We start from the raw sequence: 72089 nt of genomic DNA on the forward strand, positions 1-72089 counted from the left end.
GTAGGATACATATATGAAAAGGTCCAGTGATGTGTTCTCTGTGGTCAAAAAAAAGTGAAGGAAGACTAGGGTGTTTATCAATGGAGAACAGATGAGTAAAGTGTGCCATATGGATTTTATAAGACACTATGTAGTAATCAGAAAAAAAGACCTTGTTTACAAAAAAATATGCATATAGATGTGAAAAAATAAACAGAAATTGTACAAAATTGCTAACATGGTAAACATATAAAACTACTCTCTATCACAAAAACATGAATATATAAACAAACTATGGAAACTGAAGAGAAAGAGCACATGTGGGTAACTATGAGGGATGATGCAGGTTTTAAAAACCATAAAACAAAAGAGGGGAGTAGGACTGGGGTATAGCTCAGTTGGTAAGAGTGCTTGCAAGGGCCTGGGTTCAATCCCCAGCATAAAAAAAAAAAAAAAAAAAAAAATTAAAAAGGGGTGTACACACACTGCTGAAGATAGTATGCCATGCATTCAGAAATGTCATCAATTCTGTTCTGTTCATCTGAGCTCTTTTTCAACACAAAGCAGCACAAACTAAAGCAACCTGACCTACATACAACTGTACACAGGAGGCATCATAAAAAGCAAACAAGCAAACTGTTCAAGAATTATAAATGCTAAAAAACTTCAGGTCATTGCAGGTTTAACATTTAACATCAAAGAAAATATTCATTGAGTCACTAAACCATGTAAAATGTGTAAAATATGGTTTTTGTCCTCATAGAATTTTACAGGTTAAGGGGTGAGGTGGAAGGGCAAATGTCAAACAAATAATTATGCAAATTATGATGTGAGCTTAAGGAAAAACTTACAAAAGATAAACTTGGTTTATGACAGGCAATTATCCCCATGATTTAATTAGAGAAAACAGTGGTCTTTGGAATATGATTCACATTTCTGAGGATTTAGCATGTAAAGGAAACCTTGTGGTAAAAACAAAATTACCAAGAAAAAAAAATCAGGAAAGAGTATTCCAGAGGGTTGGAACCACATGAATAAAAACAAAAAGAAAGGAATATTTAAAGCACTAAAGGACAGCCAGTATAGTTGGAACAGAATGTGCAGAAGGGAGATTGCTTTAGGATTAGAGAGGAGACAGGCACTAGATGTTTGGACTTTGTCATAGTTGTTAAAGAACTTGGATTTACTCTCAGAAATCTTTCTTTGATTATATTTATTGTCAAAAACTATTATATGATCCAATTTTATATTTATTCTAAAGTTCAAAAAAGAAAAATGCTCATCCATGTTCCTGGAGACATATATAAAAATATGGTACATTGCAGGCCCTGTGAAAAAGTAAAAAAATTAAAAATAAAATCTATCAATGAAGTAGTAATCATATGAAGAATAGCGCATTTGTATTATAGCACCTTCATTTCAAGCTTTCAAATGAATAAATAGATGAAAACAAATCAAAACAATGGACATGAACAAGTGTACATGTTGAAGAACCTCTAAGCACCCAATATAATACAGATGAAAAACATGTTTAGCTAGCTTTGTGTTACCACATTGAAATACCTGAGGCAAGGACTTGTAAAGAAAAAAAGATTTGTTTAGCTCTTATTGTCGATGTTTCAGTCTAAAGGATGTTCTGTTGTTTTGTGCCTCTGATAAGAGCAGCACATCATGGAAGCACATGGCAAAACATACCACTTATCCTACAAGCCAGGATGCAGAGAAAGAGTGAGACACTGAGTTCCTATGATCCCCTTCAAGGACACCCCTGTAATGATCTAAAGAGTTCTCACTAGGCCCTGCCTCCTCAAATTCCTACCAGTTCACATTAGTACCACCATGGGGACCCTGACTTTAACACATGGGCACTTGGAAGACATCATCCAAATGATATATCTTCATACATACATAAGACATTTTCAGTCCTAGAGATTGAACCTAGTTATGCTTAACCATTGAGCAACATCCCCAGCCCTTTTTTTTTAAATTTTGAGACAGAGTCTCACTAAATTGTTTAGGGCCTCGCTAAATTGCTGAGGCTGCATCTGAACTTGTGATTGTCCTGCCTCAGTCTCCCAAGCTGCTGAGATTACAGGTGTGTATACAGTGACATATACCATATTTTTATCAGAAGTACCTTTGGGGGCAAAGGAGAAGGTGGAGGTAGTAAGGGAAGGATTTTCATGTTTCATAACATAGACTTACTTAAAGCATTTATGATAAAAATACATTACTATATCATCACATTAATAAAGAACAAACTAGAAAAAGTTAAAAATAAAACAGTAACAAAAAAATGTTGGTACATTTAGATGGTTAATGTAATAAGCATGAGTAAAGGTGTTTGTTGATTGCAACAGAAGTTGTTGGATACTGGAAGAGGCCAAGATAATGGACACATTTCAGGATACACATTTTGGGAATAGAATCAACCAACAGAACTTGGTTTTAGATAAGTAATAACACACAGAAATGACAAGAAGGATCCCTATTTTTCAGGACTTACAAGAATGTAATTGAAAATTCCATGAAATAAGAATCATGGAGACAGGAGTAGAACACATCGGGAAGAAAAAAATCACAAGCATTCACTTTTATATAGCAGATATCTATCTACTTACCCCAGGGAAAACATCAAGTATGCAACTACAGAGGTCAACAGAAAGGTCTGCTCCACACTAATTGGATACTGGATTTTGAAAGCCAGTGGCCCATAAACCAGCCAGCCTATCATTCTACCATAGTTTTGTTTTGTTTTGTTTTGTTTTGCCCAGGATTTTACCACTATTACTAATTCATCATTAATATCACTTGTGCCAAGGAAAATAACATTTTCTTTCCCGTGCTTACACGAGTGTTTGTGCTTGTGCCTGTGTTTAACCATCTAGAAAGTCCCTTAGCTTAATGCTGGAAAACATCTGGTTATAAAACGTTTACTGAAAGAATGCTAACAAAACAGCCAAAACTTTAAGAAAAAACAGTTGAAATAAAAATAAAAGCCAACAATTGTGAACATTCCTAGGTGACATGTGGGAAGCACAGCCCTTTAACTTTTGTTGGTCTTCCTAGACCAATGAGAGCAGGGGTCCCCCAAGCATGGTCCCTAGACATTGTTGGCATCACTTTGGAATTTATTTGAAATGAAAATCCTTGAGCCCCATCCCAGACCCATTGAATCAGAAAGCTAGGGGTGGTACACTGCTATCAGGATTCTACCTAGACTTCCAAGCCAATCTGATCTGCTAGCAGGTTTGAGATTCAATTGTTTAGAAGATATGTGACCAGGTCTGGGCCTGATTTACACAGAGAGCCAGGAGATGGCACAGTTTGATAGTGACCATGGGCTCAGTTGTTTGGTTAGGAAATAAAATAGAGAAACTATTTCATTAAAGTTTAGGCAGAAGTTAACTTCCATTCTGTACATGACTTTTGATTGGCACTAACACTGACCTTTTGAAAGTTTGAGGCTCCTGGCACAAATGCTTTTAATCTAGTACAGATTTTTGACCTCATCATTGACAGAAAGTTGGCATTTCTGATACACAAAGACAAGACTATCTGACCTTTTTGCATTACAACGATTGTCATGATTGGCAGGCCTTGGCCTCTCTTTTGAAAGTGTGTGGCACTTGGCACCCTCAGCTCATATAAAGGAACTTCATCCTGTCCTCCACAGCTTGCACATGACAGATTGCCCCATCTGGTGATATCCTAGGATCCTGTTGTTTCACTGGGTCTGTGGATGACTATTGGCTTCCTGATGATGACAGACAGTGTGTAGGTTGGCAGCTGCCATTCTGATGTCCTCAGCTTACAGTGATACTGTTTTGACAGCTATGACCTTTTCTTAAGCAGTGGTGAGAGCTGATTTCAGCTCAACAGGGAGATAACATTGAAATTCTTCACGTAGTCCATCGAGATCACGTTAGCGTTGGCATCCTGCTAAGAAAATGAGACAGGAGGCAATGCAGGATGTGATACTTGATCAATTGTGAAATCCAAATAGGCTTAAAGATAGTGCTTTGATCTAACCCATAACACCTCCTTCCATCTTGAAAAAAACTCATCATCGTCCTCATCCAAGCATACCGCAGGATACCAGAGGGGATAAAACAGCAAAGATTTGCCCTCATTGTTCTCGTAATCGATTTGACAAAAAGGTGTACATATGTGCACTTCTGAAGTTCCCACTTCTACTCAGCTCTAATTTATTAGTGTCTTATGGGAATGACCAAATTATCTTATTTTAAATAAAAATGTGAAATTTGAGAGTTGATACAAAGGAGCATCCTATTCCATCAGTAATTTTGAATAATTCAGATAAATAACAGTGTGCAGTTCCATCAGGTGGGGAACGCAGAACATATCTGTGGGTTGGATGTAGCACTCTGGCTCCCAGCTTTGTCCTCTAGTGCAGGGTTTGATCTGCATATTTCACCATGTCATGGTCCCCTCTTGCAAAATCTAGTCTCCTCCTACAGTCAAAATAATCCAAACGTTGTTCTGTTCCTTTAAAGTTCATCAATTATGGAGGGAAAAAATAAGACTCAAAATGCAATTTAAAATCAAATTCTAGAAGTATTTCTTTTTAAAAATTTTATCTAAGGATCCCTCTAAAACCCATCCCATTATTGGTTTAGGAAATGTGAACACTGCACTTGCTATAGAAAATATTGTTCTTAGCACTTTATAATGTCAATTAATTAAAAGAATGTTAATTAATGCAATGTTCTCAGCAACGCTATAAGGGAGTTTTCTTTATGATATTCACTTTTAAACTGAAACAGAGCCAGAGTGAGATCAAGCACTTTGCCCAGGGTTACCAAGGTGGTCAGTGGGAGTAACTGTCATTGAACAAAGGAAGACAGACTCCAGAGACCCACCACCAGCCTTCTGGCCTCTCCCCTTTTCTTCTACTGCGACCACATTTCTCATTTGTACTTTCCTCAGTTAACATCACAAATATACAGCCTTGTTTGAGTGCTCTAAATTTCCCCTTTCTCCGTCCCCACTGCCTTCTCTCCCTCCACATCTTCCTGAGCTCTCCATGAACGCATTTATCTTGTATCAGACACTGGGGAAGGTTTCTGCCACAAACAGGCCACAGGCAATAAAGAGCCATTATACAACAATCTCATTTTCCAAGGAACAAACCAAATCCTGCTCTTTCCAGTTACTTTCTTGATGACCTAAGGCAAAAGAGTTGCCACAGTCACCTGGTAACTAACCTTAAGCAATGTTTGCAGGTAAGATTCCACCACTCTGCTAGACAAACCCCTCAGGACAGTCCCTGAGGAATGGCTGTTTCATTCTTTTTTTTTTTTTTTTTTTTTTTTTTCTTTTCTATTTACTAAACGCATTCTGGAACTCCGTTTAGGTATCAAGTCCTTCTGTATATGTTGAGAAAACCAAAAGTACATTCCTCAGGTGGCCTACATGACCAAAAAGTTGATTTTCCCACCAGTACATATTATCCAACTGGCAAATAATAGAAGATCTGTACACACCAGGAAATAACAGTGAGAGCGAGAAAAGACTGAAGTAAGAAAGTAAAAGGGACAGAAACATAAAACCAGTGACACTCTGGTTACTTGAATATTCAGTGACTTAACTTGTAGAGAAATAAAGCATTCCTTGGAAGTCATCTTTTAAAAATGTATACATATGAACAAGATTTACTTTTGAAGACTTAAGGAAAATAAAAGTTTATGCCCTATATCTAGGGATAAAGTCCCCAGTTTTGCCTCCATTTAGGGAGAAATTGGTGTTCTGATACCCTGAAAACATTTGTTCAACATCAAACACAATTAATTACAAGACCCCCCAAAAATGTGAGTCTTAAAAATGTGGAATTAAATTCTTGATGTAAACACTTAGGCACATTTTGATTATAAAATGAAATTATAGTCATTTCCAATCTTAAATAATTTGGGCCAAATAGATTTTGTATGTGATATTTATGACTCATGTACCCTATTCTGTACAACTTCCCCAAAGACTCATTAAATCTGTTTTATGTGTATTTTTCCCAGCCTTGCACTTTCATTAACTGGAAGGAAGAAAATAAAGCCCATTTACAATGCCACCAGACCCATGCCAAGGCCCTTGCTTGACGGATGTCTTCCTAATGAATTATATGTATTGTAAACAAGTAGTACGTGCCAACCCAAGGTTTTCATTAATTTTTCATTAATGAAATGCACCACTTAGTTTGTTTGACATTTAAGTGAGCCACATAAATTTAAACTAGAGGTCACTATATAAAAGCATTTGCAAGTGTCACTGAAAGAACAAGGTAGCAGCTGCTCCACCTCTTAACTCAAATCCTGCCCCAAACCATGTTCAAGTTTACCACCCACAGATTAATAAAATATGTAACAAGCAAATGACAGTATAATGAGTTGCTAATGACTGACGTGAAATTTAGTTCTCTATGCCATTATTAAAGGATATTGTTTCTTTTTAACAGTTTCTACTTAATGTTTGGTTACCAAATAGACAATACAGACATTGGGTGCCACATAATATTTTGCTTCCAAGGGTTATAAGTACTGTGTACTTAAGTCCCTTGCTGCATCCCAACATACAACTTCCCCCATGTGGTTCATGTTTCAAAATAAAGAAGCCTATGAATAAGGCAGCAGAGTAGAAAAATGCCCTCCAACTGTAGTTTAAAACAAATAACAGGAAATCCAAATGCTCATATGAAGTGAAAAGCCCAAAGCTTTCGTGCCAGTGAATTCCAAGAGTAAGTTTTAAAAAAGAATTCCTTTTTCCTTCATTCCTGCCCCCCCATGGTGCTGGGCATGGAATCTAAGACCTCTGCGTGCTACCCAGGTGCTCCTCCCCTGAGTTTTCCCCTTGACCTTCCCTTCATTCTTGATAAATTCAAGAGTCAAGCTCACTCAAGGCAGCAATTCAAGACCAATGTGTCATTCTGGACTCTTCTGATTGACACAGGTACAATTGTAAATGCCTCTCTGATCACAATTGGTGTAGAATCCAGGTAGAGCTGAGTTTATAGGGGAAGGTCTATCTATCTAGTGTTCTTCCAACCCAAATAAGGCAAAAGCCAACAGAAGATAACTTTTTTTTTTTCCTTCTCCATGGGATACTTAAAGTTTATGCAAAATAAAAACAGAGCTGGGGATACAGCTCAGTGACAGGGCAGCTGCTTAGAATGTGCATGGTTCTGGGACCTAATCCCCAGCATCTAAATAAATACAATGAAAGCAAACCCATGAATGATATTTTTGTGTTCTCTGTCCATATCAATCAGGAGGTCATGCACATTTTCAATTCCACAAAAACTTTTTATGGTCACATTCTGTGCCTGATACCATGTTAGGTACAAAGAATGCAAAGGAGTATAATAACTTCTCCTACCCTAAAAGAGCTCATGTTAGTGCTAGAAACAGATACAAAATCAGATCTTGTTAACGTAAGCAGGTAGTGCAATAATGAAGGCAAAAATGCAGTATTTTTGTACTGTTTCATCAAACCACAAGATTCAATTGAATCCAGCCCTTGTTACAAAGTAGATGCTGATTGCTATTCTCTTCTTTGGGAGATTCTCAGTTTCATCACATTTCATCAAACACACAGAATTCCAACAATTGCTCCCAGCTGTACTGACACATTTCCTCCTAAAAACCCTTACTAACAAATGAAGACAGGAAATAAGGGCACCTAATCCTTGTCTAAAAGGAGTAATATCCCTCTCATAATTCTATTGTAAGCCTCATGGTTGAACCATAGAGCTTCCCTTTTCCTTATACTCTGATCATAAATCTGTTCCCAAGCACACCTCTCTTTTCTGAGGGTCCTCCTGGGATCCATCTTTATTTCCTTCCCTGTTTCCATCTGTCATCATTCCTATGTTTACCTGGAATTTATTACCTCAACTCCACCCACTGCTCAGCAATTTGGTTCAGGGAGATCACCATTTCCCCAGTCTCTTCTTTCCTTGCTATTTCTCCAAAGAAGAACACAAAAGATGTCTGATTTTAGAATACCTCTGCTAATCATTTAGTGAGCCAGACTGAATGAGGGGAATAATAAAACTGCCTTTAGACAAAGTCAGAAAGTGAGGAAAACTGTCCAAACCAAGTTTTTACTGGTGACTCTCATTGAGAAAAGGGAAGGGGTGTGGTGGAAATACAGAGCTTAGAGAGAGGCTTATTAAGGCCTCTCCCTTCACCAAGCATTGGTACATCTCCCCTTACGTTTTTCACTCCACAGTGACTCATACGCCTCTAGCTTCTCTTTAGCTGAAAGGAAAATTACTCAATGCTTAGGCCACGTGAGTTTTCTACCCCATTACCTCACCACTTAATCTAATAACTTATTGTACAGATATGTATTGTCACTCTAACTTTTTGCCCTTTGGTTTTGACCTAGTCTGTGTTACTAAATACCTCCATATTCTCTAATCTAAAATTATTCAAGGTCAAGTTCAATGAAGATGCAACTGCTTCAAATACCTATTCCTTCTACAGGTCTTGAAAGGACTTCCTTCCTTGCAAACCCATCCCACCCCATCTATAAACAAATATGAAAGTCATTGGGACTTAGAAAAAGCTAGAAAGTGAAAGAAATTTAAATTTATTCTATTTTTTTTTTATTGTAAACAAATGAGATACATTTTGATTCTCTGTACATGGAGTAAAGGCATACCATTCGTGTAATCATAAATTTACACAGGGCACTGTTGTTTGATTCATTCTGCCATTTTTCCCCCTTCCCCCCCTCCCCACCCACCCCTCTTTTCCCTCTATACAGTCCTTCCTTCCTCCATTCTTGCCCCCCCAACCCTAACCCTAAACCTAACCCTAATGCTAACCCCTCCCACCCCCCATTATATGTCATCATCCGCTTATCAGTGAGATCATTCGTCCTTTAGTTTTTTGAGATTGGCTTATCTCCCTTAACATGATATACTCCAATTTCATCCATTTGCCTGCATATGCCATAATTTTATCATTCTTTATGGCATACTTTTATTTTTTTAATTTATCTTTATGTGGTGCTGAGGATTGAACCTAGGGCCTCACACGTGTTAGGCAAGTACTCCATGACTGAGCCACAACTCCAGCCCCAAATTTATCCTATTCTTAGATTAGCATTTTCATCTGGAGAGCTACAGTCAAATGGATTCATCTCCATTTCCCTCTTTTTTTTATCCTCTGAATATAGAACAATTTAGTACGTATAGTTTTTAGATAAGTACAACAAAACTTCTTGTTTCATGTCTTTATTTAAATTACCCACTTTTAGAAATAGAAAACTAGAAATTTTCTTTGCAAGTCAATTAAATTTAGAATTAAGATTTTTTCAATCATACATGCACATACACTGAATAAAAATAAAAAATAGAGTTACTTTAGATTAGGTAGAGGTGAGTGAAGGGAGGGGAGAGGGTATGGGGATGGAAAGGATAGTAGAATGAATGGCACTTCATTGCCCTATGTGTATATGTGGCTATATGACCAATGGGATTCTGCATCATGTATAGCCGGGGAGGATGAGAAGTTGTACTCCATTATGTATGATGTGTCAAGGTGCATTCTACTGTCATGTATAACTAATTTTTAAAAATTAAAAATTAAACAAAACAAAACAAACATAAAAATAAATATTCTTTTGAAGAAAGATTAATATTTTTCTCTCTTCTCTCTATCCATCTGATTGCTTATCCTGGATGGCCCACCTAGGCTTGTGGATTCCCAATAAAGTATGTCATTCCTTCTTGTTCTTCACCAAATAAAAAGGAGGGGGGCATTTTAATCTCTCTCTTCCCATTGCCCAGATAATGAAAACATCTCAAACCATTTCAATTACTTTGTATATTTGTATTCAATCCATTTTCTCTATCCTTGCATTATGGTCTTGCTAAAGTCTTTCATTATCTTTTACCATCACTTCAGATTGTCTCCTTAATGCTTCTTCTCAACATACTCATAGTCACGGTCCATGCTACCAATATAGAATTATTATAAGATACAACTATGACTATCTCCTTCCCCTGCTTAAAAGTGTTCAATGCCTCCCAAATACCTATAGAGTAAATGCAAAGCTCAATACTATTACAATTCATGATTCTGCTGCCTATCCCTATTTTCTAGCCTTTTATGTTTCTATTAGTTATTGTGTATGCTTAATGTTCCAGATATGCTAAGGATTTTTAAAATGTCCAAAGTTCCACAATTTTTATACCCCACGTGTAATAACAATTCCCATACCTGGGTTTCATTTATCTTGCAAACTCTCTTTTCCTTCTGAAATATGATTTTTCCTGTAAATCTATCCCTAATATTCCAAGACAGAGTCAGTTACTTCTACTGTACTACTCATATGTATTGTGTGTGGATCTAACAACATTGATTCCAAATTTGTTATAGATACTTACATATCTACTTCTCCTGTTAAGCTAGCATTTTTGAAACCATGAGTTGTAACTCATTAGTGAATCATGAAATAGAGTAAGAACGCTAAGAACAGCACGGGATAGAAGATGATGGAAAATAGAGTTCATTACACATAGTGAAGATAAAACTGCTTCATCAAATTCTTCTCTCATTATGAAAAGGAAGTGAATGAGGGAGACTTGCTACATACTAGGAAGTGATATATAAAGTATTTCTTACTCAGGGTCTTGGTTAAAAAAATGTTGAAAATAACCACAATAGACTCTAAGTATATAGAAGGATAGGACCAATTTTTTTAAATAATTAAAATCAAAACAATTTTATCCATGTATGAATACTTGTTTAGGACCAGATCCTGACCTTTGTGCTGTAAATATAATTATTCACGTCATGAGCATCATCCTACAAAATAGGTTATCATCCCCATTTTATAAGTGAGTACTCTTATTTGTTTCACTAATTTTGGCTTGCAAATTTGATGCTATTGATTTGGATACATATTTGTTTCCAGTTCTAACCTGTTTCTTTAGTAAGTAAAATTTTCCCAGCAACACCCAAACCATTTTGAGGACCATCCCTGGAAGACAAGAAGGCTTCCCTTAGTTCACAACACTGTTGAAATGTACATCAACTCTGGTCCCCAGATTGATTCCTTTCCCACCACTGCATACTGCCTCAACTTAACTCACCCTATTGAATTCCTAATACTGACAGGTAAGAGCTTGTAAGACCATCATGATAGTCACACAGTTACAATTTCATCCAGCTCTGAGTGAACATACAGAAGTTACTAAAATACATTGCTTGCCCTCAGAGAGAGCCACACCAACGAAAAGAGCAAGCATATGAGCAGTATGCATTTATGACCCAAGTTTGGGAACTGGCCTGTCTGTAGAGAAACACATAGAAAAACATACATGGATATTCTAAACCATTAAGAATGCTGGCATTGGTTATTAATAAGCATTATAAACAAATCTGTCAAACTGGAAAGCAATGCGCAGGTTTTTTGTTTTTTTTTTTTTGTTTTTTTTTTTTTTAACTTAATGTCAAGCACACCAAAGTAACCAAATACATATTCTTCCAGTTTCTTGGGTTTTTTATTTTTAACACTTATTTCAAGTATAGGTAATTCCAAGTATGCTTTAGTAATAGAGCTTTTTTAAAATATATTGATCTTTCAGTCAGTTACATCTTTACTATTTTTTTCATATTTGGTTAAGTTTTCATTGGTTATTTTCTTGATATTCATTTTATCAGTCTAAGCATTGTTGCAAGTTCAGTCTTAAATTTAAATTAATAAATATATTAATATATAAGCATATCAGTGAAAAACAAGCTGTAGTTATCTAGATACATTATGTAGATAAAACATCCACCCATTCCAAAAGACAAATATACATGAAGAGATGCCCACTTTTATGTAATTCAGACTCAGTAGAGAGAGGAATTATTGTATATTTGAGAATAGAACTAATAAAATCAAACCACCCTGTATTTCTATCCTGTATCTCCAGTAGCTTTAAGACAGTTTCACTTAAACATTCATATGTTCAGTTTCCTCATCTGTAAGGGAGAGGTCTTACTCTACCTCCTAGAATTATCCTGAGAAAATAATGAAAATGATCACAAGAGACCTATACAAATTCGACCAATGACATTTTTCATTAAGATTCAGACTTTGACGATGGGGAGGAATGGTCAAAATGTTGTTTTCAGGAGGATAACTGATTCACTACTGGGAACTCTTTCAGGTCTGGGAACTGTGACTCTTCAGTACTTTATTTGGAGCATCTTGCAAAGCACCTGGCACACAGAAAGAATTTATTAAGTATTTTAGAGTGATTAAATTAAAAATGAAAATGATGGCTGTTATGGCTTGGATCTGGAGTGTCCCTCATAGGATCATGTGCTGAGGGCTTGTTCCCTGATGTGGCAATGTTCAGAGGTGGGGCTTTAGGGAGGTGATTGGATCCTGAGGACTCTGATCTTTCAATGGAGACAGGATTTGAGTGGACTACTAGGAAGTGATGAAAACTGTAGTCTTCCCACCTCCACCACCCTCTCCACACCCCATCATAATCTTGTCCCAGTCTTTTCTGTTTCTCTCTAGTTTCTAGGCTAGGATTATAGGGAATTAAAATAATCATCATCATCATCATCATATACTACATCTCAAGAATGAGAATAAAAACATAATTTTACTGTTGTGTGACCTCATAATGGAGTTTAACACAATGAGAGGAGGATATAGTCATCTATTTTCCCCAACAGTTTTATTTGAGGGAATATTAAAGAAAATCAACAGTTTCAGGCCAACATGAGATTCTTCACAAGACAAAAGAGGCCCAGGTTTCTAACTCTGATCTATGATTTTGTCATTATTATGGTCCCTTGGTCCTTTATTCTGTCTTTAATCTAGTGTAGCCTAAAGAAAACATGGCACTGATATATGCGTTTCTGTTAAAAATGGCACAAAAATATAATGTTGAAACTTGCATATATAGAGGTCTAATAAGGCATAATTTCACTTAATGAAAATGTATAAACCAAGACTTCCAGTTTCTACTTGAGATGTAGAAGGCTGGGAAGAGAGGTACTCATATTAAGAACAAACCTGTTATATGTACTATAAATTTAGAACGAAAGAGGCAGAATGTAATCTTTGCTTTCCAGAAGTAAACATAGCTGAACACTGGAAAAAAGGATTCAGATAGAAGAGTTGACAAATAGGTGCAGTCACAGCCCTACAGGAGTGTGCATGCTCTCTAAGCTTTTCTCTAGGTACTATAAGGTGCTCACAAAACCTTTGGCAAGAACATTGAGCAAATGTTTGCCACATGTCTAGAGTAAAGGACACAACAGTCATTGCAAGAAAGACAAAAGATTCAACTTCACCCTTCTCCTTATATCATCTGTGGAACAAATACCTTAGTTTGAGTGGAGGAGCATTAACAGTGCTGTCACCTGAAGGCACCTGTGAAAACACTGTGAAGCTAAGAAAGGGAAACGATGAAAACTTAATGGAAGGGAAGGAATACAGGCAGGTCCAAAAAGTTGGAACAGGGTTAGAAGGCCCAAGTCTTACATCTCAAATACTAGATTCTCAATGCCAACCAAAAAATGGATGGTTAATAATAGAGAGTACCCATTCTGAGTCCCTATCATCCAGCTAACAAATGTCAAGTGAAAGAAAAATTGGGGAAAGCTGTTGGAAGAATTGCAAGAACACAGGGATACACCTTCTTGAGGCATGGCACAAAGATCAGCAGAGGGCGGAGTGAATCCTCTGACAATCCAGTCTCTCCCCCTATGGAATGCCCCAACACAAGCTATCTTAGCAGAATCGAACCCTATGGTACACTGAGATTAAAACATGACCAATCAACTTCAAGTCCAGCATAAAGTCTAAAGGAGATTAGCCCAAATCTTGAAATTAAAGGTCAAGTAAGAGAAAAGTCATGCCAGTTTCTAAGAATGAAAAATGATTTTCCCTATTCTATTGATTGATTCATTATTCCAGATATCAGCAACAACAGAATGGACAAAATGAAAAAAAAGAGACATACAGCAACATATTACCAATGGGTAAATGAATCAATAGTACTGTGTTCAAATATGGCGGAGACATTGGAAGTATATGACCTAGAATTGAAAATAAATACAATATAAATTAAGATTAAAGAAAAAAGAATAAAATATGCAAGATGTAGGAGTAATATCCACAAAAATATAGACAATACAAGAGAGGAACAATTGGAAATTCTGAGTAGAAGAAAAAACAGTAACAAATGAAGAATGATATTTTAAGGCTTCAACAAAAACCTTGAAACAGCTGAGAACAGGATCAATGAACTGGAAAATAGGTAAATAGAATCTTTCCAAACTAAAACACAAAAAGAAAATCAAGTCAGGAAGAAGACAAGTTATTCCAGAGGTGTGGGACAAATTAAATGGTCAGACATAGCATATGTGTAGTTTGAATCCCAAAGAGAAAAAAGAAAAAGAAGAGAGAAGAAATGTTTATTGTTAGGACTGGAAGTTTTCTAAAATTAATAACAAAGATATAGAACCAAGAAACTCTGAGTATGATAAATGACCCTCCCCCACAAAAAAACACAACTAAGCAAAGTATCAAACAACCACCTATTCATATTATACTCAAAAAATTGAAAATAAAGATTAACAGAAAAGATTAAGGACAAATTAAAAAAAAAAAAAAAAAAAAAAAAAAAAAAAAAAACACATACCACATAGCTACACATACCAGCTAAGGATTCCTACAGATTCTTGCTCAGAAATCATGCAAGTCTGAAGGTAATAAAGTATCTTTATTGTGCTAAAAGAAATAAAAGTAAAATAGATAATCCAGAAGTCTGTAACTTTCAAAATGTATTTTTAAATGAAAGAGCAGCATAACTTTCTTTCAGACAAACAGAAATAGAATTCATGACCTGCAATGACACTATAAGAAATGTTAAAGGTTTAGCAGAAGTTCTACAGGCAATGGGAATATAATACCAGTCAGAAACTTGGATGTATGAAAAAATATTAACAACTATAGAAATGGACTAAACAGAGATATTACATAAAACGTTTTTCTTGACTAATATTCTACTTCAGAAACACGGGTACAAAAATTCTGTGTCAGAATGTCAAATACAGCAATATATAAGGACAATGCAGCATAATCAAGTGCAATTTATTCCAAAGGTTCAAAGCTTATTCAACATTGAAAGAATCAGTGATTATGCATTTGTTAAAACCCATAGAACTTTGCAGCATAAAAAGAATAACTCTTAGTGCCTGAAAATTTAAAAAACGAAGTTATCATTTAGAAAGTTGAGACATCTATTCAGTAGGCATCCTTTACATACATTGCAGAATAATCTAACTATACAAAAATCCCTGAAACAAGCTCTCTGAAGGGAGCAGAGTAGAAAGGTATTGGCTGGAATAGCTCAAGATGACCCAAGTGGAGTCTGAGACAGAGGGAAGACAATTACACATAGATACTTTAATTTAGTTGATGAAGTTGTTTCCAAAGGGGTAAATGTAAATAATTCTGCAATCCTTTGTTTTTATACTTGAATTGAACAATTTTATAAATGGATGGAAGATTGTGGGAATTCATTCTCATTTGAAAGGCAGGAATTCAAACATAAGAAAGAGAAAGAAGCAAGAACAATCCACTTGTGAATCAACTAGTTGGAGATTTCAGTATAAACCCATATTTACTTTAATATGAATATGAGTACCTATAATATATTTATAGAAATGGTATGTGCTGAGGTGTGTGGGTGTCTCTCTCTCTCTTTCTCTTATACACACACACACACACACACACACACACACACACTCCCTTGCTCAGCTGAGAGGGCCTCACCACACCAACTGCACAATATCAATGGGTAAACCTATATATACAGCCCGGATTCTGTTTATAATACCATTCTCCAGTGAAAACAGCCAGGGCTTCTTGGAGAAATGGCTGACTCTAAGACTACAGCAGAATAAGCTGAACCATCTTATAGTGCTAGAAGGCAAGTCTTTTATAACACACACACACACACACACACACACACACACACGAATACTGGATCCATGTGATCCAGATTCACATCAACAGTGAAAAGTCATATTGACAGTAATTACACTTGATAGTATAGGATAAGGATAATAATTCACCTCTGTGATCTTCTTCTCAATAGCCCGTCACTTCAATCTGTAATAAAACAGAGTTGAATACAGGGAAATTCCTGGTCAGTACCCATTCACTTGTCAAGGTCATCAAAAATAAGGAGAGTCTTTGAAACTGACAAAACCAAGAGGAACCTAAGGAGGCATGACCACTAAATGTGGTATCTAATGTGGTATCTTGGATGGGATCCTGGAATTTAGAAAGGGAAATTAGGTAATATCTAAGGGAAATCTGTATTAAGTATGTACTTTGGTTAATAACAATGTATCTGTCCTATTTTATTAATTATGAGAAAACTGGATTCTGAGTATATGAACTCACTGTACTGTTGTCATAATATTTCTTAAATATAAAACTAACAAAAATAAAAAGTGATTAAGGTAGCAAGAGTATTTGTGACTTGGGGTAAGAAAATATCTATATTATGATCCAATATATGAACAGGCTCTAGAAAATAAAAATATTAATGACTTTGCTTCATTGAATTTCAAAACCTTGTCCTTTAAAATATATGGCTAAGAGAATGTAAAGATAAGTCACAAGTTGGGTAAGTTGGGAAAAGATACTTGCAGAGGATATGTCTGACAAAGGACTTCCATTCAGAATACACTGACTATGTTAGTTTGTCACTGTGACAAAATACCAAAAAAGAAAAAGAAAAACAACTTAGAGGAAGAAAGATTTATTTTTGCTCATGGTTTCAGAGGTTTCAGTCCATGGTTGACTGGCTCCAGTTATTCTGGTTTGTGGAGAGGCAGAACATCATGGTGGAACTAAGTGGCAGAGCAAGCTGCTCACCTCACTACAGCCATGAAGTACAGACAGAGAAAGATTAAGAAAGGAATCAGGGACAAATGTACCTTTCATGGCGTGACCCACTTCTATCAAGTCCCACCTCCCACACTTTCCACCACCACACAACCTTGCCATCAAATTATGAATCCCTTATGATCACATCACTTCGAATTCTCCACCTCTGAACACTGATGCATTAGAAACCAATCCTTGAACCCATGAACCTTTGGGGAACATTTCACAACCACACTAGAACACAGACAGAATGCAGATTACTCGACCATAACAAAATCATTTTTTTTAAAACTTAGTTTTTAGTTCAATTTTACATTCATTAAAAGTTTGAGACAGAGGCACCATGTACCATAGACCTCCTTCCCTCACAACTACTTAGCTTCCTACCTTATCAATATTCTCATCCGAGTGGTACATTTTCTACCACCCATGAACTTACATTAATACAGGATCATCACTTGAGTTTCTATTTTCTATTAGGCTTCACTCCTGGCATTGCACATTATACAAGTTTGGGCATGTGTACAATGATGCACAACTACCATTGTTATATCATATAGATACAACATATGAAAATTATCTTAAAAATCATCTTTGCTGTGCCTCTTTGACTCTCCCCTAACTCCTGACAGCCTCTGCTCTTCTTAAGGTCTTCACGGTTTTGCCTTTTACACAATGTCATATGGTTGGAATTATAGAGTACACAGCCTTTTCAGATTACCTTCCTTCACTTAGTAATATCCATGTGTTTTCATAGCTTGATAGCTCATTTATTTTTAGCACTAAAGAATATTCCATTTTCTCTTTGTACCACAGTTTATTTATCCATTTTTCTACTGAAGACATTTTGGTTGATTCCAAATTTGGGCAATTATGAATAAAGTTGATATAAACATCTGTGAGCAGGATCTGTGGAAATAAATTTTCAGCTGCTGTGGAAAAACTCCAATGTGTACAATATTGCTGGATCTTATGGTAAGAATGTTGAGGTTTGGAAGAACCTAACAAATTCTCTTCCAATGTCACTGTCCCATTTTTTTTTTATTCTCACCAGCAATGTCTGAGAATCCCTGTTGTTCCACATGATTGCCAGTTTTTGATATTTTGGACTTGGGACATTCCAGTAGTTGTGAAATCTCACTATTGTTTTAATTTACATTTCCCTGATAACATGTCTTATGAAGCATATTTCATATGCTCATTGCCGTGTCTCATCTTTGGTGAGGTATTCTCAGGATTATTTTTAAACTGGGTTGTTTTCTTATTTTCCAGCTTTAAAGAGGTATATACATATGCACATACATACATAATACTTTATATTATATAGTATATTAATATTTTATTTTGTACAATTTTAATTGTAACTCATTGAGTTATTGGAACACTAAAATTATATTATCATTATTATATTTATGTATTATTATAATATCAGTATTATATTATGTTTTAATAATATAATATGATATATTAATATGTATTATTTGGGCATTAAAATTATATTACTATATTTATATGTCCTCATATTATATCAGTATATTGATATTAATTAATGTAACTATTTTAATGTCACATTAATATATAATGATAGTAATTATATAATAATTATAGTGCCATCCTATAATATAAAGATTATTATAGTAATACAATGATTTAATGCCCCAACTAATGCATAATATTAAGATATCATAATATTCTTTATTATAATGATTTTATATTATATTCTAAAGTATGTAATAAGATTTCATATATAAAATGTAGTATATGTATTATATATAATATAGGATATATTTATTAATATTAGTCCTTTATCAGCTAAGTTTTTGCAAATATTTTCTCTCAAGTTCTGAATTATCTTTTCATTTTCATGATTGTCTTTTGTGCAATAGACATTTGTAATTTTAACAAATTGCAGTTTATCAATTTTCTTTTATGAAGTATCCCTTTGTTATCATAACTAATATATCATCACCAAAACCAAGATCATTTATATTTTCTCCTATATTAGCTTATAGGAGTTTTAGAGTTTTGCATTTTGCATTTAGATGTGTGATCCACTTTTAGTTAATTTTTGTGAAGGACATAATGTCTGAATATAGACTTGTTATTTTGCCTTTGGATGTCCAGTTGTTCTCACACCCTTTTATGAAAAGACCACCTTTGTTCCATTGTGTTACCTTTGCTCCTTTGTGAGAGATGGGTTGACTTGACTATGTTTATGGGAGTGTCTTTCTGAGCTACTCCACTGATCTGTTCATTTTTTTCTTTTACCAATACCACATTGTTTTGATTATTATAACCTTACAGTAACTCTCAAAGTTCTCCAGCTTTCTTCCTCTCCTTCAACATCGTGTTGGCTATTTGGGTCTTTGACCTCTATGTAAATACACTTGCTATGATCCACACTGGATCTGCAGATCCAGTTTGCAAGTAACTGGTATCTTCATAACATTCCATCTTCTTTCCATGAACATGAAGTGTGTCTCCATTTACTTATTCTTTGATTTCTTTCATCAGAATTTTCCTTGTGTATATCTCATACATATTCATTAGATTTTATCAGTATATTTCATTTTTGAGTGTGCTGATATAAATATATTATCTTTAATTTCAAATTCTACCTGTTCATTGACAGCATCTAGAGAAACAGTGAAATTTTGTATATTGATTTTGTGTCCTGCAACAATGGTGTGATTGCTTTTTGTTTCAGGAGGGTTTATCCAATTCTTTTGGATTTTCTACCTAGACAATCCTGTCATCTGTAGATGTACATAATTTTATTTCTTTCTTCTAATTCGGAATGCTTTTTTTTTTCTCCTTTTCTTGTTTTATTTGCAACAATTAGGACTTTCTGTTCCATTGCTGACAAGTAGTGGTGAGAAGAGACATCCTTGCCTTGTTTTCCTCTTAGATTTTCACCATTAAATATGATTTTAGCTGTAGGTATTTTACAGATACTCATGAGGTTAAGAAAGTCCCCTTTATTCTTAATTTACTAGGAGTTTTTATCATGAACAGACTTTGAAATCTATGAAATGCTGTCTGTATCTATTGATATGATCGTGTGATTTTTCTTCTTTAATCTGTTGATATGAGGATTATACTGATTAATTTTCATGTTGATACAACCTCGTATACATAGAACAAAGAGCCCTTGGCATGGGACATAATTATTTGTCATTTTATTAAATTTGGTTAATATTTTATTGAAAAGAAAAATTAGGAATCTTAATATATACTGAAATCTAGAAATCAGAACAGATGCTTCATCATAGAAGATGGCAAAGAAATATGTAAAAGATACACAAAGCATTATTTTTCACTAAGAAAATAGAGGTTAAACCCAAAATGAGAAACCACAGTACAATAATCAAAATTACCAAAAGACAAAACCAAAGCCAAACAACAAACATGCAAAAAATAATTAAATCTGATAGAAGCAGAGCAACTAGAATAATATTCTCCCTCGAGGAGGAATGTAGAAAGGTATAACACTTCAGATTGCAGTTTGGAAATTTCCTGTAAAGTCAAACATTTATTTACCATCCAATTCAGGAAACTCACTCATGGGCTTTTACCTAGCAAAGTACATGAATATTTAAACAAGATTAAATCATAACCATCCAAAACTGAACACTTACAAAATATTTAAATTGGTGAGAGATAGCAAACTGCCATATACCTATATGGTGAAATGCTATTTAGGAAAGAAACAAATATTTAGGAAAGAACCAAAAGAACAAGCTATTGATTCACATGCAAAGATAATCTAAATTACTTTTGTGAATTGAAAAACTGCATGTTGTATGGTTTCAATTATATGATGTTCTAAAAAAAGGTAAGTTTACAGAGACAGAGAAAAGTTGAGTGGTATCTAGGAACTGAGCATTTGAAACCCAGTGAATACAAAGGCACATCAGGGAAATTTCAAGCATGCCAGAACCATTCTCTGTCTTGACTGTGGTGGTGGATACACAATTCTATGACTTCGTCAAAACCTACAGAATTGTACACCATAGTGAATCCTTATTGAATGCAAACTTTGGAAAAATGCAAAAACTTATCATTGCAAAGGGCTTATACTCCTTCATTTCTCTTAGAAACTGCTGCAAAAGATATTTTATTAAGGAGCCTTTTCAAATACTCTGAATAATTGAAAGGCTATGCCTTTCAATTAGGTATGATAAAGAATGGGTTTCTCACAGAGTAAGATCCTTACTTCAGACAACAGAAGGAATTTGGGGTGAGGATGTCCATGTATTTTTAAGCACACATTCAAAGTAGGCCTCTATCATTGAATCTACATGGAACAATTGGGTTTTAGTGAATGGAACTGACTTTCTACTCTGATCATGAACTTGTTTTGTGTTAGTCTATCAGAGATAAAAATATGAGCACATTCAGAGAATATGTTTTTTTTTTAATGTTGAACAGTATATCTCCATAATTGCAATTAGTTTAGAAAGATCACAATGTAAAATATATGTGTGTTGATATATTAGAAAACATTGTTCTCTTTAGAACTGCACCAGTGCTATTCTTATTCCTGGTAGACATTTAGTAAATATTAATTTGAAATAATAAATATAATTAAAATTATTAGAAAATATTAAATTCATTATGCCTAAGCTATAATTTTAAAGCAACATAATCAACTTTCTATACTATAAAACATAACTAAAATCCACAAGTATTTATTGGCATTATGAGTATAAAGGGGAGTGGTTGATATTCTATTACGTTCAGAAGAAGTTTTTCTATGATTTATTATCAACATTATGGTAAGTTAATAATCTGTCACTTTCTATATCCATGTAAAAGCAAATATAAAGAGGTAGGCTTGCAGTTTATCTAGATTTCAATTAGAATCTTTTATGAACTGTGTGTTGATTAGAATAAAACATTAAAATAGAGTAGTAAACAAACATCTTTGTTAGAACAATAAACCCTAGAGATTTAGAAATTGAATTATAAAGTTTAATAGACCTGAAATTTCTAAATTTGAGTGTATCAGAGTGGAATTCCTGTGAAAGAGAATGTTCTAGAATGTTCTAAATCGAGGATTAAAATACTAATAAAAGGTAAGATAATGTTTGAGCTTCTGTACTGTGAATTTATTTACCTCCACTAGTATAAACACAACCATTTTTTATGGATCACTCATCTAAATATATAGTGATATATGTGAAAGTCTAGTTCGTGGAGGTTGAGGTGAAATATCATTAACAATCATGGTAAGACAGGCTACTAATTAGCAGGAAAGGAAAATTTATACATGGAATTGAAAGCGGTTAGAATAATGGAGTCCAAATGTACAATGCATCAGTTTGTGGAGACAAATCTTTCCAGTGAGACACGACAGTGGTTAACTAAAAGTATTTTATTAGAATAAAGCTGTGGAGCATAGATTTTAACAAAACTCATCTCACTTCTTAATTAGGTCAAATCAGTGAAAGTATATGCAAATTTATGGGCTTTCAATGAGCTTTGGCAGTAAACGTCTAATACATCATTGTCCTTTTGAGGCAAAATAAATGAAGGTGGGACGAGGAAGGGAATGTAAAGGGAACTAGGGTCATAGAATATCAACACCTTAAGCACCATCAGGAGTTAAACAGTCCAACTCAGAGTTTCCTTGTTTAAGTGGATTTTTTTCTTCAAAGTGAAAAAGTGAAATAGGCATCTTATATAAATTTATGGTGTCCATATGCAAAATAGACAAGATTGTGACAACCAAATCTTCACTTTTATACTTGTCTTTATTAACATATATGCTTTGGAGTACACATATATATCATCATATATATTACATGTATATTTATGATATACATAATCATAAATGTGAGCAGATATGTGCCTTCATTGACTTCCAATTCTACTTTCAATCCTCTCTACCCCAGGCAGAAAAAAACAGTATGCAGAAAAGCACTTTTACAGACGGAGGAAAAGAGTCAGCTAACATGCTTAGAATGTACTGGGAGAGGCCAGAGTGGTAGGATTAAATCCTAGGACATCATCAGAGATGGAATTGTATAGCAGGTTAGTAGCTATGGAAGGATTTTGGGTTTAGGTGTGGTAGAGTCACAGGGGACTTTTACAAAGGAGGAAAACATGACAGAGTTTGCGTTTTGAATGGTAATCCTGGCTGCTGAGTGTTTCATGTACTCAGGTAGGTAGGCACATGTTGAAGGATGAAGCCAGGTTAGGAAACTCCTGCGTTATTTCCACAGGGCTAGAGTTAGTGTGGAATCAGGAGATATGTGAAGGGAGAGTTTGTAAAGATGTCCTAAATTATGGAATAGTCCACCTTTTGTCTTTACGTACACTGTTGATATGATGCTGTTTCTAAATTTCTGCCTACATAAACCCAAAACATCCATTGGTATACAGCTTAAATTACCTTTCCATAATTTCTCATCAGATGGCTCCATTCATCAATTAGCTTTTCTTCTGAATCCATACCTTTTCTTTTTCTTAGCCAGCATTTCTAAACCATTAACAAGATCCAAAAGCAAAAATCCAGGTAGATCCAATGCTCCACAAGAGGTATGATTATTAACTCAATGCAAATAGAAAAACATCACTGTGAACCATGAAGTATCTCACTTACAAAGGCAGACATAAACTTATTTTAGAATTATGAAGAAGACTGAAATTTAGGCAGAATGTACATGAAGCAGTGTTTTATTGGGTGCAAAGCAAATTAATCCTATTTGTAAAAGGTTAGCAACAGGCTCAACCTGAGAAGTAAGACTTAGAATTCCATTTCTTTAGAAATTTTGAGTTAGGAAAATGCAGAATCTTGTGTCCAAAAACCATTTTCCTAAAACTCTGAAGCTAGACTGAAAATCAAATTTGTTTCTCTGTATCAAAGTAATCCTAATAGTTTAGCTCTTCCAGACAAATAACAGGGCATTCCCTTCTCCCTAGTATGATTTGAAACAACAAAGTTTATAATAGTCTGTGATGTTAGATGTTTCTCAGGACTATGTCATTTTATTAATGAATGAATGCAATTTTGAAGGCTTTTTACTATGCACTGTAGAACCCTAGTATTCAAGAAGAGTTTGTCATCTTTTATGGAGGATGGCTTTTTTAATTAATTTTAAGAGATTAAGTACATTTTAGTTTATCTTTTCAAAAATATGATATTATGTACTTAAGAAATGGTAACACATGCCAGCAAGTTGTGCGCTGAATCATATGAATTTTCAACGTACCTGCAGGATATCAAATGGTCTGTGTGCAACCATGAGCCTCTCTTTGCATTACCTATTTCAAATGTTCCCCAAAACATATATTCAGATTTATATCATTAGCACTGCTTGGAAAAAGTTAAAAATAAACAAATATGAGTCCCACTGAGGACTTATTTATTTGAACCAGAATCTCCATAGTAATCTTGAACATTTAAAAAGTTCCCCAGAGTTTCTGAGTCCATTTGGTGATTGTTAGTTTATTACATGCATTATATTAATCTCACAGGACGATTTTAAATATTATCATCAATTTGGTGGCCTAAAGCAACAGAAATTTACTATGTCAATTCTGGAGACTAAAACTACAAATACCAAATTGTTAGAGCTATTCTGTCTTTCGGTTTAAAGGGAGATTCACTTCTTGTCTCAGCTTCTGGTGGTCATCCACATTCCTTGGCTTCTGACCACATTCATCTCTGCTCTGTCTTCACATATTCTTCCCTTTATGTCTGTCTCAAAAGTCTCTTATTAATTCATAAAAGGGTGACAAAACAAAACACAGTGTGTTTAGGACTAACATAGATAACCAAGTATAGAAAACTCTGTTTAAGATCCTTAATTTTGGCATTTAAGTTGTTATGGTTTATGGCTTAAATATGAGGTGTCCCTCAAATCTCATATGTGAAACAATGCAAGAAGTTTCAGAGGTAAAATGATTGGGTTATGAGAATCTTAACCTAATCAGTGCATTAATCCCCTAATAGAGATTAACTGGGTAGTAACTGTAGGTAGGTAGTGTGTGGCTTGAGGAGGGGAAACCTTTATAGATAGATATCTTGTGAGCTGAGCTTAGACTCTGTTTCCTGGTGTGTGTGATGTCTTGATGCCTCTTCCCTCTACCACACTCTTCTGCCATGATCTTCTGCCTCACCTCCAGCCCTGAATGATTGAAATTGTGAGCTCCAAATAAACTTTTCCTCCTTAAAATTGTTGTCAATTTTTTTGTTTGTTTTCGTTTTGTTTTGTTTGTCACAGAAGCCGGAAAGTTGCAAGTCAACTAAAACTTAAGGTAATTTTTACTCTTCATAGTTTCCAGGAATTAGAAGGTAATCTTTGAAATACTATTCAGACTACTACATATTTTACTGCATACATTTTCTTATAAATGAGAAGTACAACCATTCAGCTACTTTAGGTCTATTGTTGTTTCACTGTTTAAATGATAATTTGATCACATCACCATTATTAGGTTTCAAAGGATATGCATTATGCTCACTATTGTATTTAAGGCATGTGTTAGAGCTCATAAACCATCATTATTTTTAAGTAATATGGTGGAATGTTCATATTACATATGACACGAAGTTGATAACTATGCAGTTACTACTTAGTATACTCCAATGTACCTTTGTTCTGGTTCTTAGCTGAACAAAGGTAATTGAACACTGAACACTGAAAATTGACTTTTTTATAAGTGGCAAAAATCACTTTATATTGTATGTTATAATAATGGGTAATTCCTTTCTTCCATTCCTATCCAACATGAGTCAGCAATGGTTCCTGCCACATCAGTTTAGTCTAGGACAAGAGCTGGAGGAACAACCTCTAATGGGAACATATTGATCTTATGGTAGAAGGAAAGAGAGGCAGACACACACTATACCTCTAAAAGATGCTACTTGAATGTAGCACACAACACACATATCACTTCTCACATTCTCTTAAGCAATGTGACTAATATCTCACCAGGGCAGAGGGCAGGGGGCAGGGGGCAGGGACACCCTGCACATATATTTTGGAAATAAGAATTGAATGAATCATATCTACCTCTACGATCTTTGTCATATTAGAGGTGAATTTCAGACACTGATATTGCCTCAGATAAATCTAATTACATGGTTTTGTTGGTTTTTTTTTTTTTTTTTTTTTTTTTTTTGGCTTTAATTCATCATCACTAATAAAATTTTGGCCCAAATATTTAAGTCAGGTCAGACTTGCTGTGCTATATTACAAGAGTAAAGAAAGTGCTGAAAGTTATTTTTTGAATAATATGTGTGTTTGTGTGTGTGCCTGTGTCTCATGGTATAGAAATTTAATATAAAATTTCACCCCATCAAATGTCACACATTTACCCCCCACTGCATTTGCCAAGTTCCACATCCGATTTATTCACTAGTCAAAAGCCTGAGGTTGGTGGGCTTTTCATTGTTCTATTCACCAGTCTTTAAACTTATCTTTAGCTCATATAGTTTTATGTGAAGCAATAAACAAACACATGGTACATAAAGTTATTTTAAAAATTCCATAAAAATTAGGCCATTAACTAAGGAGCACCATTGTGGCAGGTTGCAGTTTTAATGAGGGAAGATGTGATTAACAAAATAATCCAAGTCTACTGTACACTGGTAGAAATCTATTTCTCAGTGACCAGCTTACTACAGATCAATAAATATTCCCCAGACACCTGTGGATATATATTGCAGAAATCCATTAAACTTCTAAGCATTAGAAACAGCACAGCAGGATTGCTTAATGGAGTAGCTTTCTCTGCATCTCCAAGGGGTAGCACAGTGGGTGACATTAGACCAGGTAAGAATTGAGTAGAATAAATTGCAAAATGCACTATTAAGCTCCACTGACTATGAATTTCTGATTAACAAAAGAAAGAAAGAAAGAAAGAAAGAAAGAAAGAAAGAAAGAAAGAAAGAAAGAAAGAAAGAAAGAAAGAAAAGGAAGAAAAGAAAAACAAATTAAGTTAAATGTTCCTAACTCAAGGGTGGTATTTCTAGCTAAGTAGCCCTTTGGGTTCAGATGTGACATAAATCCTCTCCAAAGAAAGGCACTCCAGTGCCTTTCAGTGGTGATAAGTAATCATTTTACAAGTGATATTTTTTGTATAGTACCTTGGGAGGTGATAATGGAATTAATCATATCATCATATCATGACTTTATAAATCAATACTGAACATAAGATTTTAATAAATGTTGGAGTGTTTCCCAAATATTAAATTATAACAAACTACTATCTATGCTTTGTGATTACTCATGGATACAATGACTGGGTGGTGATGAAATAGAACATTATAAGAGAAAGATGAAAATTGATGAATTATAGTTCAATATGTAACAATATTGAATGTTGAAGGACTGGCCAAAACTTAATGAATTTTAAGACACAAAGATGGAAGTATAGATTTTCTAACAATAAAGTAAATGTTTTACTTCTATTGAAGGGTAGTCAGAAAAAATCTGTAACATATCACTTCATTCTTTACATGATATTTGAAGAGAAACATGAAACTAAAATATTGAATGAAATCCAGAAGAAAGGAAAGTCAATGATGGAGGAGCTAAATTAACCTATATTTGTTCATTCAAAACACAAGCACTAAGAACACGAGGAAAGTTGGAGGAATCACATATATTTAACTAGGAAAATAGATTTTGATATAGAATCAAAGGAGAGTTTCCTAAAATGATCAAAAATCTTTAAAGAAAAGATAGATTCATCTTATTCTGTGCGACTTCTCAGAACAGAATGAGGACCAAGATGGTAGGGGCAGAAAAATAGATTTGGACCTTCATATTACATCAGAGAAACATCTAACAATTGGATATTTTAAAGTCTGAAAGAATAACATAGCTTCAGGCTACACAGGAGTGGGAGGGCAACCTCTTCTAATTTCTGAAGGATGCAAGAAAACTAATGTGTTTATTGGCTGAAGCATTGAACTAGGTGGTCTACCCATGATTAGATTCACTGAACCTGTGACAAGGTTTTCTCTTGCTTTTATTTCTGACTAAATAGCAACAGCAACAAAAACCAGGTTGCAGAATGTCTGCAGGTACAGCAGCCCAGCAAGGTCACAGGAGCAAAGAGGAGGCAGGTTTATATTTATGCTCTACCCAAGCCCCTCAGTGACTTGCATGTCACATGCATTACTGCCAGGAGAAGATGCTCCCCATGCATATGCAGCTGAGAGTCAGGAAAGCATTAAAAGACTTTATCAGGATTTTGCATTTATATGTACAATGACATATCACTATAATCTCATGTCGTTAATTCCCAAATTAATACAAACTGCTACTTATGCATACAGGGAAAGTAGACCGAAGTAGATAATATGTCTCCACTCACTCCCAAGTTTTCTGTCAAAATATAATCTAATTGAATATGGAATAAATGATATTGGAAGGACAGTTTATTTAGGCACAATTTATTTAGTTAAGAATCTTGCCCAAGAAAGCACAATTTTAGCTCTGCCTTGGCATCAAGACTTTGGCTTCCTAAGTCATTGTGGTCAGTGTGTACATATATGTAGGGAAAATAAATCCAAATCCATCAAAAATTGAGCTCTGGGCTTAAAAAACTTTTATCAGAAAGAAACTTTAATATAGGATTTTCTTTAATGTAGGTAAAATATAAAAAAAAGAAGAAAAAATATAACTTATGGGCAGACAAAAATGTGGGAAATTTATTCCACATTGATGATTTGCTTAAGGGGAAAAAAATGACTCGTGGCATTGTTTCTGAAACTGCCCTGCAAGAAAGCCCAAGAACACAAAGTAGATTCAAGTAGTCAACATGGGCTGCCATAATGAAACATCTGAGTCCGGGTTTATTATAAGTAACAGAATTTATTCCTCATAATTTGAGAGGATGGAAAATCCAAAATCAAGATGCTGGTAGATTTTGTGTATGGTAAGGATTTGATTTGTGCTTCAAAGATTGCATCTTCTAGAAGCATCCTCATGTGGTGAAAGGTGAAGCAGCCTTCTGAAGACTGCTTTATATGGGCATTAATTGCATTCATAGGGTGGAACCCGCTTGATCTAATCCCATCCACACATCACATCCACATCTTCTAATACAATGACCCTGTGATTCGGTTTCAGCATATGATTGTCAGGAGACAATCAAATCATAGCACCATGTTAGTCCACATAAAAAGATCTGTTTGCTAATCCCTGGAACTGAATGTGGTATAGACACTCAAAAGTTAATATTTCAAAGTGAACAATGTCATTCAAATCTATTGTTGAAAACCACTGCCTATTCCTGGAAATCACCTGTGATTAGAGAACAATAAAGGAGATCCTTAGACACACAAAAAAATAGTATTGATATTTCTAGATGAAAAGTGGAGTTTTTCTGAAGATTAGAAATTGCCAGTAAAAAAATACCATCTCTGAATTTCAAGATGAAACAATAAGGAGTAACATTAGTCATAATTACTATGTTCCAGGAATTGCCAAAGGGTCTTCAGGAGTTCGTCCTACTAACTGTTCCACCCCCTGACTCTAAAACATGATGAATAATCTCCCCATGGATATAGTCAGTCTAACCATCAAGGTACTAGAGACTTTTTTATTTAATCAGTTCAGCTCTGAAAGAGCCTCCTCTTTCCACTTTATTGGTCTGATTACACATGCATCAAGCATTCTTTATACCCAGTACCACTATCCCTCCAAATCTGTATAATTTTTTCTCCCCCACTTTTACTACAAACAAATAACTTTTAAAAAATACTTAAGATTGGGCGATCCAAGATGGAGGACTAGAGGGTGACTGCATTTCTAGTCGCTCCGGAACCCAGGATTCAAGAAGGGGAGGCATTGAGAGACTCAGACTAAAATAGAGCCATGGGGTGAGTCTCTCCCACCCGGTGAAGCTTGGCCAGGGAGGCAGGCCTGGATATGGGTGGCTTATTAGAGCAGGGCAGAGCAGCTAGAGTCTTCCCCAGGTAGCCCTGCACACTCCAGCAGTGGGCTCCTCCCACAGGGCCAGATTCTCCAGCTTCTCCGAGCAGGCCCCCCAGTGAGAGCCTTTCTGCACAGAACCAGCTCCAAGTCCCTGAGCCAGCGTGGTAAGCTCCGGCCCACAGGTTGCTTCAAGGACCAGGAAAGGGCAGCCAGGGACTTCCCCAAGCAGCCTGGCTCCCTCCGGAGGGAAGCGCATTCTAGGCTAGCTTCTCAGAGCAGACAGCCCAGTGAGAGCCTTTCTACACAGAAGCAGCCACAAGTCCCCAAGCCAGCAGATAACTCAGACCCGCAAGCAGCCTCTGGGACCAGGGCAGGGGAGCCAGAGAGCTCTTCAGGCCGCCCTGCCCCCTATGGCCGCAGGCTTTTTCCATGGGGTGATCCAAGATGGCGGACTAGAGGGTGATTGCATCTCTAGTCACTCCAGAACCCAGAATTCAAGAAGGGGAGGCACTGAGAGACTCAGACTAAAATAGAGCCACTGGGTGAGTCTCCCCCACCCGGCGAAGCTCGGCCTGGGTGGCAGGCCTGGATTCGGGTGGCTTATAAGAGTAGGGCAGGGCAGCTAGAGTCTTCTCCAGGCAGCCCTGCGCACTCCGGTGGTGGGGTCCTCCCACACGGCAAGCTTCTCGGAGCAGTACCCACAATAAGAGCCTTTCCACACAGAGCCAGCTCCAAGCACTGGAACGAGTTGCAGGCTAGAGGCAGCTTTCTTCAGAAGCACTGGATTATCAAGTTCCTCCAAGACTTCAGGCTACTGAAGGCTGGGAGGTGATACACTGGAAATCTACAGGGACACTATAAGCCAATAGAGGAAATCTGCAATATCACAGAGTCCCACTAACATCTGACCAATATGAGAAAACAAGGGAAGAAAATGTCCCAAACAAACTAGATACTATATCAATAAAACCCAATGACAGCACAGCAGAATAAATGTCAGAAAAGGAGTTCAGAATGTACATAATTAAAACAATCAGGAAAGCAAACAAGGAGACGAAAGAGCAAATGCAGGCATTGAAGGAGGAGATGAAAGAACAAAGGCAGGCATTAAATGAAAGCACCAATCAACAGTTAAAAGAGCAAATATGGGAAGCAAGAGATCATTTCAATAAAGAGTTAGAGATTCTGGAAAAAAAAAAGGCAAACAGAAATCCTTGAAATGAAGGAAACAATAAACCAAGTTAAAAACTCCATAGAAAGCATAACCAATAGGATAGAACACGTGGAAGACAGAACCTCAGACATTGAACACAAAATATTTAATCTTGAAAACAAACTTGACCAAACAGAAAAGATGGTAAGAAATCATGAACAGAATCTATAAGAATTATGGGATATCATGAAAAGGCCAAATTTAAGAATTATTGGGGTTGAAGAAGGCTTAGAGAAACAAACCAAAGGAATGAACAATCTATTCAATGAAATAATATCAGAAAATTTCTCAAATATGAAGAATGAAATGGAAAACCAAGTACAAGAGGCTTATAGGACTCCAAATATACAAAATTACAATAGACCACAACAAGGCACATTATTATGAAAATACCTAACATACAAAATAAAGACAGAATTTTAAAGGCTGCGAGAGAAAAGAATCAAATTACATTCAGGGGGAAACCAATAAGAATATCAGCAGATTTTTCAATCCAGACCCTAAAAGCTAGAAGGGCCTGGAACAACATTTACCAAGCCCTGAAAGAAAATGGATGCCAACCAAGAATCTTATACCCAACAAAACTTACTTTCGGATTTGACGATGAAATAAGATCCTTCCATGATAAACAAAAGCTAAAGGAATTTACAAAAAGACAGCCGGCATTACAGAACATTCTCAGTAAAATATTCCATGAGGAAGAGATGAAAAACAATGATACAAATCAGCAATGGGAGGAACTAGCCTAAAGGAAGAGCCAAATAAAGGAGAAAACAAATCATGTCAAAAAACAAAACCAAGTCAAATGACTGGGAATACAAATCATACCACATAATAACCCTGCAAATTAATGGCCTGAACTCATCAATCAAAAGACATAGACTGGCAGATTGGATGAAAAAGAAAAGTCCAACGATATGCTGCCTGCAGGAGACTCATCTCATAGAAAGAGATACCAATAGACTAAAGGTGAAAGGATGGGAAAAAACATACCATGCACACGGACACAGCAAAAAAGCTGGAGTATCCATGCTCATTTCAGATAATGTGGACGTCAAGCCAAAACTAGTCAGAAGGGAAAAAGAAGGACATTACATACTGCTTAAGGGAAGCATAAATCAGCAAGACATAACAATCATAAATATCTATGCCCCGAACATTGGCTCATCCATGCACATCAAACAAATCCTTGTCAATTCCAGATATCAAATAGAACACAACACAATAATACTAGGCGATTTTAACACACCTCTCTCACCGCTGGATAGATCGTCCAAACAAAAGTGAACAAAGAAACCATAGATCTCAATAACACAATCAACGATTTAGACTTAACTGACTTATAACGAATATACCATCCAACAAAGAGCGAATACACTTTCTTCTCAGCAGCACATGGATCCTTCTCTAAAATAGACCATATAACATGCCACAAAGCTACTGTCAGCAAATACAAGAAGATAGAGATACTACCTTGTACTCTATCAGATCATAATGGATTGAAATTAGAAATAAATGACAGAATAAAAAACAGAAACTTCTCCAATACCTGGAGATTAAATAATACACTATTATATGATGAATGGATAACAGAAGACATCAGGAGGGAAATAAAAAAAAATTCTTAGAACTAAACAAGAACAGGACACATCATATCAAAATCTCTGGGACACTATGAAAGCAGTACTTAGAGGAAGATTTATTTCATGGGGCCCATTCAAAAAAAGAAGGAGAAATCAACAAATAAACGACTTAACAATACAGCTCAAAGCCCTAGAAAAAGAAGAGCAGACCAACACCAAAAGTAGAAGACAAGAAATAGTTAAAATCAGAGCCAAAATCAGCGAAATTGAAACAAAAGAAACAATTGGAAAAATTAACAAAATAAATAGTTGGTTCTTTGAAAAATAAACAAAATTGATAAACCCTTAGCCACACTAACAAAGAGAAAGAGGGAGAAAACTCAAATTACTAAAATTCAGAATGAACAAGGAAATATCACAACAGACACGAGTGAAATACAAAACATAATTAGAAGCTATTTTGAAAATCTGTACTCCAACAAAACAGAAAACCTTGAAGACATCAAGTTTCTAGAGACATATGAATTAACTAAACTGAACGAGGAGGACATACACAACTTAAATAAATCAATTTCAAACAATGAAATAGAAGAGGTCATCAAAAGCCTACCAACAAAGAAAAGTCCGGGACCAGATGGGTTCTCAGCCAAGTTCTACAAAACCCTTAAAGAAGAGCTCATTCCAATACTCCTCAAAGTATTCCATGAAATAGAAGAGGAGGGAACCCTCCCAAACTCATTCGATGAAGCCAATATCACCCTGATACCTAAACCAGACAGAGACACATCGAGGAAAGACAATTTCAGACCAATATCCTTGATGAACATCAACCCAAAAATTCTCAACAAAATTTTAGCAAATCGCATACAAAAATATATTAAAAAAATAGTGCAACACGACCAAGTGGATTTTATCCCCATGATGCAAGGTTGGTTCAATATCCGGAAATAATAAATGTCATTCACCATATCAACAGACTAAAAGTTAAGAATCACATGATTATTTCAATAGATGCAGAAAAAGCATTTGATAAAATACAGCATCCCTTCATGCTCAAAACACTAGAAAAAATTGGGGTAGTGGGAACATTCCTTAACATTGTGAAGGCCATCTATGCTAAACCCATGCCAATATCATTCCAAATGGTGAAAAACTGAAAGCATTTCCCCTAAAAGCTGGAACAAGGCAGGGATGCCCTCTTTCACCACTTCTATTCAACATTGTTCTTGAGACGCTAGCCGGAGTAATTAGACAAACCAAAGAAATTAAAGGGATATGAATTGGAAAAGAAGAACTCAAACTATACCTGTTCGCTGAAGACATGATTATATATTTAGAGGAACCAGAAAATTCCACCAGAAACTCTTAGAACTCATAAGTGAATTCAGTAAAGTAGCAGGTTACAAGATCAATGCTCATAAATCCAATGCATTTTTATACATAAATGATGAATCTTCAGAAAGAGAAATTAGGAAAACTACCCCATTCACAATAGCATCGAAAAAAATAAAATACTTGGGAATCAATCTCACAAAAGAGGTGAAAGACCTTTACAATGAGAACTACAGAGCACTAAAGAAATTAAAGGAAACCTTAGAAGATGGAACGATCTCCCATGTTTATGGATAGGAAGAATTAATATTGTCAAAATGGCCATACTACCAAAAGTGCTATACAGATTCAATGCAATTCCAATTAAAATCCCAATGATGTACCTTACAGAAATAGAGCAAGCAATCATGAAATTCATCTGGAAGAATAAGAAACCCAGAATAGCTAAAGCAATACTCAGTAGAAAGAGCGAAGCAGGGGTTATCACAATACCAGATCTTCAACTCTATTACAAAGCAATAGTAACAAAAACGGCATGGTATTGGTACCAAAATAGACAAGTAGATGAATGGTACAGAACAGAGGACATGGACACAAACCCAAATAAATACAATTTTCTCATACTAGACAAAGGGGCCAAAAATATGCAATGGAGAAAAGATAGCCTCTTCAACAAATGGTGCTGGGAAAAATGGAAAACCATATGCAACAGAATGAAATTAAACCCCTATCTCTCACCCTGCACAAAACTCAAATCAAAATGGATCAAGAACCTTGGAATCAGACCAGAGACCCTGCATCTTATAGAAGAAAAAGTAGGTCCAAACCTTCAACTTTTTGGCTTAGGATCAGACTTCCTTAACAGGACTCCCATAGCACAAGAAATAAAAGCAAGAATCAACCACTGGGATAGATTCAAACTAAAAAGCTTTCTCTCAGCAAAGGAAACTATCAGTAATGAGAAGAGAGAGCGTACAGAGTGGGAGAATATCTTTGCCACTCATACTTCAGATATAGCGCTAATATCCAGAATCTATAAAGAATTCAAAAAACTCTACAGCAAAAATACAAATTGTCCAATCAACAAATGGGCTAAGGAAATGAACAGACACTTCACAGAAGAAGATGTACAATCGATCAACAGATATAGGAAAAAATGTTCAACATCTCTAGTAATAAGAGAAATGCAAATCAAAACTACCCTAAGATTTCATCTCACCCCAATTAGAATGGTGATTATCAAGAACTCAGGCAACAATAGGTGTTGGGGAGGACGTGGAGAAAAAGGTACACCATACATTGCTGGTGGGATTGCAAATTAGTGCAGCCACTCTGGAAAGCAGTATGGAGATTCCTCAGAAAGTTTGGAATGGAACCACCATTTGACCCAGGATCCCACTCCTTGGCCTATACACAAAGGGCTTAAAATCAGCATACTACAGAGATACAGCCACATCAATGTTCATAGCTGCTCAATTCACCATAGCCAGATTGTGGAACCAACCTAGATGCCCTTCAGTTGATGAATGGATAAAGAAACTGTGGCATATATATATACAATGGAATATTCCTCCGCCATGAAGAATGATAAAATTATGGCATTTGCAGGCAAATGGATGATATTAGAGAATATCATGCAAAGTGAGATAAGCCAATCTCAAAAAACTAAAGGCCGAATGATCTCACTGATAAGCAGATGAGGACATATAATAGGGGGTAGGAGGGGTTAGCGTTAGGGTGAGGGTTAGGTTTAGGGTTAGGGATAAGGAGGGTAGTAAGAATGGAGGAAGGAAGAACTGTATAGAGAGAAAGAGGGGTGGGAGGGGTGGAGGGTAAGGGCAAAAAAATAACAGAATGAATCAAACAACATTGCCCTATGTAAATTTATGATTTTTAATTTAAAAAATACTTAAGATTATTCTGCTCAATAAAACTAAGGAATATCATGAAACTTTTTCAAAAATTTATTACATTTTTATTCAAAGTAATAAAAACATACACATTTCTAATTAGAAATATGTAATTATTAAAAATATATTAATGTCCTGAAAAACTCACGCAGGTTTCCAAGCTATCAGATGGCCATGATTGTGAGCACAATACTGACTAGCAATTTCTCTAGATGATTACAAAAAGTCTTACGATTGAAAAACCTTTCAACAACAGTTCCACAGGAGTGAGAAGAGTTTAGTGCAAAGTTTCCAGTTAGAACCTGTCAGTGACATTTCTAATGGGAATTAGGCATTTTCCAGGAAATGTGTTCAGTTTTTCTCCATTTAATATTGGGACTACTTTTGAAAGATAGTCCCCGTAAGCACTTGAACTTATGTAATGTTCAGTTAGATTACTTCCTTCTCAAAATATTATACTTCATTCTTTTATATTTCTTTCCTTTAAAAAGTATCATTGTGAAATATTTCTAAAATTATATGTCAATTTAAAACATCAGATTTTACATTTGACATCTAATTAAAGGCATGTCAATTTTACTTTAGGGAAGAGTATTTTAGAAGTTTTATCTTTAATGGAAACTAATTTGGGAAAAATTAATATCCTCCTTAATTGTACTCCCAGTCTCAACCATATGAGAGCAATTACACCTGTAACTGGCATATCTACTTTCAGGTTTATAATTAGGATTTATGTATTTTGTGTTGTGAAAACTTCCATTTACCTGATTTCCATCCAATTTAACATCAGTTTTTGCCATCAGCTAAGGTTTTGTTGTTATTGTTGTTGGTGGTGGTACGGAGGACTGAACCCAAGGGCACAGAACCACTGAGTCACATCGCCACCCCTTTTTATACTTTATTTTGAGACAGAGTCTTGCTAAATTACCTAGGCCTTCACTAAGTTGCTGAGACTGGTTTTGAACTTAACATACTCCTCCTGCCTCAGACTCCCAAGCCACTGAAATTACAAACGTACACCACTGTGTCCAGAAATGAGCTAAGGTTTTTTAAAATTTTTTTATTTGTTCTAATTAGTTGTACATGACAGTAGAATGCATTTATACATTTTGATAGATCATACATAAATGGAGTGTAATTTCTCATTTTTCTGATTTCACATATTGCAGGATCACATCAGTCATGCAGTCATATATGTACATGAGATAATAAAGTCTGTTTCACTCTACTAGTATTCCTATCCACATGCCCCATTCCCTCCCTTCACTCCCCTCTACCTAATATAAATTCCAACAATAATGGCTGAAAAGAGTCTCTGTTCTTCCCTAAACCCCCTCCTTATTATGAATTAGCATCCACATATCAGAGAAAATTTTTGGCCTTTGGTTTTTTGAGTTTGGTTTATTTCACTGACCAAAAAAATTTGGTCAGAGTGGCATCACAATCTCAGGAGTATTTTCTAAAAGTTTCCAAATATCTTTTAAGCAGCAGAAAACATTTTCAGATGAAAATATAATTCACAAAATAATATTTCTCAAGTCAAACTCTTATTCTAAGCTAACTGTGCTGTCACCAAAAAAACAAAACAAAACACTGTGTCATGTCCCCTTCTCTATGTAATCACAAAGCATGTGGCAAGTATAAATAATAAATACAAAGGGAGTATGGAAGATAACCTCACTCATTTGCAATGTTCTTCTGGCCAATAAACTGATCTTACATTAACTGTCTGCCTTCTTCTAAGCACCTGCATCATGAGGATGGGCCCATCCACAATTGCTTACAGACTCATTTACATCTTCATCTCTTCAATAACCAAAATATGAAAACTAGGAAAAGCTACCAAACTCTATGTGAAAGCTACAAAATCAACTTTGCCCTTGTCTTTACAGATCATTTCTAGTTCCCCCGCCCCTCTGGTTTCTTTTTCTATTCATCCTTCATTTTCTATTTTTTATTTTCTCTAGCTTCAAGTACTTACCCTCAACATGATCTTAAGAGGTAAGCTTAGCTGACTTCCAAATGTCGTCTTCTATCCAAGCATCTTTGTATTAGTTTATACTCACCTCTGAAACTTGATTTGGCATTATCTAGTGGAAGCTTACGAAAAGCAATAGAGTAAATATCTTAGATGTTGAAAGCTAAGTGGTCTCTATTACAGCTACTCAACTTGGCAATTTTAACACAAATGCTTTTGTGGGTAAACAAGTGAGTGTTGCCATATTCAGATAAAATCCTTTTACAACACAGGAAGCAGATCAGCTTTATGACTCATATAGCATAGTTCTCCTATTCCTGCTCCAGCCAAACATATCATACCATACACACAAAGGATTCATCTACTTATCTATAAATACATAATCATTTGGACACTCATGCATTAATTTCCCTGGAAAACATATATAATGAGATATTGCTTGGAATTTATCTCTCTTTACTTTCTCTTCTAACTCTTCTTAGAATTTCTGAAATCCGGACAAGCATTCTTATCATTAAATTATATTAACAGTTTTTAGTAACAGAAAATTACATAAGTATAGAATGCTCATAATGGTAGTTGACAGATTTCATAAAAAAGAAAAGAATTTATGGGCTGTTTTAATCTGCAGAGCCAAAACATCTCACCCACACCACTGACCATTCATTTATTTTTATAGGCAGATAGAAAAGGCTCAAGATATGCTGCTTCTGTGTGTAGGTTGCAGTTCCCTACATCTCCTAAGTGTTAGTAGAAGCCATCTATTGTTACTCCTTAGTCTAATACCCATGTATCTCCACTCCGAAGACAGTGAGCCCTACAGCTGAGTTATTTTGACTGCTGTGCTGCTACTTACATTCTTTTATGAAGCCAGAAAATAAATCTCAGGTTCTGCTCAGCTAGTCTACTCTCCACTAGAAGAACATGCATATCCAAACATATTCTGTCGTTTTAATAATGAGGAACCATATTTATGTTGGTTGGAAAGAACCATCCTTTATCACATTTTCAGTCTCAATCAGAAATATATTTCTCTTTCCCAATGACTCTTTTAGTAGGTTCCAGGGATTCAGCGTGCCATATGAAGTGTGCCTGAGCTGCTTTCCTGTTAAATTTGTACACCTGTTTATACATATGTAGCATGATGTACTTAATTGAAGAAAGAGGTGAAGAAAAGTGAGCACATAACATAGAGGTTTTGTTGTTTGCAATTGTTTTTCTCCAAATTAGGGCTTGTAAACTATTTCATTCATTTTTTTTTTTTAAAAAGAACAACAGTCCTAAGAAACTTCATGCTGAAAAAAGAAAATAGAGTTCACAGATTACATAGCAATTGTACAAATAAAAAAAATATGTGTACATATTTTATGAGACCCAAAACAAATACAAGAATATTTTTAAAAATCATATTTGGAATATTGCCTAAGAGGGAAGAAAAATGAGAATGACAAAGAAAAATAAAGAATAAACACACAGTTAAATGCAGAGGTCCTTTGGCAGATCAGTACTATTGTTCTAGGAAGTAGAGAAGAGTAAGATTAAAAATAAATACATATATAAGAAATAAAAAAACCTCTTGTTCAAATAAAAGTGCGCTTCATTTACTGAAATGGTCTGTTAATTAATCAAGTAATGCACTTTCACATTCTCTTAGAAAAAAGAACTAGAGAAACATTTGTTATAAATAATTAAATTGAGACTAGTTGCTTTACCCGAGATGGTGTATCACTACTAGTTGTTAGTTGAAACAAACCTACCACCAGGATTGCCTATGAGAAATGCAATTAAGAACCATCGGAGCCATCAAGAGACCAAGTATGTGCAGAATGCAAATGGACTACAAAGATTTACAAGGAAATGGTTCCATAGAGGGAGTCTAGTGACACATAAACTATCAGAGCTCTGCCTTTAAATGGTTTCTAATTTTTACCAGAACCCTGGGATGGAATTAATTCCATGCAAATTACTACAAAACATCTATTTTGTGTTATAACTTGGAGATCTGACACTGCATGTGAGGCATTTTTTTTTTGTATTGAAACATTTAAAACAACCGAAGCATTAATTATTGAAAGAGTCATGCTAGGAATTATTAAAACCATCCCAGGGCACCAACTGCAGAGCTGCGGATGGTGCTACTATTAGTCAGGCCTGCCTGACTTCCACGAAGTCACTAGGAGCTTTGCCAGAATCAGTCACAAAACTCGATCCCACATTCATGTTCATTCCCCCCAAATGAATTTATTTTAGCAGTAACCAACACCCTCCAGGAAATGGCATGTTAGAGTGCTCCTAAAATAATAATAACTCATTATTTTCCAAAATCAAATGGCTTGTCATGACAGTCCTCAGTTGCAGAATTGTGGACTTAAAATTGAAAATTTAAAAAAAAGATGGAGATGGGGTGTATTGGTTAGCTAGAGATGCCACAAAAACACTACAGATAGGTGGCTTAAAACACAGAAATTTGTCATAGTTCAGAAAGTCCCAGATTCAGACATGGACGTATTTGGTTTCTCCTGAAGACCTTTCTCTTTGGCTTGTTGATGGTCACCTTCTCACTGCATCCTCATAGGGACTTTTCTTTGTGTGTCTATATCCTCTGTGTCTCTCTGATGTCCTAATGTCCTGTTTTAATAAAGATACCTCTGAGAGTGGACTAGGGCATACCCCAATGGCTTCATTTTAACTTAATTACATCTTTAAAGGTTATAACTTCATTATGTTCACCTTCCATGGTATTGGGGGCTAGGTAGGGCATCAACTTGTGACTGGAGGTGTAAGAAGATGGTGGCACAATTTGGTCCATAAAGATGAAGAACAAACAAAAAGAATTCCAAAGCCATTTGAGAAAATATAGCAATCTGATATAACAGAAACTGTTGGCTAGAAATATATTGGCAACATGTCTGATTAATTTAACCAACTACTTAATGGATATTCCTTGTTATTAGAATAAAAATCACATTTGTAATGAGGTCTACATGGCCCTGCACTATCTTTGATTAGCTCTCGTTTGTCCCACTTTCTTCTTTAAATTCAAACACACTGGACCTCTCACATTCCCTGAGCAAGTCATTCTTTCTTCCTCATGGAATCTCGAGCACAGTCATTCTCACCATGTGGACATATTACCATTTATGCATCAATCACTCATTTTTCTTTGCTTTTTTTTCTTTTTATAGTTCTGGAGATTGAACTAAGGGCCTCATGCATGCTAGGCAAGTACTCTAACCTTTAGCTGCATATCCAGGCCCATCACTTTGAGTGTCATGCCTTAAAACCTGTGTCCCTGGCCTAGTTTGGGTTTTCTTGCTTTATCCTCTATGGCAAAATGACTTTTCACTTACAGCAATTGTTATGGTTTATAACTATGCATATATTTGTATAACTATGAATATATTTGTGTACATGTGTGTATCTGTGTATATGAATAATCTCAGTGAAAAACGAAATTTTCCTAACTCAAGATGTGATAGACTATTAATACATATTAGCAAGTGTGTGGCACCTACCATATGTAAGGTGGCATACATAGTTTTATCCATGCTATTTACTTAATTCTAATAATTCTAGTACATATAAATTTATAACATTTTCATGCTCACATTTTATAAATGGAAAAAAAGAGGAACAAAATGACACTTTTGTAAATTGCTTAGTATCTTACACCTATAGGAGTTCTGGGACCTAACTTAGGTCACTGTGGCTTAATAGTCTGCTCTTATCCAACATCCTGGTCCACCTAGTATACTGTGGCCGTTGAAACCGGGGCCCAGGGTTACACCACCATGCATCTAAAGATGGCGACTGGCAGAGAGCAAACGGCGTCCTGATTATGCCTGGAGAAGGGCAGAAAGCGTTTACCATTGGCTGTATGATAATCAGTTCAGCTGCCTAGCGTGTGGACAGATATACTTTAAACGTATGCTCTAGCAAGTGATCGCTTGACCTTTAACAGGTTGGATGGACATATCTGGTTACAATTGCTTATACATGAGACTGCTTATATATTGAGGGTGTTATTTGAATAAATGGCAAGCTGCTTCATGAACCTCTGAAGTGTATGTGTCTTTCATCCCGCTGGTCAGGCCCGTAAGAGAAGCAGCTGCGGAGCCGTGTGGAGCAGCCAGGCAAAGAAGCGGCGGTTTTCCGTAGTATACACCCATCATCAGCAAGTTGTTATACCACTTCTGTTACATTGTGTGTCTCAAAATATGTCTGATCATGATTATATCAAAAACAGCAAAATTGAGGCTGGGCATTTAGCTCAGTTGGTAGAGTGCTTGCCTTGCAAGCACAAGGCCCTGGGTTCAATCCCCAGCACTACAAAAAAAAGAAAAAAGCAAAATTAACTGAGACCAAATTCAACTCTTCTAATCCCATAAAATAATGTTGGCGAGTGGTAAACATGCAGTGTTTAGGACTTCAACAAGTCTTTAAGTTAAAAAGAACAAATCCAGGTCAAAGCCCTATTCTAAATCACGGTAACTGGCAAAGAGAGGGTGATATTAATTGAATAGTCTAATGATTGATTACTGAGGTCAATCTTATATCTCATAAAGCAATCCATATGTATGCACTGCAGCTAACTGTAAATACCTACCAATCTGTCTACTCTTTGACAAACAGAGACCATTCTTTGGAATAGAAATATGACTGTAATTGACACTTCAGGACCTCTGCTATTACCTTCTTGGAGGAAGTGGAGTGTCAAGGCTAAGAGATTAGATTCTGAAGCCAGAATTATATGGATTCAAAATAATAGCTAGTTTCACGACCTCAGGAAAATTAATTAACCTTCTTCAAAATACAGAATACCTATCTTGTAATGTGTTATTAAAATTTAAATACATTACTATACACAAACTACTTAGAACAGCATCTGGCACATAGCAGGTGTTAAAGGTGTTGGTATCGACATTGTTATTTTATGCCCTAATCAACTCATTTTGATTTTGAGTTCACTAATTGTGTGACTCTTATCAATCTCCCTCTGGATTATTCATACGTGAGTCGTCATTAGAGAACAGACACAAAGAACTGCAATTCACTCAGAACTCAAGAAATAAAAGCCAAGAATGCCCCTGAAATAGAGGGCACAGATCTCAGTCTGAAAGTTTATTTAGAAGAATGCACCCAAGATCCCAAATGAACTCAAGTCAAGCGGAAAATGATCTTTGCTCATTTACTATTCATTAACTTACTTCTCTATCACCTTACTTCCTCTGAGTACAAAGTCCACATATGAAGATGCTAACCTGAAAGTAGAAGCTTCCATAAGAAGCAGGAAGAAATGAAAAAAATAAATCTTAAAAAGACATAACACTTTAAGGCAAAAATACTATAGAGATTTTGGAGATATAGAGATTTGGATCACTATAGGTGATCCAAAACTTTATAACCAATAATTCATCACCTTTCCCAATCAACTATTTGAGATAATTACATTTATTTCAGCTTTTCTTTATTTTGTATACTTTCTAGAGTGAATATATGCTATTTTTTAATCAAAGTGATTTGAATAGTCAAGCAGAAGGCAAACAGATTGGAAGAGGAAGAATTCAAAAGAACCAAAGTAAGAAGAAAACAATGAAAATCTTGAGAGATAAAAATATTTCAAGATAGTTAGAAACCTAATGTCACCAGAAAGAGAGTCTTAAAACTGAATGTAATTATTTTAGGTAACTGTTAGCGGTAACATGATTTTTAAATGTAACTATAACTATGCAGATTTCAACACAAGAAAAAGGAATAGTAAATCTAGGTGATTTTGAAAGATAGCTATAAGAAAACGAGATTAAACATTCATATATAATCAAATGCAATTGATATTTATTAGTCATGAGCATGTGCAAATTGTCAAAGGAGGTGTAGAGGCACTAACAATAGTTTTTCTATCACTTTGCAACCTTCACCTAGTGGGTAAGACACATAACATACAATTTTTATATATAACCTAAGTTTATTTCTTCACATTTTCCTTTTACCATGTGCCCCTTATTTCTACATTAATTCGAAGAATAAAAATATTGCATTAAAAAAAGATATATTAGTCCATTTGGGGTTGCCATTACTAAATATGAGAGACTATAATGAATAAAAGTTTATTTTGCTCATGGTTCTGAAGGCTGGGAGTTCAAGACTGGGGGTCCACATCTGGTGAAGTCCTTCTTGCTGGTGGGGATTCTCTATGGAGTCTGAAGGTAGCTCAGGGCATCACCTGGTGAGACAGAATAAACTTGCTCAGGCTTCACCTCTCTCATAATCAAATATCTCATGGGTTAGGTTACCACATTCATGGCCCCATGTGATATTAATTACCTTCCTAGGTCCCACCTTCGAATATCACAATCATATTAAGTTTTTTATCTTCTTAAGGTATACAGTGGGTATTAAATATTGACACAAGTTTGGGTGGAGATATTCAAGCCATAGTACATACAAAAAACAAAACAGAAGATAAGAAAAAAACAGAAAAAGAAAAAAAATCTGTGAAATTCAAAAGCCTTATACTGATAAATATAAATAGGAAATAAATTACAACAGATTTCACATTGAATGGGGAAAACATCCAACTTTAAATGGTTACAAAAACAATCTATAATATGAAACCAGAAAAAAGTTGAAAGTCAACAAAGATAAATTTTTAAATGATGGAAAAAGAAACAAAATTAATGCAGGTGATTTAATCTCAGTCTCTAAGAGCTACCACAGATTGAGAAGGTAACAAGAGAATAAGAGATTCATGAGAAAACTCTATATGGCATTAATATCAAAAATTGATTGCATTTTCATAGTAAAAAACAGTTCAAAAAATCATCATCAAGGCAGAAAAAAAAGTCATAAGATGCCTAAGAACAAATATAACAATATATATGATATTAAGAAAGTAAGATGTTTGAAGGAATATAAAACAATGCCTAAATAGAAAGAGTGATGTGCTACTGTTATTAAAAATTCTAAATATATGAGCAGTGTGCCACATCCATTAATATAAATATAAAATATTGCAAAGAAGTCAAGTCTTTTCAAGTTACTTACAGATACGCTGCAATTAAATTGAAATCATAACAGATTTTTTGAAGGGATAGCTAAAAAGTGATACTAAAATTTATATGGATGTAAAAGACCCAAGAAGTTATACCTCGGAATTAGAATATAGTCAGAGTTTCTAATGTGATTTCCACCCTACAAGTAATAAAATTGACCAATGAAATAAAACAGAAAATACACAGACACTTTTACACATATAAATTCTTATGCTAAGTTGATATATCAGATAACTATTGGAATTTTTGCTTCTCATCAGATAGTCCTTATATGTTGGTTATTCACATGAAAAAAAGTGAGACTGAATCTCTATCTTGCATGTTAAATAAAACCCAATTATGAATGTTTTATAACCCATAATTTGTGATAGTGTGGTAAGAATGTGGATAGAGATTAATGAATTAAACTCAGTATATTTTCAGGTATGTATGGGTATTTAGGAAAAAGATGACCATGCAGAAGACTCAACGAAAGAATGGACTTAGAAAAAGAGATCTGGGATTATCTCATATCCACATGAGAAAAATGAAAATTGACTACAATTTTACATCATACACAAAATCGGTTCCTAGCTAATGAGGATCTAAATGTGAAAGTCAAAACAATATGTTCCCTAGACAATTATATGTAATAGTTAATATATAACATGTGACACATAATATGTAACATAAAATAACCATTGTCCCAATTCTTGTTTTTTTAAATTTTTTTCCATTTTTTTTATTAAAAATCATAAATTTACATAGGGCAATGTTGTTTGATTCATTCTGTTATTTTTTCCCTTCCCCTACCCCTCCCACCCCTTGTTTCCATCTACACAGTCCGTCCTTCCTCCATTCTTACTACCCTCCTTATCCCTAACCCTAAACCTAACCCTAACCCTAAGGTTAACCCCTCCTACCCCCCATTATATGTCCTCATCCGCTTATCAGCGAGATCATTTGTCCTTTAGTTTTTTGAGCTTGGCTTATCTCACTTAGCATGATACCCTCCAATTTCATCCATTTGCCTGCAAATGCCATAATTTTATCATTCTTCATGGCGGAGGAATATTCCATTGTATATATATATGCCACAGTTTCTTTATCCATTCATCAACTGAAGGGCATCTAGGTTGGTTCCACAATCTGGCTATGGTGAATTGAGCAGCTATGAACATTGATGTGGCTGTATCTCTGTAGTATGCTGATTTTAAGTCATTTGGGTATAGGCCAAGGAGTGGGATAGCTGGGTCAAATGGTGGTTCCATTCCAAGATTTCTGAGGAATCTCCATACTGCTTTTCAGAGTGTCTGCACTAATTTGCAACCCCACCAGCAATGTATGGTGTACCTTTTTCCCCACATCCTCGCCAACACCTATTGCTGCTTATATTCTTGATAATCGCCATTCTAATTGGGGTGAGATGAAATCTTAGGGTAGTTTTGATTTGCATTTCTCTTATTACTAGAGATGTTGAACATTTTTTCATATATCTTTTGATTGCTTGTACATCTTCTTCTGTGAAGTGTCTGTTCATTTCCTTAGCCCATTTGTTGATTGGACAATTTGTATTCTTGCTGTAGAGTTTTTTGAATTCTTTATAGATTCTGGATATTAGCGCTCTATCTGAAGTATGAGTGGCAAAGATATTCTACCACTCTATAGGCTCTCTCTTCACATTGCTGATAGTTTCCTTTGCTGAGAGAAAGCTTTTTAGTTTGAATCTATCCCAGTGGTTGATTCTTGCTTTTATTTCTTGTGCTATGGGAGTCCTGTTAAGGAAGTCTGATCGTAAGCCAACAAGTTGAAGGTTTGGACCTACTTTTTCTTCTTAAGATGCAGGTTCTCTGGTCTGATTCCGAGGTTCTTGATCCATTTTGATTTGAGTTTTGTGCAGGGTGAGAGATAGGGGTTTAATTTCATTCTGTTGCATATGGTTTTCCACTTTTCCCAGCAACATTTGTTGAAGAGGCTATCTTTTCTCCATTGCATATTTTTGGCCCCTTTGTCTAGTATGAGAAAATTGTATTTATTTGGGTTTGTGTCCTTGTCCTCTATTCTGTACCATTGATCTACCTGTCTGTTTTGGTACCAATACCATGCCATTTTTGTTACTATTGCTTTGTAATAGAGTTGAAGATCTGGTATTGCGATACCCCCTGCTTCGCTCTTTCTACTGAGGATTGTTTTAGCTATTCTGGGTTTCTTATTCTTCCAGATGAATTTCATAATTGTTTACTCTATTTCTATAAGGTACATCATTGGGATTTTAATTGGAATTGCATTGAATCTGTATAGCACTTTTGGTAGTATGGCCATTTTGACAATATTAATTCTTCCTATCCATGAACATGGGAGATCTTTCCATCTTCTAAGGTTTCCTTTAATTTCTTTCTTTAGTGTTCTGTAGTTCTCATTGTAGAGGTCTTCAACCTCTTTTGTGAGATTGATTCCCAAGTATTTTTTTTTTTTTGATGCTATTGTGAATGGGGTAGTTTTCCTAATTTCTCTTTCTGATGATTCATCCTTTATGTATAAAAATGCATTGGATTTATGAGCATTGATCTTGTAACCTGCTACTTTACTGAATTCACTTATGAGTTCTAAGAGTTTTCTGGTGGAATTTCCAGGTTCCTCTAAATATATAAACATCTCATCAGCGAACAGGAATAGTTTGAGTTCCTCTTTTCCAATTCGCATCCCTTTAATTTCTTTGGTTTGTCTAATTACTCTGGCTAGAGTCTCAAGAACAATGTTGAATAGAAGTGGTGAAAGAGGGCATCCCTGCCTTGTTCCAGTTTTTATGAGGAATGTTTTCAGTTTTTCACCATTTAGAATGATATTGGCCATGGCCTTAGCGTAGATGGCCTTCACAATGTTAAGGAATGATCCCACTACCCCAATTTTTTTCTATTGTTTTGAGCAAGAAGGGATGCTGTATTTTATCAAATGCTTTTTCTGCATCTATTGAAATAATCATGTGATTCTTAACTTTTAGTCTGTTGATATGGTGAATGACATTTATTGATTTCCGGATGTTGAACCAACCTTGCATCCCTGTGATTAAAACCGACTTGATCGTGGTGCACTATCTTTTTAATATATTTTTGTATGCAATTTGCTAAAATTTTTTGGAAATTTTTCCGTCAATGTTCATTAAGGATATTGGTCTGATATTTTCTTTCCTCGATGTGTCTCTGTCTGGTTTAGGTATCAGGGTGATATTGGCTTCATACAGTGAGTTTGGGAGGGTTCCCTCCTCTTCTATTTTATGGAATCCTTTGAGAAGTATTGGAATGAGCTCTTCTTTAAAGGTTTTGTAGAACTCGGCTGAGAACCCATCTGGTCTCGGACTTTTCTTTGTTGGTAGGCTTTTGATGATCTCTTCTATTTCATTGCTTGAAATTGAATTATTTAAGTTGTGTATGTCCTCCTCGTTCAGTTTAGGTAATTCATGTGTCTCTAGAAACTTGTTGATGTCTTCGAGGTTTTCTGTTTTGTTGGAGTATACATTTTCAAAATAACTGCTAATTATGTTTTGTATTTCACTCGTGTCTGTTGTGATTATTCCTTGTTTATTCCGAATTTTAGGAATTTGAGTTTTCTCCCTCTTTCTCTTTGTTAGTGTGGCTAAGTGTTTATCAATTTTGTTTATTTTTTCAAAGAACCAACTATTTATTTTGTTAATTTTTCCAATTGTTTCTTTTGTTTCAATTTCATTGATTTTGGCTCTGATTTTAACTATTTCCTGTCTTCTACTACTTTTGGTGTTGGTCTGCTCTTCTTTTTCTAGGGCTTTGAGCTATAGTGTTAAGTAGTTTATTTGTTGATTTCTATTTCTTTTGTTGAATGGGCCCCATGAAATAAATCTTCCTCTAAGTACTGCTTTCATAGTGTCTCAGAGATTTTGATATGATGTGTCTTTGTTCTCATTTACTTCTAAGAATTTTTTTATTTCCCTCCTGATGTCTTCTGTTATCCATTCATCATATAATAGTGTATTATTTAATCTCCAAGTATTGGAGAAGTTTCTGTTGTTTATTCTGTCATTTATTTCTAATTTCAATCCATTAAGATCTGATAGAGTACAAGGTAGTATCTCTATCTTCTTGTATTTGCTGACAGTAGCTTTGTGGCATGATATATGGTCTATTTTAGAGAAGGATCCATGTGCTGCTGAGAAGAAAGTGTATTCATTCTTTGTTGGATGGTATATTCTATATAAGCCAGTTAAGTCTAAATCGTTGATTGTGTTATTGAGATCTATGGTTTCTTTATTCAATTTTTGTTTGGACAATCTATCCAGCAGTGAGAGAGGTGTGTTAAAATCGCCTAGTATTATTGTGTTGTGGTCTATTTGATTTCTGGAATTGACAAGGATTTGTTTGACGTACATGGATGAGCCAATGTTCGGGGCATAGATATTTATGATTGTTATGTCTTGCTGATTTATGCTTCCCTTAAGCAGTATGTAATGTCCTTTATCCCTTCTGACTAGTTTTGGCTTGAAGCCCACATTATCTGAAATGAGGATGGGTACTCCAGCTTTTTTGCTGTGTCCGTGTGCCTGGTATGTTTTTTCCCATCCTTTCACCTTTAGTCTATTGGTATCTCTTTCTATGAGAGGAGTCTCTTGCAGGCAGCATATTGTTGGATTTTTCTTTTTCATCCAATCTGCCAGTCTATGTCTTTTGATTGATGAGTTCACACCAATAACATTCACGGTTATTATTTTGATATGATTTGTATTCCTAGCCGTTAGACTCATTTTTGTTTTTTGACATGATTTGTTTTCTCCTTTATTTGGCTCTTCCTTTAGGCTAGTTCCTCCCAGTGCTATTTGCATCGCTGTTTTTCATCTCTTCCTCATGGAATATTTTGCTGAGAATGCTCTGTAATGCTGGCTTTCTTTTTGTAAATTCCTTTAGCTTTTGTTTATCAGGGAAGGATCTTATCTCATTGAATCTGAAAGTAAGTTTTGCTGGGTATAAAATTCTTGGTTGGCTTCCATTTTCTTTCAGGGCTTGGTAAATGTTGTTCCAGGCCCTTCTAGCTTTTAGGGTCTGGATTAAAAAATCTGCTGATATTCTTATTGGTTTCCCCCTGAATGTAATTTGATTATTTTCTCTCGCGGCCTTTAAAATTCTGTCTTTATTTTGTATGTTAGGTATTTTCATAATAATGTGCCTTGGTGTAGGTCTGTTGTAATTTTGTATATTTGGAGTCCTATAAGCCTCTTGTACTTGAATTTCCATTTCATTCTTCATATTTGAGAAATTTTCTGATATTATTTCATTGAATAGATTGTTCATTCCTTTGGTTTGTTTCTCTAAGCCTTCCTCAATCCCAATAATTCTTAAATTTGGCATATTCATGATATCCCATAATTCTTGCAGATTCTGTTCATGTTTTCTTACCATCTTTTCTGTTTGGTCAAGTTTGTTTTTAAGATTAAATATTTTGTCTTCAATATCTGAGGTTCTGTCTTCCAGGTGTTCTATCCTATTGGTTATGCTTTCTATGGAGTTTTTAACTTGGTTTATTGTTTCCTTCATTTCAAGGATTTCTGTTTGGTTTTTTTCCAGTATCTCTAACTCTTTATTGAAATGTTCTTTTGCTTCCCGTATTTGCTCTTTTAACTGTTGATTGGTGCTTTCATTTAATGCCTGCCTTTGTTCTTTCATCTCCTCCTTCAATGCCTGCATTTGCTCTTTCATCTCCTTGTTTGCTTCCCTGATTGTTTTGATTATGTACATTCTGAACTCCCTTTTGGACATTTCTTCTGCTGTGCTGTCCTTGGGTTTTATTGATATAGTATCTAGGTTTGTTTGGGACATTTTCTTCCCTTGTTTTCTCATATTGGTCAGATGTCAGTGGGACTCTGTGATATTGTAGATTTCCTCTATTGGCTTATAGTGTCCCTGCAGATTTCCAGTGTATCACCTCCCAGCCTTCAGTAGCCTGAAGTCTTGAATTAACTTGATAATGTAGTGCTTCCGAAGAACGCTGCCCCTAGCCCGCTACTGGTTCCAGGGAGAGAGACCTGGATAGTTCTCTTGCTGCCCAGCCATGGTCCCAAAGGCTGCTTGCAGGTTGGAGGTCTCCACTGGCTTGGGGACTTGTGGCTGGCTCTGCGTCGAAAGGCTCTCACTGGGCTGTCTGCCCCGAGAAGCTAGCCTAGACAGGCGCTTCCCGCCGGAGGGGGCTGGGCTGCTTGTCCCAATTCTTGATCATCATAAGAAAGCACTAGCCAACCTTAGTTAACCAGAAAAAAATAACAGATTAAATTCAAAGAAAACAAACAAAAAATCTGAGCAGAAATCAATAAAGAAAACATCAAAGAATAAACAGATAAAGTAGACAAGCCAGACAAAGAAAAAAAAAAAAGGGGGACATATATAAATTACTAATATCAGGAATTAAAAAGGCAATATCACTATAGATTCTATGGACATTAAAAAGATAATAAAGGACTCTATGTCCACAAAAGATAATAAAGAACTCTATGCTCACGACTTTAATAACTTAGACAAAATTGAGCAGTTACTTGAAAGACACAATTTTCTAATACCAACACAAATATAGACAATATAAAGAGGGCTATACATATATTTCAAAAAATTATCAATAATTAATAACCTTCCAAAACAGAAAGCAGCAGGTCAAGATGCATTTAATGGGAATTCTATGAAACATTTAAAGAAAACAATAATGCAGATTCTCTAAATTTCTTTAAGATAATTAGGTAATATTTCCTAACTCCTTCAATTAGACCAACATTGTCCTAATATACAACTAGACAAAGACATCACAAGAAACTACAGATTAATATTTTTCATGAACATAGATGCAATCTTCCATAACGAAATGTTAGTAAAGCAAATAAAGGTGTATAAAAAGAATTATATGCCATGACCAAGTATGATTTATTCCACGTATGAAAGACCTGTTGAATACTGAAAAAAATCACTTAGGTACATGTACAAAAATGGTATAATAAACCTGCCATTATGTATAATTACAATGCACCAATAAAAACAGTTGAAGTGACAGAATAAAGAAAATCACATTATCATATCAATAGATACAGGAAAAGCATGTAACAATGTCTTGTATACATATATAAATAAAAATGATCAGTAATTAAGAGTAACAGGGAAAAGTCTTCAATATGATAATGGATAACTACAAAAATATGATGGCTAAAATCATACTTACTGATAAGAATCTCCAAACTTTCCCCACTGAAATCAGGAATAAGGCAAAGATGACTTCTCTCATCGGTGCTTTTCTGCATCAAAGGAATGTCCCACCTAGTGCAATAAGACAAGAAAAGGGAATAAAGGATGCATTGATTGGGAAGGAAGGAATAAAACTCTTTCCTTATACATAGCATGCTTGTCTGTATAAAAAATCCAAAAAAAAAAAATCAACAAAATATCTCCTGAAACTAATAATCATTTATAGCAAGTTTGCAGGATGCATGGTTAATGTACAAAACTCAATATTGTTTTCTACATACCAGTAATAACAAATGACAGTTGAAATTAAAAACATAATAACTTTACACCAAGCATACCCTACAAGTGAAATATGTTGATGTGTACAAGAAAATATATACAAGCTTATTACCGGAAAAACCTACAAAAGTCTAATGAATGAGATGAACTAAAAAAAATGGAGAGATTTCTATATTCATAAATAGAAAAACAATATTTCAGCATATGATTTCTTCTCAGCTTGCTCCAATCGATGTGATTTGACACAATCTGAAACAAAATTTCAACAGATATTTTATGAATATTAATAAGCTAATTCAAAACTTTATCAAAGAAGCAAAGGAATCGGAGTAGGCAACACAGCATTGAATTCTTCTTCAATATTGTACTGGGAGGGCTGACAGTTCCTGATGTCTTACAGTACAGGTACAGTAATCAAGGCATTGTGTTATTGGCAAAAGAACAGATAAATAAATCAAATGGAACAGACCAGAAAGGCCAGAAAGGCACCCATATAAATATAGTCAACTGATCTTTGACAAAGGAGTAAAGGCAACAGAGTGGAACAGTCTTTTCAACAAATGGCTCTCTAGCTACAAGTTGTGGAGTTAATCTAGGTACAGACTTCACAGCCTTCATGAAAAGTTAACTCAAAATAGATCACAAACCTAAGTGTAAGACACAAGCTGTAAAACTTGTAGAATATAACATAGGAGAAGAGCTTGATAACCTTGAGTATGACGATGACTTTTTAGGTCTTGCATCAAAGGAAGAATTCATAAAAGAAAGAATTGATATGTTAGACTTCATTGAGATCCAAATGCCTGCTCTACAAAAGCCACTGTCAGAGAATAAAAAGCCAAGCCAAAGATTGGGAGAAAATATTTGCAAAAGACTTTATCTGATAAAGTTTTCATCAAAATACACAAAACCCCTGTTCTGTATCTTTAAAGTCCCACACTAAAGTTCACGTATCAGGTAACGCAGGAATGTTCAGAAGAGAAATGATCCTTTTATGAAAGCCGTAACCTAACCACTGGATCAATCCATTTAATGGATGAATAATTTGAATAGACTACTGGATGGTAATGTAGGCTGGTGGGACATGGCTGGAGGAAATAGGTCACCAGAGGCATGTCCTTGAGGAATGTATCTATCCCTGGCTCTTACCTCCCTCTGCTTCCTGGCTGTCCTAAGCTGAGCAGAGGTTTTCCACCATGCCCCTCCATCTTGATATTCTGCTTCACCTCAGGCCCAGAGCTGGTCAACCATGGACTGAACCTCTGAAATTTTGAGCCCAAAAATAAACGTTTTCTTCACAAAGTTGTTCTTGTCAGTTGTTTTGTTCACATAGATGGAAAGCTGACAGACTCAACCTGTTAAACTGAACATTAAGAAAATAAATATATCTTAGAAGGGATGAAGACCTTAGAAAACCTCATCAATAAAGAAAAGCAGATGTCAAATAAACAATAACATGCACCGCATATATGTTGCCGGAGAAATGCAAATTAAACAACATGTAAAACTACCACACACCTGCTAAAAGTTCTCAAATCCAGAATGCTGAGAACACACACTAAATGCTGGGAAGCAGGTGAAGCAATAGGAATTCTCATTGTTCATGGGAATGCAAAATGCCACAGCCATTATGAAGACAATTTGGGAGTTTTTTAAAAAACTAAACATACTCATAAGATCCAGCAATAGAATTCCTTGATATTTACCCACAGAAGTTGAAATCTTATATTCACAGAGAAACCTGCACATATTTATTGCAATTTTACTCATAATTATCAAAATTTGGAAGTAATAGAGATGTCCTTCAGTCAGTTAATGGATGAACTGTGGTATATCCAGATAATGGAATATTATTCAGGTTTAAAAAGAAATGAGCCATTAAGCCATGGAAAAACATGGAGGAAACTTCAAAGCATACTAAGTTGAAGAAGCCAGTCTGAAAAGGCTAGATACAGTATGATTCAAGCTCCACGACATTCTGGAAAAGACAAAACTATGAATACAGTAAAAGATCAGCAGTTGCCAGATTTTAGAAGGAAGAGAGGTTTGAACAGGTGGAATGCCAAGGATTTTGAAAGAAGTGAAAATATTCTGCATTCCTACAAGGATGAGTGCATATCATTATATATTTGCCTTAACCCATAGAATGTGTAGCACCAAGAATGAATCTCAATGTAAACTTTGGACTTTGGGTGATTGTCATCTAATCTTCAACCTACATTTTAAGTTTGACTGATTGTCTTAATACTGTCAAATTATGTGTCAATACAGTTTCATTGATTGTAGTGAATGTACTACTCTGGTGGGGAATATTGATTTTGGAAAAGGCTATGAATGTGTCGGGGCAGGAAACACTGAGTACTGTCCTTTCCTTTTTACTGAGGACATAGAAGTTCCAAAATAATAAAGTAGGTTTTTAGTTTTGTTTGTTTGTTTGTTTTTAAGCACTCACCATTAAAGAAGGAATTGATGTTTGGATACATTAAAATTAAGAAATTCTATACATCAAACCATACCATTAAAAAACTTAGAAAGGCAAATGAACTTGGGGAGGAGAGGTTTATTTGCAAAACATATAAATCTTATGGGGCTCATATCCAAGAAAGTTAAGGACAAAAAACAAATTAAAAACAACAGGTTTTTTAAGAGCCAAGGAAAGTGAGTAGCCACTTAACAAAAGAGAATAGAGAGCAACAATTCCTCTCATGTACTGTTGTGTGGAGAGTAATTAGTACTATAACTTTGCAAAATAATTTAACATTTTGTTTCTTGTCTGTGCTTCTTTCAGGAGGAAGCATAATTACATTCATCAAGACAAATGTACAACAATGTACATAGCAACGTTGTCCCCCAATGACCCTGTTATGTCAGCTAGGCCTGGACATTCACATAGTTTCTGGTTAAAAGGAGTGTAGACGTTGCTGGTGCATGTATTTATAAAATTTGATTAAGTTTAAAGTCACTACTAGACCGATTTGTCTCTACAATGTGAGTCAGAGGAAACACAGATCCCCAAGACAGAAGGAATCCTGCCTGCAGATCACCTTCAGACTCAATTCTGCAGTACACCCTACCCTGGGTCTCCAACCTGCTGGCCTGCCTTGCAGATTTTGGCCTTACCAACCTGCAAATCACATGAGCCAAAAACTTAAATTTCTCTTATTCTTTCTCTCCCCATTTCCATCTTTATATTGATATGAATGTCACTGGTTCCATTTTTTTTCCTAAAGAACTGTAATAAATATTTCAAACTGACAACTATTTAGATAGTAATTAACAAAAATAAACATACAAATTGAAAGAGTCATACCCTGGCATACTGAATGTCAATGAAAACAAAATGCAACTAAGAAAACATGGATAAATTTCACACACAGAGTGACACTGGTAATAGTCTGGTTTTCAGATTATTTCTGTTAATTAGATCCTAACACTTTTCGACATTAATGTGAAAGGTCTTAACTGTCAGGAAGTTCTCATTTTGATTTCTGGTTCATTCATGAACTGAATAGTAAGGACACTGAGATTAGATGCCCTGTATTTCCAAAGCTGGTGACAGAGACAGTAGAGGCAGATGTTCTCAGGAAACCAGTTCTTGCTGTGAAAGCAGTATCAGCCTGCATGCAAGATGGAGCATTTAGAATACTCGGTCCTTGTTGCTTGCAAACCATGTGAGAACTGAGCAGAGCTGGATAAATGATCCAAGAACAAAATGTCTGGAACTGATCACATCCTGAATACCTTTTTCAGCCTTCTGCACTCAACTGATCACCAAACACTGCTACATCCACGTGATTTTGTGGATATGCCTGCCCTTATCTGATTACAGTGATGTCCTATAAGTCATTGGTAATACTCAGGACATTGTATGAGAAACCTTACCTGATCAAGGGTGGCAGATTAGAAATGGCTGGCTTGTAACTTCTGAAACACCAATGCTATGGAAAAGAACATGCTCTTTCAAGATCCGGGTACCTTGGTAGCCAAATGCTTATTCCAATCAGCTCAAGTTCAATTTCCTACTGTTAGATATAGTCTACTTTTTAAAGATTTTACTTTTTTATCAGTACTTGGAGAAACATTCTATTTATGACACTCTAATGTAACTTAAGAATTGCTTTTACTATTGCCAAATAGCTCTCTCTTTCTCTTGTAATTCAACCCATGTCCATTCTGCCATGTAGCTTTATTTTACAAGCACAGTCCCTAAGTCTGCTTTTTCAGAAATCAGGTTGTTGAATCACCACAAGCAAAATCACAGTATTTTTAAAAATAAATAAATAAAATGAAATAAAAAAGTACTTTGGTAAGTAAGGGATATAGATACAATAGAATGGTCTAGACATTAAGAAGAACTTCTGTTGATGCTGTTTTCTTTTGTTTGGCTTCTGAAGTCATAGCAACTCAAACTTTTAGCTAATGTGCAAAACCCAGGCCACTTGTATAACTTATACCTGCTGTCTCTAAGTGCTTTTTTCTTTTTGATAAAATGTGATTGCTGTTGTAAGGAAGGTTCTTTATACTCACTGTTTGGTGCCTTTAAAAATATCACATTCACATGATTTTTTAAAATGTAATGTCTTTTCCTTGCTTAATGACACTAGAATTCAAACTTATTTTCTCCCTTTACACTGAAAGTCCAAATAATGTTAGGCCTTTTTCACTTAGAATTGTAATTTCTAACTAAGGACCAGAGGTTCCAGTGACATCTGTATTAATGAGGATAAAATGAATTATTTTCATCAGATATTATAGTGTTGACATGACTAAATTCAATTTTTAACCCAGGGCACATAGGTTGGCACATAGGGAGTGAATAAATAAAAATAAAAAGCTATTTTATCCAGTTGTAGCATGATAATTTATTGGGATATTATCTATTATGCCTACATTTCTTCTACTTCTTTTCAACCATGAATGAAAACACCAAGCAAATAAACAGGCCCTTTGCAACATCTTGACTCTGGGATTTTGCAAGGAAGGAAACAGAAGCTGTTGAAGTCTCTTGCTCTGATATGAATCTAAGTAAGTAAGTGCCCTGGGAAATAAAAATGAAGGGGAGAATTTTGAAGTAAAGGAAAAAGAAAGATTTGAAAATTTCCTAGAAGCCATGTAAGGAATGTCTAGCAAGATATTTTTTGCTAGTGATTAGGGAATGGAAGGACTGCATAGTGCTCATGGACAGAATGAAAATCTTATGGGTGTTTATACATCATATTGAACAACTGAGCATTCACTCTTTAATGTAAAGCATTTATTCAGGTGGGGGGGGGGGTAGTTTCCACTTTAAAACTACTGATAATCTCCAAGAATTCCAAGCTCCTGAAAATACCTCCAATATTCCAAACATGACAGAATCCTGCTGAAAGGAAGGATGGACAGAGACACTGTCCTCAAATCCTGAATTATGCTAATATATGTTAAGAAACAGGAAAACATTAGGAGTGACCTGGCTTCCTCTCCCCATCTCTAAAGGACAGAAAGAAATTATACCCAAGGCACTAACATACCCAGGATCAAATGCATGGACCTTCTCATAGCTGCATTAAAAACAAAGCAAATCTATTCTTACTTTGCCAATCACCCAACCTCTTATCTCTTTTCCCAGTTCTAATTACTGCTATTTTAATTATCTGCAATCCTCATATTGACCTTTGAGGATCCCAGAGTCATGAAACCTGTTATGCCATTTTTCTGATTTAACATTAAGATATACTTCTTAGTAAATTTCAGTGGTACCCAAAGCACTTAAGATGGTATTTTACATACACTACTTCTCAATATAAACAACATTGCTAGAAAACTATTATTATAAATTTAGCTCAGATGAAGAAACTGTGACCTAGCACAGTTAAAAACATACTCACATGCAGCTATACACATATAATATATATAATGTATATAGTTATATGTGTAATATATAACATAATAAATATGTAATGTATACATATATGAGTACTATATAATATATAGCATATGTGCTATATATCATATAGTAGTAGATCCATTATACAGTATTTACTGTACACAATATATTATATAGCCATGTATACATACACAATATATACTTATATAATATATATGCAGATCATGTAAATTTTATGTATATAATATATATAAAGAAATTTATTAGGAGGAATTAGCTCACATATTTATGAAGGCTGAGAGTTCCCACAATGTGGCATCTCAAAGCTGAAGACCTAGGGAATCCTGTGGAACATTATGTTCAAGACTGAAAACCTGAGAATCAGTGGAGAAAATGGTATAAGTTTAATTCTGAGGGCAAGGGAAGACTAATGTCCAGATCAAACAATCAGGAAGAATGGGTAGATCATGCCTTCTTTAGACATTTGTTTGTCCCTCAGTGGGTCCATTTGGATGATGCCCACTTACTCTGGCAAAGGCAATCTGCTTTATTCAGTCTCCTGATTCAAATGTTCATCTCATTCATAACTACAGGCACACATAGAAATACTTAGGTAATGACCAAGTCAAGTTGAGGCTGATACATAAAATTATCACAAGGAGCCACTAGGATCTGAAAGTTGTTCTCTCTCTTTCTACTGTCACATATTCTGTTATCAGAGAGTTCACTATAACACTAATATACAGAGCTAAAGATCCAATATTTCATTTAGGATATAATCTAGGAAGCTCTTTAGCTACCCAAGGGGATATTTTAACATTGTTTTTATAGTTGAACTTCTAAAAATAATTAAATGTGAGGAAAGACTATTTTTTATACCAAAAGAATAATAATACAGAAATATAACCCCATAAAATGTCTTTCGATTGTGACAATTATGCTGATAACACAAAAGGAAAGAGACAATTGTTATGGAGGCAGGGAAAACTGAGATTTCTGAAGTCTAATTCCTAAAGGAAAATATGTGGGTTAATCTTCTATTTTGTTGTTGTTCTAAGGGAAAAACCAATATAAACTAACTGGATTAAGAAAATCTATTCTTTATTTTAAAACAACTAGACACATACACACACACACACACACACACACATACACACACACAATTGTAAGTTTTCAGGCCATGAGAGATAAAAGGAACAAGATTTTCAGATGCATGCTAAATTCCCATCTAGGTTAAACCTCCTTCTGACTTATGCTGAAGCCCCTAGCTGTTCTTTTCTTATTGTTAGAAACTTTGTCATCTAAGTAGCAGTAGAAGAGCATGTAGTAAGGTAGGATATCTCCCTTGTGCCTGTACACATTCCAAGCATCTCAACATTAGGCACAAATTAATAGATGACACTTCTTGGCAGCAGACACATAGTAATCTCAGATGCTTTACTGCCAATCAGCAACCACAATTACGTCCTTTAAAGCATTTTCCCCTTGGCATAAAAGAGTGACCCTGGAGAGTGATGATGCTAAATTATATCCATGAGTTTTAAAATATATCAAAAATTGAAGAATTATGCCAATAGCTGCAAAGGCATGTGTAAAAACTGAAAATAGGATCAGTCACATAGCAATGTCAAAAATTCCCTAGGGAACTGTTCCAACCATTCCTTACAGCATTTCATCTCCTTCGTTTAAGTTTCTGTAACTATTACCTTAACTATGTGGTACATAATCTACTATTTAACAACATACGTTCTTAGCTAATTATATTCTGCACTACGTTTTATCTCTCCAAATGTAGTTCCATCTTGTAAAGATGATGGGTAATGCCTTCCAGTTATTTACTGCAAAGGGTTTGTTTTCCTCCTAGGAGTTCATAATCCTATGAACAAGGGATCAGAGTTAGAATCTGGGGCCAAAATTAAAACACAAACCCTCTCACAAAGTCTCTAGGAAACACAGAAAGTTCTATATTAACTACTTTGCAAAAGAGAAAATGTTCCCATAGCACAATGGGGGACCTCCTCAAATAGATGACACTTTCTTTAAAGGAAAATTCATGTCTTCACATAAACAAACACACACACACACACACCCCTCAACAGAGAAATCTTGTGAATATAATTAGAAGAAATTTGAGTAGATAAAATTGTTGCAAAAATATCTAAATAATTCAGTTTTTCTAGGTGTCATTAATAAGTATCTTGCAACAAACACGGCCAATTAGTATAAAAATATATTCTTGTCAGGAAAGAAAAAAGCTTATTGTTTAAACCTTTTGAAATCTACCTATAATATATTTTTTAAAACATGTAAAACTGAGACTCAGAGAATACACACTACCTCTGTTTTTCAAAAGCATTTTATAGCATTCAAACTTCATCTTTAACCCCAAGCATGTCAACAGTAATGAAAGTGTCACATAAGTTACTAGAGTGTATTATTAAAAAAAAAACTAAAATATAAATCAGAAGAGGAACAAATATTGCTGTAGAATTTACTGGCTGTAAGCTGTGTCTCATATTACTCATCAAAATTGAAAAAGTCATACTTATTCTCACAGGAAATTAAGGAGACTTGAAATGACTTAATGCAAGTTATTTTAACTTACAAGGCAGTTGTACAAAAGTGAGCAGATTAAATTCCACTTTCAGAGGAAGTTAGAACAGAAATGGAGGTAGCTAACAGGAAATAATGCAGTAATGAGATGACTTGAGGGCTTGAAAAGCAATTCTTTCATAACACTTTTTTTATTAGGTCTTTTCAAATTCACAGATATCATGGTTTAGTAGCACTAGTTCACAGCAATCAGAGGGCAGACGTGATGAGCCACCCTCCCTGAGGTCAAGAATATAGAAGCCAACTGAGAGAGCAGGCAGAATTCACAGGAAGTCACTGAGACAGAACTTGTGATGACGTCATGAGGAGCTTTTTGTCCCCAACTCACTAATGTCTAGAGAGAATGAGAGGAGTAAACTGGATCAGTTCTCAAACCATCAGGCCAAATTAAGGAAAAAATATGCCGTAATCACACAGTCAAAATCCTGAAGTACAATTCATAGATAATTTAATCTACCTACAAAGACACTGCTAAATCTATTAAGTGATCTCAAAGTCATAAAAAATAATGCATAATAAAAGTATTTTCACTATATTAAGTTATTTTTTTTCTGTACGGCTTCTCCAGAAAAAATAATGAAATAGTCAATTTATATACAAAAAATTTTGAAAATGAAATCTAAAAAAACAGACCCAACACAGGTATATCTTTTTGCAGCATAAAGTCAATATTGTCTTTAGTGACATTATTTTGCAATATTTTAGAAAAATCTTAGAAAAATTCTACCCATATAAGTGAAATTTCCTCAATTCTGTATGGGCTGTGTGACTGGAAAATTAGAAACCTAAATCCAGGCAAAAAATATTTTGTTTGTTTCTAAACTGTAGTTAAGTAATAGTTTAAGATAATTGTAAATAGGTCCAGCAGAATATTCACTTGCAGTAGGTCAAGTATCTGACACTCAATCACTAAAGCCAGTAGTGACCTCCAAACCTTGTAACAACCACAATGCCCCACAAATAGATGTTCAAATTTTTCATAAGAAGAATTACTTTTCCACTTGAGAACTACAATCCCAATCTTGGAAAAGAGGATTAATAGCAGAATTTCTTGTAGGAGGTAATACAAAAGGAAACCAGAAAAGCTAATTGAGTACCTATACCTGCTAGTTAGTATGCTATCACCTTCATTAATTTTTTTTATATTTTTTCCAAAAATTCTACAAAACAGATAAGACTATCTTACCAATAATCTTATCAATACCAAGTGTAGAAGTCAACTCTCAGGTAGGGAAAATAATACCTCTCCAATACTTGGCTATGTATCTCTGATAAATAGCTAGGATGTAATTGGGAACAGTCTCTTAAACTGAATTTTATACATTCTACTTCACCATGTCCTTAATGGTTGGCAAGAAATGAAACTTTAACAAAAATGTTTCATTTGATGAAGACCAAGAGTGGCATTATCTTGAATCGATATAATGGTTTCCATGTGAGGAAAGTAAACTGTAAATATATCAAGATCTATGGTACAATGTGAGAAAACAAATTTATGAATAAATTCAAAATTCTGTAATATATCAGGCATATATAGGCACAAAACTCACCAAAATTAAAAACCCAAAGGGACAAGGAATACTGAAAAAAACAAATTAAATGTAATGGACACTATTTGAAATGACTTTCAGTCTACAGGCTCTTTTCTTGTCCTACTCCTTGTCTTCCTTCTCCTTCCCTTTTCTTTTCACCCTCATTCAAAGTGATCTAATAAGATCCCCAGTAAACTCAGATTTCCTACATGCAAATTCATACACAAACTCTTGGTCAAAGACTTTATATACAAAAGAACATAGTATGTTTGGGTATTTCTATGTGCATTATAAAATACATTTGCAATAGTTGTTAGAGCTATATTTAAAAAAAGTATATATGGTTGAGGAGCCTTTCACTGAAGTCTGAAACTTGAATAGCAGCAGAAAAGACTGATAATTCCCTCTAATTTTTATTTAGTCCCTGATTTAAAAAAATATATTAAATTTTTGAAATAGTATATATTGGGTTTCAAGATGGTGGACTAGAGGATGACTGCATTTCATGTCACTCTAGGACTCAGGATTCAAGAAGAGGAGGTAGTGAGAGACTCGGGACCAACTCAGAGCCACAGGGTGAGTCTCTCCCCCTGGGCAAGGCTCCCCAGTCTGGGCGTTAGGTCCGGAACCCAGGGAACATCACAGAGGAGGGCTGCCCAGGGAGAGACTTCCTCGCAGGGTGAGGCTTCCTGGCCCAGGTGGTAGTGCCGTACTGAAGGGAACTTCTTGGAGGAGAGCTGCCCAGTGAGACTTCCCCATCAGGTGAGGCTTTCCCACCAGGGTGATAGAACCAGTGACTCAGGCCCAGATCAGCTGTACCCCAGTCCACAATCTAGTCCCCCTTTGGCTGACCATCAGTCAACAAGTGGAGGTACCTATGCCCACTAGCAGGGAATATATCCCACCTGAAGGCCAGTACCCGTAGAGGGGAAGTGTCCTTGTGGAGCATTGCATTATCAAGTTCCTCCAAGACATCAGGCTACTGAAGGCTAGGAGGTGAGTTATTGAAAATCTACAGGGACACCATAAGTCAATAGGGGAAATCTGCAATATCTCAGAGTTTCACTACTAGAGGGGAAGATGCCTGAGTAATATGAGAAAACAAAGGAAGAAAATGTCCCAAACAAACCTACATGCTACATCAATAAAACCCAAAGACAGAATGGCAGAAGAGGTGAGAAAGGAAGTTTCAAATGTACATATTTAAAATGATCAGAGAAGCAAATGATAAGATGAAAGAACAAAAGCAGGCTTTGAATGATTGCACCACCTCAACAGTTAAAATAGCAAATACAGGAAGCAAAAGATCATTTCAATAAAGAGTTAGAGATTCTGAAAAAAAAAAAAAAAATCCAGAAATCCTTGAAATGAAGGAAACAATAAACCAAGTTAAAAACTCCATAGAAAGGATAGCCAATAGGATAGAACACCTGGAAGACAGAACCTCAGGCATTGAAGACAAAATATTAAATCTTGAAAATAAAGTTCACCAAACAGAGAAGATGGTAAGAAATCATGAATAGAAACTACAAGAATTATGGGGTATCATGAAAAGGCCAAATTTAAGAATTATTGGGATTGAGGAAGGCACAGAGAAACAAACCAAAGAAATGAACAATCTATTCAATGAAATAATATCAGAAAATTTCCCAAATCTGAAGAATGAAATGGAAAATCAAGTACAAGAGGCTCATAAAAATCCAAATATACAAAATTACAACAGATTCACACCAAGGCACATTATAATAAAAATACCTAACATACAAAATAAAGACAGAATTTTAAAGGCTGCTAGAGAAAAGAATCAAATTACATTCAGGGGAAACCAATACAGATGTCAGCAGATTTTTCAACCCAGACCCTAAAAGCTAGAAGGGCCTAGAACAACATTTTTCAAGCTCTGAAAGAAAATGGATGCCAACCAAGAATCTTATGCCCAGCAAAAAAACCTTCAGATTTGATGATGAAATAAAATCCTTCCATGATAAACTAAAGCTAAAGGAATTTACAAAAAGAAAGCCTGTACTACAGAACATTCTCGGCAAAATATTCCATGAGGAAGAGATGAAAAACAATGATGTAAATCAGTAAAGGGAGGAACTAGCCTAAAGGAATAGCAAAATAAAGGAGAAACCAAGTCATGTTAAAAAACAAAAATGAGTCAAATGACCAGGCATAGAAATCATATCTCAATAATAACCCTAAATGTTAATGGCCTGAACTCATCAATCCAAAAGACATAGACTGGCAGATTGGATTAAAAAGAGGGAACCAACAATATGCTGCCTGCAAGAGATTCATCTCATAGAAAGAGATACCCACAGACTAAAGGTGAAAGGATGGGGAAAGCATACCATGCACATGGACTCAGCAAAAAACCCAGAGTATCCATCCTCATATCAGATAATGTGGACTTCAAGCCAAAGTTAGTCAGAAGGGATAAAGAAGGACATTACATACTGCTTAAGGGAACGATAAATCTGCAAGACATAACAATCATAAATATCTATGCCCTGAACATTGGCTCATCCATGTACGTCAAACAAATCCTTCTCAATTCCAGAAATCAAATAGACCACAACACAATAATACTAGATGACGTTAACACACCTCTCTTACCACTGGACAGATCTTCAAAACAAAAATTGAACAAGGAAACCATAGATCTCAATAACACAATCAATAATTTAGACTTAATGGACATTTATAGAATGTACCATCCAACAAAGAACACTTTCTTCTCAACAGTACATGGATCCTTCTCTAAACTAGACCATATATCATGCCAAAAAGCTAAGCAAATACAAGAAGATAGAGATACTACCTTGTATTCTATCACATCATAATGGATTGAAATTAGAAATAAATGACAGAATAAAAACAGAAACTACTCCAAAACCTGGAGATTAAATAATATGCTATTGAATGATGAATGGATAACAGACATGAGGGGGATAAAAAAATTCTTAGAGGTAAATGAGAAAAAAAGATACATCATATCAAAATCTCTGGGACACTATGAAAGCAGTATTTAGAGGAAAATTTATTTCATGGAGCACATTCAATAAAAGAAGAAAAAATCAACAAATAAATTACCCAACACTATCGCTCAAAGTCCTAGAAAAAGAAAAACAGATCAACACCAAAAGAAGTAGAAGACAGGAAATAGTTAAAATCAAGCTGAAATCAATGAAATTGAAACAAAAGAAACAATCTGAAAAATTGACAAAATAAAAAGTTGGTTCTTTGAAAAAATAAACAAAATTGATAAACCCTTCTCCACACTAACAAAGAGAAGGAGAGAGAAAACTCAAAAACTAAAATTTGGAATAAACAAGAAAATATCACAACAGACATGATTGAAATACAAAACATAATCAGAAGCTATTTTGAAAAGCTATACTCCAACAAAATAGAAAATCTCAAAGACATCAACAGGTTTCTAGAGACATATGAATTACCTAAACTGAACCATGAGGATATACACAATTTAAATAGATCAATTTCAAGTAATGAAATAGAAGAAGCCATAAAAAGCCTACCAATAAAGTCTGGGACCAGATGGGTTCTCAACTGAGTTCTACAAAACCTTTAAAGAAGAGCTCATTCCAATATGCCTCAAAGTATTCCATGAAATAGAAGAGGAGGGAACCCTTGCAAACTCATTCTTATGAAGCCAATATCACCCTGATATCTAAACCAGACAGAGACACATCGAGGAAAGAAAATTTCAGAGCAATATCCTTAATGAACATCGATGCAAGAATTCTCAACAAAATTTTAGTAAATTGCATACAAAAATGTATTAAAAAGATAGTGCACCACAATCAAGTGGGTTTTATTCCAGGGATGCAAGGTTGGTTCAACATCCAGAAATCAATCAATGTAATTCACCATATCAATAGACTTAAAGTCAAGAATCACATAATTATTGTGATAGATGCAGAAAAAGCATTTGATAAAATACAGCACCCCTTCATGCTCAAAACACTAGAAAAAATAGGGATAGTAGGAACATTCCTTAACATTGTAAAGGCCATCTATGCTAAGCCCATGGTTAATATCATTCTAAATGGTGAAAAACTGAAAGCATTCCCCCTTAAAACTGGAACAAGGCAGGGATGCTCTCTTTCACCACTTCTATTCAACATTGTTCTTGAGACTCTAGCCAGAGCAATTAGACAGAACAAAGAAATTAAAGGGATAGGAATAGGAAAAGAAGAACCCAAACTATCCCTATTTGCTGATGACATGATTATATATTTAGAGGAACTGGGAAATTCCACCAGAAAACTTTTAGAACTCAGTAAAGTAGCAGGTTATAAGATCAATACTCATAAATTCAATGCATTTTTATACATAAGTGATGAATCTTCAGAAAGAAAAGTTAGGAAAACTACCCCATTTACAATAACCTCAAAAAATAAAATAAAATACTTGGGAATCAATCTAACAAAAGAGGTTGAAGACCTCTACAATGAGAACTACAGAACACTAAAGAAAGAAATTTTAAAAAAACTTAGAAGATGGAAAGATCTCCCATGTTCTTGGATAGGCAGAACTAATATTGTCAAAATGGCCATACTACCTAAAGTGCTATACAGATTCAATGCAATTCCAATTAAAATCCCAATGATGTACCTCACAGAAATAGAGCAAGCAATCATGAAATTCATCTGGAAGACTAAGAAAACCAGAATAGCTACAGCAATCCTTAGCAGGAAGAGTGAAGCAGGGGGCATTGAAATACCAGAACTTCAACTATACTACAAAGCAATAGTAACAAAAATGGCATGGTATGGTACAAATAGCGGACACAGACACAAACCCAAATAAATACAGTTTTCTCATACTTGACAAAGGTGCCAAAAACATGCAATGGAGAAAAGACAAACAAATGGTGCTGGGAAAACTGGAAATCAATATGCAGCAGAATAAAACTAAACCCCTATCTCTCACCCTGCACAAAACTCAACTCAAAATGGATCAAGGACTCCGGAATCAGACCAGAGACCCTGCATCTTATAGAAGAAAAAGTACGTACAAGTCCTTACCTTGTTGGCTTAGGATCAGACTTCCTTAACACTATTCCCATAGCACAAGTAATAAAAGCAAGAATCAATAACTGGGGTAGATTCAAACAAAAAGCTTTCTCTCTGCAAAGGAAACTATCAGCAATGTGAAGAGAGAGCCTACAGAGTGGGAGAAAATCTTTACCACTCATACTTCAGATAGAGCACTAGTTTCCAGAAACTATAAAGAACTCAAAAAACTCTACACCAAGAATACAAATAACCCAATCAACAAATGGGCTAAGGAAATGAACAGACACTTCACAGAAGAAGAAATACAAGCAATCAACAGATATATGAAAAAATGTTCAACATCTCTAGTAATAAGAGAAATGCAAATCAAAACTACCCTAAGATTCCATCTCAACCAATTAGAATGGCGATTATCAAGAATACAAGCAACAACAGGTGTTGGAGAGGATGTGGGGAAAAAGGTACACTCATACATTGCTGGTGGGGCTGCAAATTTGTGCAGCCACTCTGGAAAGCAGTGTGGAGATTCCTTAGAAAACTTGGAATGGAACCACCATTTGACCCAGCTATCCCACTCCTTGGCCTATACCCAAAGGACTTAAAATCAGCATACTACAGTGATGCAGCCACAACAATGTTCATAGCTGCTCAATTCACCATAGCCAGATTGTGGAACCAACCTAGCTGCCCTTCAATTGATGAATGGATAAAGAAACTGTGGTGTATATATACAATGGAATATTAATTAGCCATAAAGAATGATAAAATTATATCATTTGCAGGCAAATGGATGAAATTGGAGACTATCATGCTAAGTGAAAGAAACCAATCTCAAAAAACCAAAGGGCGATGATCTTGCTGATAAACAGATGATGATGCATAGTGGGGGGAGGGAGAGAGGCAAGAATGGGAGAACGAGGGACTGTGTAGGGGGAAAAGAGGGGTGGGAGGGGTGGGGGGGAGAAATAATAACAGAATGAACCAAACACCATTACCCTATGTAAATGAATGATTACACAAATGGTACACCTCTACTTCATGTACAACCAGAGAAACAAGTTTTGCCCCATTAGTTTACAATAAAAAAAGAAAGAAAAAGCAGAGATCAACAGAAAAATATCAGAAGATTAAAGAAAAATTCTATTCCTGCTCATAGAACCATTTACTGTTAACAGTATCATAATAAGAATGGATTGAAATAAATTTTCCAATTATACTTTTATACATATACAACAATACTGTAGTGGCCCATTCTCAGATTTGTAAAATCCTAATTTTAAAGAACATTTTGAAGAAACAAAGGGCAAATCAACTCAGATAATACTTGCAACTCAAAGTTTTTCTTCATACTAGACTAGACTAGACTAGATAAAAATCTAAGTCTCTCATCACAGTGATTTTACCCACTCAGTCCATGTCCTTTCCTTCCTCTGCCCACCCCCCCCACAAACTCCCCCATGCACTTTCCATCTTCCACACTTGGAAACTGCTTGAGTTTAAGTTCTTGAAATTTATCTCCTCAATTATTGCAGAAACCTACCAAATAGTCCTCCAGTATCACTGCACTTTAATATTCCCTTCTTACTTTTACCAGAGCTCACTTCCAACAGTAAATATGACCAGTCCTCTGCTTACTCTCGTCTACTTCTGCAACATCATCAACATGCAGTTTGTTATGGTTTGGATGTGAGGTGTCTCCCAAAAAGCTCATGTGTGAGACAACGCAAGAGCATTCAGAGCTGAAATGATTAGAGTCTTAACCCAATTGGTGTATTACTCCCCTGATGGGATTAACTGAGTGGTAACTGAAGGTGGGTCGGGAGTGACTGGAGGATGTGTCTTCAGGGTATATAGTCTCTCTCTGTTTCCTGATCATCAAGTGAGTCATTTCCCTCTGCCAAACTCTTCCATCATGATATTCTGTCTCACCTCAAGCCCTGAGAAATGGAGCCTGCTGTCTATGGACTGAGACCTCAGAAACTTTGAGCCCACAAATAAACGTTTCCTCCTCCACAATTGTTCTTGTCAGGTCTTTCGGTCACAGCTGCGACACAAAGCATCTGGTCCAGGTTAGGACTGGAGGATCTCTAGTGAACTCCTCTGTAGAAAAGATAAATATCACCACGACAGGAGAGTAATGAGGAAGTCTTGCTGATGACCTGCTAAGAAAGTTAGCAGGAAGGATTAAGCCAGTTTGTAGTTAACCCCTTCATGCCGAATAAGCACTTGACAACCCAAGACAATTAATCATTCCTAATTTGAAAATGCTGGAATTTTATTTTACTGTGTACTTAGAGCCTATCTAGTGCATCTCAATCCCTGACAAAGTAGGTGGCCAAAACAGAAAACTCACAAATAGAAAAGGGGACATATCCAGTGTCCCCTAGCATATATGTACTATCTCCCTTGGGTTTGCAAACTGCGTACCACAATTCAACAATCCCATAAACGTCATACACACCCTGGTCACAGAGAAGGCATGCATTTGGTCAATCTTATACCTTCAGGAAGCATAGTGACATTTAACATGCAATGGTGTAAATATTACAAACTCAAAGTGGGCTTTTTATTATATATCTGTGATTTAGGAAGTCTAGAAGGCTTGATAACATTCCTCTGCCTAGAGTTTTTCAGAAGGAAAAAAGAATTTTCTTCCCTCTGAAAATGACAGAAAGCAGTTTCTCTGATAGGAAGGATAAACAATATTTAAAGCCATGATAAAGAGTAAAAGATGACTTTTCTTAAAGAAAAAAAATAATAAAAGAATGTTAGTCATTGAATTGGTTGTCCAAGGTCACACACTAGTCACTGATAAAGCAAAGACAACCAAATATATTATTTTTTTTAGTCTTTCTGCATTCAGTACAAATTTAAGATGGATTGAAATTTTTGAGTCAAGTCACATTCAGTATTTCAAGGAATAAGACTTTCATCAGGTCCCCAGAAAGGTAATTTCAGCCTAATAGATTTCATTAGACTGTGAATTGTAGTTTGAAATCATTTTTTAATGCACTGCTTTGGAATAAAACATAATTAAAAATGTTCCCAAGTAACTTGTCTTTACTTAGCATTATTTCTAGTTATACTAATTTGGACCACTATAAAGTATTATATTCTTCTTTGATATTTACATGCTTTTGATGATTTTAATTCATTTAATGAAATCTACAGGAGGGCAAGACCTTTCTTATTATGTTAGCATATTTAACCTCTGGGGAATGTCTGCTTTCATAAAATTATGCACAGACTTAATATTTATACAAATATTTTGTGCCTGCAGGGGGTTAAAATGGATCTCTTTCATGAATATTCAGACAGTGCCACTTCTAGCAAGACACAAACAACTTTCTTTGTGGATATCAAGCACACGAGGATGTCTATATATATTCTCCCCTTTGTGCTTTGTTTGCATAAAACTGATAAGATACAGGGAATGTGAAAGTAGGCATTTATTATCACAGGTGCCACACGATATTATAATACCTTCATCCAAATAACTCCATAACATTTTCCAGATTCAGAGCTTCAATATTATATGGGTTACCCCCCCTCAAAACACACACCAGGCACATACACAGATAATTCTAGGCATACAAATGAGATGATAAATTTTAAAGACTGGAGTTAAAATTGTGGTGTGAAAAGGAGTAAACAGGGAGAGTCCCTTTATTCTTTTTGTGGTGTAACTTCTTGCAAAGACCATCTGCATGCTCAGATTCCAAATCCTAAAAGTAAAGAGAAAGGTAGGTGAACAACATCTGGAATGAAGTAGGAAAAAGCTCTTTTAAGTTGAGCAGTCTTTCATAGATAATAAAACATCGTTGACATAAAAAGTTGTCATCCTCTTATTTATACTTTCGATGAACAGTTTTGGAGCATCCAGTATACCAAGAATTATTATGGGGATCTGAAATACAATCAGGTACAAAAAGGCAAAGTTCCTATTGTGATGGAATGACATCCTGAGGGAGGCATGAGAACATAAATAGCAAATGAACAAACAAGTAAATAGATGAAAATGGATTAATGAATGAACAACATATTAAGTATTGTTGAGCACTATGTCAATTTAGGAGACTTTCAACCTCACATGTTAATGTGCTTGTAAGAGATAATATACGTGTTTGTACATAATTTTTGTATATTTTATATATTTACTTATGTATATATTATTCTCACAACAGCAGTGTACAATCTTTGGTACCCTCATTTCCAAGATCACTGAAGAGTCTAATGAGGGTGAATCACTTATCCCAAGTCACACAGCCAGTGGGTAGCAGAGCTGTCAATTTAATCTCTAGTGTCTGCTTCTGACTTCATGTGCTTCCTGAACTGCACTCTCTGATGATGAGTCCAAGGTTCACCCATTTTTTCTCAAGTTTCTCATAAAAGTGACCGGAAGAAAGTCAAGGTATAATCGTAAGATGATGTTGTGGTTGGAAGTTTCTGGACTGAACCTTAATATACACAACAACCTTAATATACCACAGAGAGAAAATTAAAGTAAGCTGAATAAAATGTGATATAAATGAGGGAAAAATGGAAGGTAGAATGGTAATTCTTCCAGTAATGGAAAAAAGGGAAAATAACCTTTTTCTTCTTTCTCTGCCAACTTCAGGTGTGTTGATGAAAGGTAAGAAGGAAAAG

This window comes from Sciurus vulgaris, assembly GCF_902686455.1.
Source record: "Sciurus vulgaris genome assembly, chromosome: 2".
Taxonomy (NCBI): Eukaryota; Metazoa; Chordata; class Mammalia; order Rodentia; family Sciuridae; genus Sciurus; species Sciurus vulgaris.